The following is a 72,089-nucleotide window of genomic DNA, read 5'->3' on the forward strand; positions in this document are numbered from 1 at the left end:
GCTTCTCATTGCGGTGGCTTCTCTTGTTGTGGAGCACGGGCTCTAGGCACGCAGGCTTCAGTAGTTGCGGCACGTGGGCTCAGTAGTTGTGGCTCGCGGGCCCTAGAGTGCACGGGCTTCAGTAGTTGTGGCACGTGGGCTTAGTTGCTCAGCGGCATGTGGGATCTTCCCGGACCAGGGATTGAACCCGTGTCCCCTGCATTGGCAGGCAGATCCTTAGCCACTGCACCACCAAGTCTGGAGATACATTTTTTAACCAACGCATTTTTAAAAATCAGTACAAGAGGACTCTCCTGGTGGCTCAGTGGTTAAGAATCCGCCTGCCAATGCAGGGGACACAGGTTCGAGCCCTGGTCTGGGAAGATCCCACTTGCTGTGGAGCAACTAAGCCTGTGCACCACAACTACTGAGCCTTCACTCTAGAGTCCGCAAGCCACGACTACTGAGCCCGCGTGCCACAACTACTGAAGCCTGCGAGCCTAGAGCCTGTGCTCCGCAACAAGAGAAGCCACCACAATGAGAAGCCCGCGCACCGCAAGCAAGAGTAGCCCCCGCTCGCTGCAACTGGAGAAAGCCTGCGTGCAGCAACGAAGACCCAACGCAGCCAAAAAAAAAAAAAAAAAAAAAAATCAATACAAGATACATTTAGTTGTCACAGATAATCCATGGTGAGAGCCACACAAAGGAAGGAGGTAATTTCAGCTTGATTTCCTAGATCATGAAGACTTTTCTTTCTAGAAAGGGTTTAGGATCAGGACTCTGGTCACATGGTTGTTATTCTTAGTATCCTCAGCCTTGTCGCCTGCCAAGAATTGTCAGAGCTAAGAGTAGGCTGTTGTTTATATGATATAATTGGTAAAGCGCTAGGAAGAGTCCTAAGTCTTCACACGTCTCCCCGACAGCATTCCAAAGTACTTAAAATTCCTACCTTCAGAGTTAATGCTCTCTTGCTCAAATGTAAACAGCCTGAAGGGATATCATAACAAACCATTATCAGTCATCAGCAACTCAGCCCGAATCTATTAGATTCTTTTCCTGCTAACTCTAGATGGCCAAGAAGAAAGTGAAAATTCAACCAAGAAGATTTCACTGAAGCCAGCCTTATGCTCTTGCTGCCATCGTGAGAGAGAAAAGTCAGGCCAGATACACATCCCCCATCACTCTTTCCACTGACCAGGAGACCAGAGCTCTTTTGCAAAGAGGAACTACTGGGATTGGAGAGGTCTAGAGAATTGCTCTACAAGGATCTTCTTCCCTTGCTTGCAGTCAACTGTCACGAAGAGGTAGCTGTTAAGTTTTCCTAAACTTTCAGCATGACAAGTTGATGACTCTGGCAGTCAAAATGGTTCATCACATTCTTTAATACATAATGCTGAAGTGCCTATTTTTTGAACCAAGCTATGTAATGCGATGAAAGTATTCTGTACTGTCCTCTGTTTTCCCTTTTCACCATTTCTTTGATCACTGTGGGTCCACTGATCTCCATCTATTGCCAGAGGCTATTTGACTTCTTTGATGAATATTTATGGCTAAAAAAGTAGTCACTACTTTCCAATGGGTCTTACTTACTGATGCTAGTTCCCACGCCTGAGAGCTGCTTGGGGATTGGCAGCCTGGTTTGTTGAGATAGGTGTCTTTCTCTCTCTCTCTCTCATCTTTTCAAGTCTCACCAGACTAGAAAAACTGTTGGAAGGAGGTGATCTAGGTAGACCTGCCCAGATTCTTAGCCACGTCTTTCCAGAATTCACATTCATTTCAGGAGCAGTAAAGAATTGCAAATTGAAAAAACTGAAAGTGCTCCATGGAAGAAATAACTTACTTTGCTTGAGAACAGCCAACAAATTACAGGTGGTTTCATAAATTAGGTTCACGCACAGATGTTTCAACTCAAATACTGCTTTCTGTTTTTGACTTATTGAACTTGTCATATTATCTCTTTGTGAAATTGACCCGTTATGAGAAAATTTTATCTAAATAAAGAACTCTCCACTTCTTATAATAGTATTTTTATTCAGTTACTGGCTCGTTCTCCTCTGCCTAAAGACATGAGCAAGCCTCTCTCCATCCTAAAATTTTTAAACATCCCTTCGTGGGCACTATTTCCTACTCAAGTGAATGTTTCACGTCTCTCCTTCTCTTTCTGGTAGACTTCTTGAGAAGCCTCCATGTCCTAACTTCCCATTTTCTCCTTAACTGATTGTAATAATATCATTAATAATAATAGTTAATATTTGTTGAATGAATGATGTGTGTGTGCCAGGTACTGTGCACCTTACACGTATTATCTCATTTAAATCTTCCAAGCATCCAATGAGGTGGTATCATCAGCAGCCCTATTTACACAGATGAGAACACTGAGTCTTAGGGAGTATTTGTATGTTGCTCAGCAAATCAGACAGTGAGTGAGTGGCAACACAAAAACTCTAGTTTCCTCCTGGAGATGCTGTCTAAATCATTGCTACAAGGCACAAGGTGTACTGTCTCTACCAACTCACTGCAGCCAATTATAGCCTAATCATCATATCCATGGGTTTATTTTCAATCTTCACTCTACTTAATCTTCCCACAGCAGTTGCCACTGTTGGACCTTTGGACCTTCCTACATCCTTCATTTCCATGGTAGTACACTCTGTTGTTGCTTCCACATTTCTAAATATCCTTTCTGACTTCCTGATTTGTCCTCCCATTCTCTCTTAAATGTTGGGCTTATCTGACTTTCTGTTTTCCTTTAAATGTCTCCCCTGGGTGATCTCAATGACTCCTATGTCCTCAACAATCACCTCAACTCAAATTCCACTGTCCCTTTCTCCTGAGCTCCAGGTTCATCTCTGCATATAGGCACTAGAAACATACAAATCAATTTTATTATCTTTCATTTAAAGCCTGTTCCTCCCTCTGCATTTCCTCTGTCATTTAAAACATAGATTATCTAAACATACAAACTAAAGTATGGGGTTGGGGGGAAGGTTTTTATTTTTTAAACATTTTTCTCTTTCATGCCCACATTTAATTGGTTATTATATCTAGTGTATTCTAACTTTTTAATTTAAAAATTCATCCACTCATTTCCATTACCATTCCTGCTGCTTTAACTCAGACTCTCACCCCAAGTATTGTGTATTGTACTTTATTGTAGTCCCTACAATAGTTAGCCCAATTTTGTACACAGATATAGACCATCAGGCATTTGTTCAGTGATAGATGAATATCTATTCAACACTTAACACTTCATGAAGATTATTCTACAGTCTAATACTTATACAGAACTTGCTCTCATCAGACATAATTCTAAATTAATCTTCACAAATTTTTTTTGAAGTAGGTACAATTATTATTCCCATTTTATGGATGGAGAAACAGAGAAAGGAACTGACCTGACCAAGATTATACAGCTAATAAATGGCAGAGCTGGAATTAGATCACAGTTTGGCTTCAAATTCATGCTCATAACCATTGTATTTCCTTATGTTTCCTTTTGCTCTGCTTCTTTGTATTACACTGAGGTCCTAAATATTTTTCCATTGTAGCTATGACAGACAATACTTACTAAATTCCCAAACTTAGAGATATAGATCTGGAACTAAATTCACACTCCCAGCTTCCTCCAAGCTCTCATGTAATCCTAGAGCAATTCAGGACCAAAATTAGTTCAGAGTTTTGAAGGAAAACTGGATTTTAAAGTAGGGCCACTGGCCCAACAACATGCAAGATGCAAACAATCAGCATGGTTCCTAGAACTCAAAGCAAAATTCGACCTCGGGAGTAGGACCTGGACCTCTTGGTTGAGTGTTAGTGCTGCCACGTTGGACCACGGGTAGCACTGAGTTGAAAAGCCAAGGCTATAAGGCAGGACAAAATATAGTATGGAGCTGCCATTGGGACAAGGTGAGGAGATGGTCTAGAAGACCCAGTGAGTGAAGGTAAAAGAAAAGTCTGTGTGGAGGAATGGATTAATGTCAATAAACATAAAGGGGTCAAGAATACAAAGAAACTGAACCAAGTTGGGTCATGGAACTATGGGGTTGAGCCCAGAGCAGCAACGTGTTCTTTATCACACTGTGTATCTCACTATCCTACTCCCTCCCTGTGCTTCCGACAGTCAACAATGGAACCAAGAGGGACGGAGAGCGGCCAGAAGAGAATGCGTGGAGGACAAGTGTGCCTTTGGAACCAGGGTAAAATCACTTCAGATTTCTTACTCTCTGTGGTAGAGTGGAAAGGTTTTTGAACGGAGTATCAGAAGACCTGCATTATAACTTGATTCTACAATCAATTGGAAATGTGACCCTGGAAAAGCGCCTTAAACTCTCTGGAGCTCACTTTTCTCATTTGTAAAATTAGGCTTCAACATGGTGGCCTCTGATAGTAATACAGTTACAAAGTTTAGTATCCTTTACACAGTGGTCTTGACACTTTTTTGAACATGGACTCTCTTCAGTAAAGAAATCTGAGCAAGTACCTCCATTTAGGAATGTGCTGCCTGGACAGATTTACTGTAAGTTATCTAGAAATATATAAATTTGTACATGTACCACTTTACTAATATATTAAGTATGTTATGAAACACAAAAATAGAAACATAAATGCCCTAGCTGCCTACTGTTTGTTTATTGATTAAACAAACAAAATACTTAAATGTCAAGTGCGATGTATCATATTATAATTTGGAATCTCAGGGCACAGTATACAGGTAGGGTGAGGTTTATCATTATCATGGATGCAAATGCCTATTTAAAATAGTTCTAGACAATTTTGATTTTTTTTTTGTCCACTTCTTGTTAGATCTGATTAGATTGCCATTACTTTCATATTGCAATTTGGCTGACAGAGAGCTCTTTCTTGGGTTCAGAAAAGTGTCAGCAACGTCAGTTTCTTGTTCACTGCCTCTTACAGGTTAGCATTATCTTCATTATGAAGTTTCTTTGCAGAAATCTTTTCAAAACGTGTATCCATTAAATAAGCATTAGTTCACTAGATCACATAGCACATACATTCATGTCACCTGACTTCTCGGGTTCCCTCAGTAGCAGCCCCTGTGGGAAGGACTGAGTGCAACTCGTTTTCTTGGGAGCTGACTCTCGGAAGCACAGGGAGGGAGTAGCATAGTGAGATACACAGTGTGATGAAGAGCACGTTGCTGCTCTGGGATCAACCCCAATCGTGACCTTTTGAGAAGCCACGTGCGACATACCTCAGAGTCCTTGTTCCTGGATGAGGGCACGGCAAGGGCACTTAGCCAGCAACTTCCATTCCCCATTGGTTGATGGATGTCGCTGGCGGCTTTACATACCCTTCACTTCTGGGTGGCAACTGTCTTTGGCAGAGCAAATTCCCATGGTGCTGGAGAATCAGGAGGAAGAAGAGAGATGTTGGTGCTAGAGGGGGGAGGCTTTTAGCTTGCTGCCAACTGCTGACCGCGCCTAAGGTGAACTCAGGTGGGCCCGGGCAAGTATGGGGTGTGGTATCTGCAGTATCTGCTACGCCTGGTGATGGTTACGATTAAGGTTAGGATTGGGACCCTCTGAAAAACTGAAGCAAACAAAGAAAGCACCAGCATCTACTTCTCCCCTTCTTTCCTCAGGATGTACTGAGTACCAGATTTTGGCTATCTGTGTCTTAAACATTGATAATAGAGTATAATTTCTTTAACATTTTTAGACAATATATGTAAAATATAAGTCCCAATATTTTCCTTCCACATTTAGAAGGTCATCTTGTGTACCTCCTGGGAGCCTGCCAGGTGTGGCAGGCCCCAGCAACCTTTATGCATCCAATGCAAAACTGTGGGTTTCTGCATGTTCTCCAAGGTCAAGTGTCAGAATATTCTGGAGACCTCTGGAGGGCGCTGAAACATCAAGGAGCCCTCTTACAGGAAGTACTTCAGTGAGCTTCTGATTATTCAAGAAAATGGACTAGTGGAAGACAATGATATCCACATATAAGTTGATCTATAGGACATGTTTCATTATTACGTTATTGATGTTTATAATCATGGTGAAGCTAAAATTTTCTCTAAACACATTTTTGGCATTGTCACAATTCTATACTTGAAGTTAGAGAAATTAATTGAACAATTTGACATTCGAATGACATTGATTATTTAACTCCTATATGCTAAATCTCTGTAAAAAGTGGTATGGGTTATAAAAAGATGAGTAAAGTCAGTTTCTTACTTACAATATAATAGGGGGAGTGAATATTGCAGATAAGTAACCATAAAGCAAGGTGGAAAGTGATGAGATCCATAAGAAAACTACCAAGGGCTGTGAAAATTCTAAGATAGAAAAATTATTTCTGCACCAAGAAATTTATTTTTGCTTGTGATAATAGCTAAGCCCAGCCCAAATTCCATGCCCTGGAAATTTCATTAAACATGGCCCACTTGCCAGCCCACTAGGTGAAGTTTAATAATAAGCAGAGTTGGGCTTAGAAAAGACAGACAGGTCCCAGATGGGCCTTTAACTCAGTGATAACTGCACTGGGCTCTAAAAATGCTCTCAAGAGACAAAGCAGAATACTTCACTAATTCTCAATTATAAAAAAATCTAGCATCAAGTGGTCTGTCTTTAAACCACAACTTTTAGGAATACGAAAGGAACACTGGAAACAAAAATTGTGCAATATTTGTATTGACAATATATTGTTGCAGTTTTCTTGAGCATGAAAACATTTTTCTCAATAAAGATTTTAACATAAAATGGAACCGTGTCTTTTTTTCTTAACCAAAAGTCAATTTATAATGAGATTATACACATGAAAGAATTTATAAAATACTTTAATAGGAAATCAAGTTCAGCAAAGTTATTGACAATTATAATAAATAATATTTCATGCTCAAGTAACTAGAAACTCTGTACTTTTCATATAAGGTACAACTTGTGATCTAATAAGTACATTTTTTGATTCTGTCCAAAGACTAAAAAAAAAAAGTTATGATGAATTGCCTGTGATAACATCTGTCACACTGGCCATATAGAACATATATTAGAGAACTCTTTGAAAACATATTTCAGTCACAACTTCCAAACTAGTATTTACATGTAATTATACATAATTATATTTTAATTAATTAAAATATAATTTTAATATAATTATGTCTAATTATAATTATATATATTTTATTTATGTGAATCTGATAAGCTTTGTTTCAATTTCAAAATTTCTCCTAACACCAACTTATTGAAGTACCAAGCTAAATTCCATTGTTTGAGGCAATGAATATCCCAATATTGAACCTATATCATGAAAAGTCTACTATTATTTTTTAACTTCTTTTTCCACACAGAGTAACTAATTTTTTTATTTAGGAAAGAGTAAGAGAAACATCAGTTTGCATTAAAAGTGCTGTGATATAATTTCTAAACCTTTTTTTCTGAAAACTTAAAAACTTATTCTAAAATTCCTGTTAGCTAGGAAGGCATTAGATTGATTATTTAGGTATTTCAAACTACACCAAGATTGAAGTAGATGATTGAGAGCTTTTAGTTAGTTTGCAATTTATCCATCCAACCATCCATGTAGTCCTTCAATAGGTGCTTTCCTTGACACTGAAGATACAAAGAAGAAAGGACTACAGTCTGGTGTGGAAGTCAACCATGTAAACAATGATCATACATGAGGTGTCATAACTCACACGGGTAGTGAAGAGGATGGAGCAGTCCATGCTATCTGAGGCCAACACGTTTCAAGAAGAAGGTGATGTTAAGCCAAGTATAAGAGAATGAATCTGAGTTTACCAGGCAGGCAAAGAAGATATGTGTGGAAAGTCCTCTGAGCAGAGTGTTGAATATTCAGAAAGTAGAAATAAAGAAAAAATATGACAGGTTTAGGGAACCATAAACTGATTGCTATTGCAGGAGAATGGGATACAAAGAGTGCTTTGAGGCAAGTGGTAGGACGGGCTGTCAATATTACACTAAAGGGTAATTACCTTATTCTGGAGGTAATGAGGTACCTTTAGGGCACTGAGTAGAGAATGAACTGCTCAGAGGTTTGCCTCTAGAAAGACCTCTCCAGTGATAGTGTGAGGGATGAGTTAGAAAAAGGAGGGAGTGGAAGTACCGCGTTTTGAACATGCATTTCTATTCTCCATATGGAATGTCTTCTGTCCTTCCAGATCCACCTATGTTCATATCAAGCTCTTTAATCTGTGAGATTGAAAGTTGAACACTTCCACAAAGCTCTCCCAGGACTCTCTTATTTATGGTCATTATTATGTTTGAAACTTATTTGTCCAATGGTGTTCCTTTTTTTTTTTTTTTTAATTGGAGTATAGTTGCTTTACAATGTTGTGTTAGTTTCTGCTGTACAGCAAAGTGAATCAACTATACATATACATACATGCCCTCTTCCTTGGATTTCCTTCCCATTTAGGTCACCACAGAGCACTGACCAGAGTTCCCTGTGCTATACAGCAGGTTCTCATTAGTTATCAATTTTATACATAGTATCAATAGTGTATATATGTCAATCCCAATCTCCCAATCCATCCCACCTCCACAATGGTGTTTCCTTTTAATTAAAAAATTTTTGTTATGCGTTTTAACAGTTTTGACATATAATTTACATACCAAATAGCTGATCCATTTAAAGTACACAATTAAATGGTTTTTTAGTATGTTCATAGAGTTACGCAACCATTACCAAATTAAAGCAATTTAAGTACATTTCCTTCACCTCCCCAAAGAATTTCATACCCATTAGCAGACCCTCCCTATTTCCCCCACTACCAGTTCCAGCCCTGGGCAACCACTAATCTACTTCCTGTCTCTATAGATTTGCCTATTCTTGATGTCTCATACAAATGGAATCATACAGTATATGGTCTCTTTTAACCGGCTTTTTTTCATGTAGCATAATATTTATAAGATTCATTCATGTTATACCATGTATTAGTACTTCATTCATTTTTATTGTCAAATAATGTACCATTTATTGACATTTTTATTGTCAAATAATGTACCATTATAATGTTGACATTATTATAAACAAATGTACCATACTTATCCTTTACCAGTTGTTAGATATTTGCGAACAATGCTCAAACTGTCCAAATAATGTTTAAGGTGTGAAAACACTTTTTGGCTAGTATGCATTATGCTATTAACATTCATTTGCAAGTTTTGGTGTGGACATATGTATTCTTTTCTCTTGGATATTTACCAAGCCATGTGACTGCTGAGTCACATGGTAACCTTTTACTTAACATTTTGAGCAGTTGTCAAACTGTTTTCCACAGCAGCTGCACCATTTAACATTCCCAGCAACAATGTACAAGGACTCCAATTTCTCCAAATCCTCACCAATGCTTGTCATTACTTGCCTTTTTTGATTATAGTCATCCTAGTGGGGGTGAAGTATTATCTCACTGTGGTTTTGTTTTTTATTTTCCTAACAGCTAATGATATTGAGCATCTTTTCAAAGGCTTATTGACTATCTGTATTGATATATCTTCTTTGGAGAAACGTCAATTAGGATACTTTGCCCATTTAAAAAGTAGGTTTGTCTTCTTGTTAATGAGCTGTAAGAGTTCCTTGCATATTCTAGATATAAATCTGTTATCAGATATATGATTTATACATGTTTTCTCCCATTCTGGGAGTTATCTTTTCATTTTCTTGATAGCGTTCTTTGAAGCATAAAAGTTTTTAATTTTCATGAAATTCAATTAATATACATTTTTGTTATTGTTTGTCCTTTGGTGTCATATCTAAAAGACTTTCCCTGAGAGGGCAGACAGCAGAAGCAAGAAGAACTACAATCCTGCAGCCTGTGGACCAAAAACCACATGAAAAGGCAGAGGGCTATGTACCAGATGAAAGAACAAGATAAAACCACAGAAAAACACTAAATGAAGTGGAGATAGGCAACCTTCCAGAAAAAGAATTCAGAATAATGATAGTGAAGATGACCCAGGACCTCGGAAAAAGAATGGAGGCAAAGATCGAGAAGATGCAAGAAATGTTTAACAAAGACCTAGAAGAATTAAAGAACAAACAAACAGAGATGAACAATACAATAACTGAAATGAAAACTACACTAGAAGGAATCAATAGCAGGATAACTGAGGCAGAAGAACGGATAAGTGACCTGGAAGACAGAATGGTGGAATTCACTGCTGTGGAACAGAATAAAGAAAAAAGAATGAAAGGAAATGAAGACAGCCTAAGAGACCTCTGGGACAACATTAAATGCAACAACATTCACATTATAGGGGTCCTAGAAGGAGAAGAGAGAGAGAAAGGACCTGAAAAAATATTTGAAGAGATTATAGTCAAAAACTTCCCTAACATGGGAAAGGAAAGAGCCACCCAAGTCCAGGAAGTACAGAGAGTCCCATACAGGATAAACCCAAGGAGAAACATGTGAACACACATAGTAATCAAACTGGCAAAAATTAAAGACAAAGAAAACTTATTGAAAGCAGCAAGGGAAAAATGACAAATAACATACAAGGGAATTCCCATAAGGTTAACAGCTGATTTCTCAGCAGAAACTCTACAAGCGAGAAGGGAGTGGCATGATATACTTAAAGTGATGAAAAGGAAGAACCTACAACCAAGATTACTCTACCCAGCAAGGATCTCATTCAGATTCGATGGAGAAATCAAAAGCTTTACAGACAAGCAAAAGCTAAGAGAATTCAGCACCACCAAACCAGCTATACAACATACGCTAAAGGAACTTCTCTAAGTGGGAAACACAAGGGAAGAAAAGGACCTACAAAAACAAACCCATAAAAATTAAGAAAATGGTCATAGGAACATACATATTGATAATTACCTTAAACATGAATGGATTAAATGCTCCAACCAAAAGACACAGGTTGGCTGAATGGATACAAAAACAAGACCCATATATATGCTGTCTACAAGAGACCCACTTCAGACCTAGGGACACATACAGACTGAAAGTGAGGGGATGGAAAAAGATATTCCATGCAAAGGGAAATCAAAAGAAAGCTGGAGTAGCAATACTCATATCAGATAAAATAGACTTTAAAATAAAGAATGCTACAAGAGACAAGGAAGGACTCTACGTGACGATCAAGGGATCAATCCAAGAAGAAGATCTAACAATTATAAATATATAAGCAACCCATCACAGGAGCACCTCAATACATAAGGCAACTGCTAACAGCTATAAAAGAGGAAATTGACAGTAACACAATCATAGTGGGGGACTTTAACACCTCACTTACACCAATGGACAGATCATCCAAAATGAAAGTAAATAAGGAAACAGAAGCTTTAAATGACACAATAGATCAGATAGATTTAATTGATATTTATAGGGCATTCCATCCAAAGACAGCAGATTACACTTTCTTCTCAAGTGCCCACGGAACATTCCCCAGGTTAGATCACATCTTGGGTCACAAATCAAGCCTCAGTAAATTTAAGAAAATTGAAATCATATCAAGCATCTTTTCTGAACACAATGCTATGAGATTAGAAATGAATTACAGGGAAAAAAAACGTAAAAAACACTAACACATGGAGGATAAACACTACGTTACTAAATGACCAAGAGATCACTGAAGAAATCAAAGAGGAAATCAAAAAATACCTAGAGACAAATGACAATGAAAACACGATGATCCAAAACCTGTGGGATGCAGCAAAAGCAGTTCTAAGAAGGAAGTTTATAGCTATACAAGCCTACCTCAAGAAACAAGAAAAATCTCAAATAAACAATCTAACCTTACACCTAAAGGAACTAGAGAAAGAAGAACAAACAAAACCCAAAGTTAGCAGAAGGAAAGAAATCATAAAGATCAGAGCAGAAATAAATGAAATAGAAACAAAGAAAACAGTAGCAAAGATCAATAAAACTAAAAGCAGTTCTTTGAGAAGATAAACAAAATTGATAAACCATTAGTCAGACTCATTAAGAAAAAGAGGGAGAGGACTCAAATCGATAAAATTAGAAATGAAAAAGGAGTAGTTACAAAAGACACTGTAGAAATACAAAGCATCCTAAGAGACTACTACAAGCAACTCTATGCCAATAAAATGGATAACCTGGAAGAAATGGACACATTCTTAGAAAGGTATAATCTTCCAAGACTGAACCAGGAAGAAACAGAAAATATGAACAGACCAATCACAAGTAATGAAATTGAAACTGTGATTAAAAATCTTCCAACAAACAAAAGTCCAGGACCAGATGGCTTCACAGGTGAATTCTATCAAACATTTAGAGCAGAGCTAACACCCATCCTTCTCAAACTCTTCCAAACAATTGCAGAGGAAGGAACACTCCCAAACTCATTCTATGAGGCCACCATCACCCTGATACCAAAACCAGACAAAGACACTACAAAAAAAGAAAATTATAGACCAATATCACTGATGAATATAGACGCAAAAATCGTCAACAAAATACTAGCAAACAGAATCCAACAACACATTAAAAGGATCATACACCATGACCAAGTGGGATTTATCCCAGGGATGCCACGATTCTTCAATATATGCAAATCAATCAATGTGATACACCATATTAACAAATTGAAGAAGAAAAACCATATGATCATCTCAATAGATGCAGAAAAAGCTTTTGACAAAATTCAACACCCATTTATGATAAAAACTCTCCAGAAAGTGGGCATAGAGGGAACCTACCTCAACATAATAAAGGCCATATAAGACAAACCCACAGCAAACATCATCCTCAATGGTGAAAACCTGAAAACATTTCCTCTAAGATCAGGAACAAGACAAGGATGTCCACTCTCACCACTATTATTCAACATAGTTTTGGAATTCCTAGCCACGAGAATCAGAGAAGAAAAAGAAATAAAAGAAATATAAATTGGAGAAGAAGAAGTAAAACTGTCACTGTTTGCAGATGACATGACACTATACATAGAGAATCCTAAAGATGCCACCAGAAAACTACTAGAGCTAATCAATGAATTTGGTAAAGTTGCAGGATACAAAACTAATGCACAGAAATCTCTTGCATTCCTATACACTAATGATGAAAAATCTGAAAGAGAAATTAAGGAAACACTCCCATTTGCCATTGCAGCAAAAAGAATAAAATACCTAGGAATAAACCTACCTAAGGACGTAAAAGACCTGTACTCAGAAAACTATAAGACACTGATGAAAGAAATTAAAGATGATACCAACAGATGGAGAGATATACCATGTTCTTGGATTGGAAGAATCAATATTGTGAAAGTGACTCTACTACCCAAAACAATATACAGATTCAATGCAATCCCTATCAAATTACCAATGGCATTTTTTACAGAAATAGAACAAAAAATCTTAAAATTTGTATGGAGACACAAAAGATCCCGAATAGCCAAAGCAGTCTTGAGGGAAAAAAAAAATGAAGTGGGAGGAATCAGACTCCCTGACTTTAGACTATACTGACTTTAGACTCCCTGACTTTGTACTATACTACAAAGCTACAGTAATCAAGACAATATGGTAGTGGCACAAAAACAGAGATATAGATCAATGGAACAGGATAGAAAGCCCAGAGATAAACCCACGCACCTGTGGTCAACTAATCTATGACAAAGGAGGCAAGGATATACAATGGAGATAAGACAGTCTCTTCAATAAGTGGTGCTGGGAAAACTGGACAGCTACATGTAAAAGAATGAAATTAGAACACTCCCTAACACCATACACAAAAATAAGCTCAAAATGGATTTGAGACCTAAATGTAAGACCAGACACTATAAAACTCTTAGAGGAAAACATAGGAAGAACACTCTTTGACATAAATCACAGCAAGATCTTTTTTGATCCACCTCCTAGAGTAATGGAAATAAAAACAAAAATAAACAAATGGGACCTAATGAAACTTCAAAGCTTTTTCACAGCAAAGGAAACCATAAACAAGATGAAAAGACAACCCTCAGGATGGGAGAAAGTATTTGCAAACGAATCAACGGACAAAGGATTAATCTCCAAAATATATAAATAGCTCATGCAGCTCAATATTTAAAAAACAAACAATCTAATACAAAAATGGGCAGAAGACCTAAATAGACATTTCTCCAAAGAAGACATACAGATGGCCAAGAAGCACATGAAAAGCTCCTCAACATCACTAATTATTAGAGAAATGCAAATCAAAACTACAATGAGGTATCACCTCACACCAGTTAGAATGGGCATCATCAGAAAATCTACAAGCAACAAATGCTGGAGAGGGTGTGGAGAAAAGGGAACCCTCTTGCACTGTTGGTGGGAATGTAAATTGATACAGCCACTATGGAGAACAATATGGAGGTTCCTTAAAAAACTAAAAATAGAATTACCATATGACCCAGCAATCCCACTACTGGGCATATACCCAGAGAAAACCGTAATTCAAAAAGACACATGCACCCCAATGTTCATTGCAGCACTATTTACAATAGCCAGGTCATGGAAGCAAGCTAAATGCCCATCAACAGACGAATGGATAAAGAAGTTGTGGTACATATATACAATGGAATATTACTCAGCCATAAAAAGGAACAAAACTGGGTCATTTGTAGAGACGTGGATGCATGTAGAGACTGTCATACAGAGTGAAGTAAATCAGAAAGAGAAAAACAAATATCGTATATTAATCCATATATGTGGAACCTAGAAAAATGGTACAGATGAATCGGTTTGCAGGGCAGAAATTGAGACACAGACGTAGAGAATAAACGTATGGACACCGAGGGGAGAAAGCAGTGGGGGGGTGGGGGGTGGTGGTGTGATGAACTGGGCGATTGGGATTGACATGTATACACTGATGTATATAAAATTTATGACTGATAAGAACCTACAGTACAAACAAACAAACAAACAAACAAAACAACTAATACTAAACTTTCTTTGGGTTATTTGTATGGAAATATGTTAATAAAAAAAAAAAAAAGATGTTCAAGGTGCAATAACATGTCTTAACCTTTAAGAGAATGTACTGGAATGTACCAGACCCCTGGACTCCTAAAAATTTAATAAAGTGGCAGTCTCCTGAGGGGGAAAAAAAAAAATGTTGTCTACTCTTTTTCCTGAAATGAAAGGGACTCAGAGTGATGTATTTTTGAATTCTTATTTTTTACTTTCCTTGCCTTTTTGTCTTTTCTCTCACTTTCAACCTCTTGGCCATGGCTTTGCCCTGCTGTCAGTGCCCATGCTTCTAGGAGAACATTCTCCTACTTGACTAATTTTTGGCTTCTGATATACCACGCATGGACAGCTCGATAATCATGGTTGCGGAGTTGTATTTAAATAAATAACAATAATGATAAAACAAAAAAAAAACAAAACAAAAAATAAAAATAAAATTATATATATTTAAATTATATAATGTGATGATGTGATATATGTATATATTGTGAAATCATTACCACAATCAACACATCCATCACCTCCCATAATTACTTTTTTTTGTGGTCTGTAAGATCTACTCACATAGTCACCATGCTATACATTTGATACTCATAACTTATTCATCTTATAACAGTAAGTCTGTACCCTTTGACCAACCCTATTTCCCCTACCCTCAGCCCCTGGCAAACACCATTCTACTCTGTGTCTATAAATTTAATTTTTTTGATTCCATATATAAGTGATACCATATAGTATTTGTCTTTTTCTGTCTGGCTTATTTCACTTAGCATAATGCCCTCCAGGTTTAACTATGTTGCCACAAATAGCAGGATTTCCTTTTATTTTATGGCTAAATAATATTCCCTTGTGTATATATACCATATTTTATTTATTTATACACTGATAAACAGTTAGGTTGTTTACATCTTGGTTACTGTGAATAAAGCTGCAATGATCATGGGAGTGTAGATATCTCTTCGAGATACTGATTTCATTTTCTTCGACTATATACCAAGAAGTGGGATACTGGGATCATATATTTCCATTTTTAATTATTTGAGGAACCTGCATATTGTTTTCCATAATGGCTGCACCAATTTACATTCCCACCAACAGTGTACAAGGGCTCCCTTTTCTCCACCTCCTTACTAGGGCTTGTTATCTCTTATCTTTTTGATAAAAGCTAACTAATGTGAAGTGATACCTCATTGTGGTTTTGATTCGCATTTTCCTGATGATTAGTGATGTTGAGCACTGTTCATGTACCTGTTGGTCATTTGTATGTCCTCTTTGCAAAAATGTCTATTTAGGTCCTTTGCCAAGTATTTAATCAAAATTGCTATTGTTACTGTTTGACGTGTTTCCATTTTCATTTTAAGAATATATTTTTGCTTTCCCCTTTTGATCTTTTCTTTGACCCACTGATTGTTCAGGAGTGCATAATTTGCACATATTTGTAAAATTTCTAGCTTTCTTCCTGTTATTGATTTCTGGTTTCATACCATTGTGTTTGGAAAAAAATACTTGGCATGATTTCAGTCTTCTTAAGTTTGTTATGTCTTATTTGGTCTAACATATGATCTCTCTCAGAGATGTTCCATGTGGGCTTGAGAAGAAACTGTGTTCTGTTGCTTTTGGATGGAATATTCTGTATTTATCTTTTATGTCCATTAGGTCAAAAGTGTAGTACAAGTCCAATGTTTCCCTATTACTTTTCTGTCTGGATGATTTCTCCATTGTCGAAAGTGGGGTATTGAAGTCCCTGACTATTATTGCATTGCCATCTATTTCTCCCTTCAGATCTGTTAAAATTTGCTTAATATGATTAGGTGCCCCAATGAGGGTGCATATATATATATATTTTTTAAAATAAATTTATTTATTTATTTTTGGCTGTGTTGGGTCTTCGTTTCTGTGCGAGGGCTTTCTCTAGTTGCGGCGAGTGGGGGCCACTCTTCATCACAGTGTGCGGGCCTCTCACTGTTGCGGCCTCTCTTGTTGCGGAGCACAGGCTCCAGACACGCAGGCTCAGTAGTTGTGGCTCATGAGCCCAGTTGCTCCGCGGCATGTGGGATCTTCCCAGACCAGGGCTCAAACCCGTGTCCCCTGCATTGGCAGGCAGATTCTCAACCATTGCACCACCAGGGAAGCCCCGGTGCATATATATTTACAAATGTTATATTCTATGGATGAATTGACCCCTTTATCATAATATAATGACCTCCTTTGTCTCTTGTTAGAGTTTTTGACTTAGTCTATTTTTTCTGATATAAGTGTAGCTGTCTCTGCTCTCTTTTGATTTCCATTTACATGGAATGTCTTTTTTCATCCCTTCACTGTCAGCCTGAAATGAGTCCTTAAACCTGAAATGAGTCTTCTGTAGGCATCATATAGTTGCATCTTGTTCTTATTTTATCCATTCAGTGACTCTATGTCTTTTGATTGGAAAATTTAATTTATTTACATTTAAAGTAATTGTTGATAGCTAAGGACGTACTATTGCCATCTTGTTAATGTGTTTTTGGAATGTTTTGTAGTTCCTTTGTTCCTTTCTTTCTTTCTGTCTTTCTTAGTGATTTGGTGATTTTATGTACTGGTATACTTTGATTCCTTTCTCTTTCTCTTTTCTCTATCTGCTATGGGTTTTTGCTTTGTGGTTACCATGAGGCTTACATAAAACCTCTTACAGTGATTAACAGTCTATTTTAAGATGATAAGTTAACTTCAGTTGCTTAACTTCATTTACAAAACTCTACCCTTTTACTTCCTCCTCCCATTTTATGTTTTTGATGTCAAAATTTACTATTTTAATGTTGTGTATCCATTAAAATTACTGCAACTATAGTTATTTTTAATATTTTTGTCTTTTAACTTTTATACTAGCGTTAAGGGATTTACATATCATCAGCAAAATGTTAGAGTATTCTGAACTTGACTATATACTTACTTTTACCACTGTGCTTTGCATTTTCATATGTTGTCATGTTACTAATTAGTGTCCTTTCATTTCAGTGTGAAGAAATCCCTTTAGCATTTCTTGTGAGGTGGGGGTAGTGGTAATGAATTCTCTCAGCTTTAGTTTGTCTGAGAAAGTCTTTAATTTTCCTTCATTTCTGAAGGACAGCTTTACTGTGCAAAGTGTTCCTATTGGCACTTTTTTTTCTTTCAGCACTTTGAATATATCATCTCACTCTCCCCTGGCCTTCAAGGTTTTTGCTGCAAGGTTTCTGCAATGTTTCTGCTGCGAAATCCACTCATAGTTTGATGGGGGTTCCCTTGTATGAGAGCAGTTTCTTCCCTCTTGATGCTTTCAAATTCTCTGTCTTTGACTTTTGACAGTTTTATGACACTGTGATTCTTCTTTTGGTTGAATCTCTATGGGGATTTATATGCCTTAGGTAGCTGGATGCCCATATCTCTGCCCAGATTTGGGAAATTTTCACATTATTTATTTAAAAAGCTTTCTGATCCCTTCTCTCTCTCTTCTCCTTCTGGGACTCCCAGACTGCAAATATTGTTTCTTTGATGGTGCCCCATAACTCATGTAGGCTTTCTCCACTCTTTTTTTCTCATCTGACTGGATAATTTTAAATGAATTTTCTTTGAATTCATAGGTTCTTTCTTCTGCTTGATCAAGTCTGCTTTGATTCTCTGTATTCCATTTTTCATTTTGTTCATTGTATCCTTCAGCTCCAGAATTTATGTTTGGCTCTTTTTAATAATTTCTATCTTTCTGCTTACTCTCTCACTTTGTTCATGTAATTGCTTTCCTGATTTCATGGAGTTGTCTCTCTGCTCTCTGAGCTTCCTTAAAACATTTTTTTCTCAATTTTTTTTTGTCAGGGAATATGTAGATCTCCATTTCCAGGTGGTCAGTTACTGAAAGATTATTGAGTTCCTTTGGTGCTGTAATGTTTCCTTGATTTTTCATGTTCCTTGAAGTCTTTTTTTTTTTAAATAAATTTATTTATTTTTGGCCACGTTGGGTCTTTGTTGCTGTGCCTGGGCTTTCTCTAGTTGTGGCGAGTGGGGGTTGCTCTTTGTTGCGGTGCGTGGGCTTCTCATTGCGGTGGCTTCTCTTGTTGTGGAGCATGGGCTCTAGGTGCACAGGCTTCAGTAGCTGTGGCACGCAGGCCCAGTAGCTGTGGCTCATGGGCTTAGGTGCTCTGTGGCATGTGGCATATTCCTGGATCAGGGCTCAAACCCGTGTCCCCTGCATTGGCAGGCAGACTCTTAACCACTGCACCACCAGGGAAGTCTCTCCCTGAAGTCTTGCATTGCTATCTTCTTGATTTTCAGATGTTAAACCAACCTGCATTCTTGTGTGTAAATCCCACTTGGCCATGGTGTATGATCCTTTTTCTATGTTGCTGAATTTGATTTGGTAGTATTTTTAAAAGAATTTCGAATTTATGTTTATATGAGCTATTGGTCTGTATTTTCTTCTTGTGATGTCTTTGTCTGATCTTCATATCAAGGCAATATTGGCATCATTGAATGAATTAAGAAGTGTTCCCAAGACCTAAATAGACATTTCTCCAAAGAAGACATATAGATGGTTAACAGGCACATGAAAAGATGCTCAACATCACTAATTCTTAGAGATATGCAAATCAAAACTACCATGAGGTATCACCTCACACCAGTCAGAATGGCCAACATCAAAAAGTCTACAAATAATAAATGATGGAGAGGGTGTGGAGAAAAGGGGACCCTCCTACACTGTTGGTGGGAATGTGAATTGGTGTAGTCACTGTGGAGAATAGTATGGAGGTTCCTTAAAAATCTAAAAATAGAGTTATCATATGATCCTGCAATCCCACTCCTGGCCATATATCTGGAGAAAACTCTAATTCGAAAAGATACATGCACCCCAGTGTTCATTGCAGCACTATTTACAATAGCCAAGACATGGAAGCAACCTAAATGTCCATCAACAGATGAACGGATAACGAAGATGTGGTATATATACACAATGGAATATTAATCTCCCATAAAAAAGAATGAAATAATGCCATTTGCAGCAACATGGATGGACCTAGAGATTATTATACCAAGTGAAATAAATCACACAGAGAAAGACAAATAGCATATAATATCACTTATATGTGGAATCTAAAAAAAAAAAAAAAGATAAAAATGAACTTATTTACAAAACAGAAACAGACTCACAGACATAGAAAACAAACTTACTCTTACCAAAGGGGAAAGGGGAGGGAATAAATTAGGAGTTTGGGGTTAACAGATACACACTACTATATGTAAAATAGATAAACAACAAGGACCTACTGTACAGCACAGGGAACTATATTCAATATCTTGTAATAACATATAAATATATATATATAAAAATTACTTTACTGAATACCTGAAACTAACAAAACATTGTAAATCAACTATACTTCAATAAAAAAAGAAATGTTACCTTATTTTCTATTTTTGGAAAAATTTGTAAAATATTAGAACTCTTATTTAAGTGTTTGGTAGAAATTACCTGTGATGTTGTCTAGTCATTGGCTTTCCTTTGTAGGAAGTTTTTCTGATTACTAAGTCTCTTTACTTGTTAGAAGTCTATTCAGATTTTCTATTTCTTTCTGAGTCAGTTTTAGTAGCTTGTATCTTTTTAGAAAATGTTCTGTTCATCTAAATTATCTAATTTGCTGGTACACGCTTGTTCATAGCATTATTTCATAATTCTTTTTATTTTTGTAAGGTTGATAATGTGTCCTCTTCCATTTCTGATTTTAGTAATTTGAGTCTTTTTTTTTGTTAATAGATCTTTATTGGAGTATAATTGCTTCACAATACTGTGTTAGTTTCTGTTGCACAACAAAGCGAATCAGCCATATGCATATATATGTCCCCATATCCCCTCCCTCTTGAGCCTCCTCCCATCCTCCCTCTCCCACACTTCTAGATCATCGCAAAGCACTGAGCAGATCTCCCTGTGCTATGCGGCTGCTTCCCACCAGCCAACTATTTTACATTCGGTAGTGTATACATGTCGATGCTACTCTCACTTCACCCCAGCTTTGCCCTCCCACCCCATATCCTCAAGTCCATTTTCTATGTCTACCTCTTTATTCCTGCCCTGCAACTAGGTTCATCAGTACCAATTTTTTTTTCTTTAGATTCCATATATATGCATTGCATACGGTATTTGTTTTTCTCCTTCTGACTTACTTCACTCTGTATGACAGTGACTCTTTCTTTTTAGTTTAACTAAAGTTTTGTCAATTTTGTTGATCTTCTTGAAGAACCAAATTTAGATTTTGTTGATTTTCTTTATTATTTTTCTTTTATCTATTTCATTTATTTCAGTTCTAATCATTATTATTTCTCCCTTATCCTTGCTTTGGGTTTAATTTGCTCTTCTTTTTCCAGTATCTTAAATGGAATGTTAAATCATTGTTTGAGATTGTTTCTTTTCTTTTTTTTTTTCCATGTAGGCATTTATAGCTATAAATTTCCCCCTAAGAACTGCTTTAGTTGCATCTCATAAGTTTTAATAAGTTGTATCTTCATTTTCATTCATCCTAAAATATTTTCTAATTTTTCTTTTGATTTCTTCTTTGACCCATTGGTGATTTAGTAGTGTACTGTTTAATTTTTTCATTATTTGTGAATATCCCAAATTTCTTTTTGTTATTAATTTTTAACCTCTCTCCATTGTGATCAGAGAAATACTTCTACAATTACAATCCCTTTAAATTTCTTGAGGATTGTTTTATAGCCTAGCATATAGTCTATCCTGAGCATATACTCAGACAAATGTGTATTCGGCTGTTGTTGGGTGGAATATTCTAAATATGTCTGTTAGATCTATTTTGCATATAATGCTTAAGTTTTCCATTTCCTTTTTTGATACTCTACTTAGATGTTCTATCCATTATGGGGGGGTATTGAACTCTTCAACTATTTTTGTCAAACTGTCTATTTTTCCTTTCAATTCTGTTTGTTTTGCTTCATGTATTTCAGAGCTTTGATGCTATGGGCATATATGTTTATAATTATTATAACATTCTGATGGTTTGACACTTTTATTATAAAATGCCCTCTTTATCTCTAGTACCATTTTCTTTTCATTTTAAAGTGTATTGTATTTGATATTATTATAGTTATTCCAGCTTTCCTTGGTTGCTGATTGTATGATATACCTTTTTCCATTCTTTTACCTTCAGTCCATTTGTATCTTTGAATCTAAAGTGTTTCTCCTGTAGACAGTATATAGTTGGATCATGTTTGTTATCCAGTTTGACAATTTCTGCCTTGTGACTGGATTATTTAACCCATTTGCACTTAATATTATTATTGATATAACTGTATATATGTCTGCCATTTAAATTTTTGTTTTCTATTGTCTAATGTCTTTTCTGTTTCTGTTCTCCCTACTGCTCTATTTTGAATTAAGGGAATATTTTCTAGAGTAATATTTTAATTACTTTTTCACTATTTTTAAACTTATTTTGTTAGTGATTGCTCTAGGGCTTACTATATACATATCATCAAAATCTATTGATACTTCAGATTTATACAAACTTAATTAATGTGATATAGAAACATTAACTTCTATGCAATGCTATTCTCTTTCCCCTTTCCCACTATCATTGTTATACATGATACATGTATATATGTTACTAAACCACCAATAGTACTAGATTGTATAATTTTATGTGTATTAAACCTTACTGTTTACTGTTTTTGGTTCTCTAGGTATGTTCCAAGGATTCAAGTTACCATCAGGGGTCATTTCCTTAGCTCAACACAGCTTTGCTCCCATCTACCTTCTTGCTGCTGTTATTGCCAGATATATTACATTTCTATATCTTCTGGCCCAACAGTACAATTATATATATATATATAGTATTTTATACAATTGTGTTTTATATCAGTTAAGAAATAAGAAGAAACATTCATTTATACTATCTTTTATCGCTAAAATGAATTATTTTATTAATTGAATAAATTAAGTTTAAAATAAATTAAATGTTACAGACTGAATGACTGTGTGGCTCCCCCCCACCCACCCCCAATTCCTAATTCATATGCTGAAGCCCTAAAGCCCAATGTGATAGTATTAGAAGGTGAGGCCTTTGGGAGGTGATTAGGTTTAGATGGAGTCATTAGGGTGAGGCTCCCGTGAGGTTAGAGCTCTTATAAGAAGAGGAAGGAACACCAGAGATTCCTCTCTCTGCCGCACACAAGGAAGCGGTCCTGTGAGCATACAGCAGGGATGGTGGCTGCTGACAGGCCAAGACGAGAGGCCTCAGAATGTAACCTAGCCTGCCAACACCTAGATCTTGGACTTCCCAGACTCCAGAACTGTGAGAAAAAACATTTACATTGTTTAAGTCGCCCCGTTTATGGCATTTTGCTATGGCAGCCTGAGGTAAGCCATTAAGTGAACAATTAAATTCAAGTAGGAGTAGTTTTTTTTTTTTTTTTAATTTATTTATTTATGGCCGTGTTGGGTCTTCGTTTCTGTGTGAGGGCTTTCTCTGGTTGCGGCGAGCGGGGCCCACTCTTCATCGTGGTGTGCGGGCCTCTCGCTATCGCGGCCTCTCTTGTTGCGGAGCACGGGCTCCAGACGCGCAGGCTCAGTAGTTGTGGCTCACGGGCCTAGTTGCTCCACGGCATGTGGGATCTTCCCAGACCAGGGCTCGAACCCGTGTCCCCTGCATTGGAAGGCGGATTCTCAACCACTGTGCCACCAGGGAAGCCCAAGTAGGAATAGTTTTTGAAGCCATCTCTAAGATTTGTTCTGACCTCAGGAGGGCTCTTCTTAGCTCTGTCTTTCAATGACTCCCCGGTCAACTGGCTGGACTATGGTTCTGCTTGTTGTTTTTAATTATAGGAGCTTTTTTTTTTTTTTTTTGGCATGCGCCCTTAATTTAATAAGTTAAGTGTTAGTTTCTTTAAGATATATAAATCAATTGAGAAAATTTTTTAAAAAACCCATTAGAACTAAATGGGCAAAAGATATGAACAGATGGATTTAAAAAGGAAATATGAATGGTTTTTAAACATATGAAAAGATTGTCAACCTCATTTATAAATAAAAAATACAAATTAGAGCTATGCAAAAATTATATTTTCATGTGAAAGATTGGCAAAGATAAAAAAAATGATAACATAGTCCCAACGTTGCTGATGGGAATATACATTGTTACAATAATCTCCAAACAGTGTTTCACAATACCTATCAAAATTATAAAAGCCCATATTTTTTAACCATGAACTTCACTTCTAAGGATTTATCCTAGAGCTATACTGGCATATGTGAAAGATGACATGTGTACTCAGTCATTGCTGCATTGCTTGTAATAGCAAAAAGCTGAAAATCTCTTAATAGGGGTTGTTGAAATAAATCGTGGTATATCAGTTTGTGGTAGATTGCACCAGGAGCTCCACTTCTTCAGCCCATCCTCTGTACAAGCCCCTTGCCATTTTACTTTGCAGCACTCACTCACTGTGCACCTGAGGGGTCTAATTCCTTATTCCTTGGCTTTAGCATGTGATTTGCTTTGGCTGACAGAGTAGTGACAGATGTGATGCCAGCTGTATCTTAAAAGGGATTTACATGGATTAAGCTTGCTTGCTCTCATGCTTCTACTGCCTTGGCTGTTCCACTGGTCTTGGGAGGAAGGTAATAGCCATTTGGAGCAGAACTGTCTTCAGACAAGGTGTTTCAGTCAAGCCCAACCCAGAATAGAGCCCACCAATCAAATCAATTTGCAGAAGCGTGAGCCAGCCCAGATTAGCAGAGTTTGCCAACCAAGCCCAACCCAAATGATCCAATCCTCAGCCAACCTACAGATGCATAAGCTATGCTTATGAAGAATTGTTTTAAGCCACTGAGTTTGGAGGTGGTTAATTACACAGCAATAGGTAGCTAATAAACAGTCTAGTGAATACCATCTGCCCATTATTACCCTAAGAATGAAGAATCTCTGAGTCTCATTGTTCAATTAAACATAGTGCAGAACAATGTGCAGTGTTCAATTATTTGTGAAAAGGAATTTGCATACACATGCGTAAGATCTAACTGTAAAGATACACACAGAAACCTGATAAAAGTCGGTTGTCTGTGGAGAGGTTAACTGGATAGCCGAGGGATAGGATTGGAAAGAGATTTCCCCTTGTATTACCTTCCTGCCACTTTTGAAGTTTCAACTGTTTAAATGCATTATACATTTCAAAAAAGAAATTAAATTATTTTTAAAAACTGAGGCTATTCATAGAGCTCCAAATTCTTCTAGCATCTAATAGAGCAGAAAAAATTCTGAAATCAGTTAAATTTTTCTTCCCTCGCCCAGTGCCAATTTTGCTTCGATAATTGTAGGATTCTTTACTATTTCCTTAAATCAGGAGTTTCAGTGATGTTTGTCTAGGTGTAGAACTCTAATTTATTATTTCTTCATAGCTAGAATATATATGTAAAGAACTCTTAACACTCAATTGTAAGAAGATAAATGGCTCAATAAAAATGGACAAATGAATTGATCAGACACTTCATGAAAGAAGATACACAGGTAGCAAATATACACATTAAAAGGTGCTCAACATCATTGCGACAATTAAAAGCAAAATTAGATACCACTACACATGTTTTAGAACATCTAAAATTAAAAAAATCTAACAATATCAAGTGTTGGAAGGATGTGGAACAACTGGAGCTCTTCTTCACTGAGGGGAGGATTGTAAAATGGTATAACCACTTTGGAAACTAGTTTGGCATTCCTGAAAAAGTTAAAAATGAATCTACCATATGACCTATCCATTCCACCTCTTGATATTTACCCAAGAGAAATGAAAGCATATGCCCAAAGACTTGAATGTGAATGTTTATCGCAGCTTCATACGTGATAGCCCCAAACTGGAAAAAGTCCAAATGTCCATCAATAGGTAAAGGGATAAACAAATTGTCCTATATCTATATCATAGAATACTACTTAGTAAAGAAATGAAAATCAACTATTGATAGTCATAACAACATGTATAAATCCCAAATTAATTATGCTGAGTGAAAAGAAGCCAGATAAAAAAGAGCACATACTGTATTATTCCATTTATATAAAATTCTAGAAAATTCAAACTAATCTATAGTGACAGAAATCAAATTAATGGTTGCCTGGGCATGGGTTGGGGTGAGGGTGACATGTGGATAGAGAGATTATAAAAGGTCATGAGAAAACTTTTGAGGGTGATGAATATGTTAACTTTCTTGAATGATGGTTTCAAGAATGTATGTATATGTCAAAACCTATCAATTTGTTCACTTTAATTATATACAAAAGAAAACTGAAAAAGAAACCAAATATTAGGATTTGTAAAGCTGAGTAGTAGACACAAGCTTTTGTTATACAATCCTCTGCTGTTATGTGTTTTTTATATTTAATAACAAAATATTTTAATTCAATTAAAAAAGAAAACTAGATTTCCCACACTTGAGTTAATTGATTTAATAAACAGATGGAAACAATAAGTTTCCATGAAAACAAGGCTTTTGTCTGTTTAATTCATCATTGCATCCTCAGTTCTCAGGACAGTGCCTAGAAGCACATATGCCCTCCAAAGTTATTTAATCTAACAAATAATGAATAAACTCAATTTATTCATAACTACTGATTATTTTCTTATTTTAAGGAAGATTTCCAATTCCTTAGAGTAAAGCTTCGAAGTTTTGGAACAATTTTAATGATTGCCTGTACTGTGGAGGGTGCCAAGAGAATAGGAAACCTTCAGCATATATATAATTGCTTGTATTCAGGCAGCTTGCAACACCAAAGCCCTACTGCTTGTTGACGGGTGGAACCCTGATTATTGAACACTTACTGGTCAGTGGCTGTGCCATACTAGTTGTAAACTATTTTGAATATCACGTCTTTGCAAATGTCATCACACCAATATTTTGTGGGTTCAAGTACCTCCTGATGTCACACATTCCTCCAGCAGGCTTTTGTTCAAGTTCAGTAATAGGTATCCTCTGACATGCCCTTTGCACCCAACTCCTTTATTCTACCATTTTAAATGAATTAAAATATTTTGTTATTAAATATAGAAAACACATACTCAACACCCACCCACTGTTCAGGCCATATGATTTGATGCTGGCTTGATTTTGTCTCTCTAGTTAAACTCTTTAACTTCATTCTTTTTTTCACTGCCAAGGTAATGTGATAAAATTCTATTCCAAAATACACAATATTTTTAGCCTTCTCTTCCTGGACTTTTATATGGGGAGCTAAACCAAATCTGATAAATATTCACTTATTGGCTTTGAATATTTCAAGCAGTGCTAGCAGGCAACTTATTGACCTATGTGCTTTAGCTCACTGGATAAGACTTGTAAAATAGATTAGAGACACCTGGGTCATATATCTGAGTTTTGGCCCAAGTCTATCTGCTGAACCTCTGCCATGGACATGCAATAGACTGCCTGTCAATGTGCCAGGATTAGAAAATTTTTAAGGAAAATTTCTGGCTTTGGAGGTGGCTCTGTTTGGAAGACAAAGTGAATTCCATACAAAAAAGCTACATTAGTAAACATTTATTGAACTGTATTAAATTTAATTGAAATTAATTAAATTTGGATGGTAGCTACAACTGCAACTGCTCCCATTGCTTGGCTGAATTCCAGTTTTGGTTTAGAACCCAGTTTGGGCAAGGACTAGAGAAATGGAAAATCTTCAATGTCAACTTCAAAGTTGAATTAATTTACATTAGAAAAAGAGTATTAGGTAACACTGCTGATTTAAATATTTATCACAATTTCTTTTAAAAAGACAATAATTTCAACCAAATAAGCCAGGTCTTCTTCAAGCAAATAAATTCACTGTTCTATCCTTTACTCCAGGTATTTTTCAGCTTCCTTACAGTCAAATTTGACTCTTCAATCTAGGGTTATTAGGATTTCTCTTGGGCATCATTTAAAATAGAGAAACTATCTATTATATTACATGTTTTAGAATTATAAATGCCTGTATTCTCGCCTCCATATTGAATAAATTACCAAGATTTATAGATTCTACCTCTTAAGTATCTATACAGGTTACTTTCAAACTTTTTAAAACAAGTATTTTATAAAGCCCCTTTATATAAAGCATATCTTCACACCAATTTTAAAATATATATTATACTAACTATAAGAGGGAAATAAGAGGAGCATAATTAAATGTTAACTAACATGTAGTATAACATATAAATAACTATACTAGACGATCTAATGAAGTGGTAATTTACTTCCACCTACTTATAAACAGGCTAGGATTTAAGAGAAATTAGACTAAGATTCAAATGAATAGTGAAAAGATAATAGTTTGCCTTTACATTAGACATTTTGAAATAAGAATTACTGTAAATACAATAAATACAAATGCACACTAATACAGTTGGGTTGTATTAGTGTCTCAAATAGCATGAGTGGCATAGCTGTCAGAGATAAAATTTTGGTAGAGTCCCAAACAAAACAATAATTTTTCTTCAATGAACATGGTAGCTGCATTCCTGGAAAATTCAGTGTATATTAAAACCGTTTTTTAAAAAAATTAATTTATTTATTTTTGGCTGTGTTGGGTCTTCGTTTCTGTGCAAGGGCTTTCTCTAGTTGCGGCAAGCGGGGGCCACTCTTCATCGCGGTGCGCGGGTCTCTCACCGTCGTGGCCTCTCTCTCTTGCTGCGGAGCACAGGCTCCAGATGCGCAGGCTCAGCAGTTGCGGCTCACGGGCCCAGTCGCTCCGTGGAATGTGGGATCTTCCCAGACCAGGGCTCGAACCCGTGCCCCCTGCATTAGCAGGCAGACTCTCAACCACTGCGCCACCAGGGAAGCCCATTAAAACCATTTTATAACTATTTGCAATTTAAATGTAGAATGGAGTTGTTTCTAGGCTGAGATGATTATAATCAGGTTTTTCACCTACAAGATTGCCTAGATGGATACTTGAAAGTCATGTGGGAAGCAGCATAATTTTTCATTGTATGATATTGTCTCTCTAATTGCAGGATAGCTAACATCCCTGTCCTGTACACACTAAAGGCCAGTAGCTCTCCCCAATGATTGTGGCAACCAGAAAATGCCTCCACAAATATCCAAAATGCCCACTAGGGGCCGTGTCACCCTGTTGAGAACCACTGGTCTATATAATCTGTTCCTGCCTTGTCAATCTTTTAACACTGCTTTAGTTTAGTTCTCCAACATGCATCACTTGGATCTCCCAATTTCTCTCCCTGCCCTCAGTCTCTCTGCCTATAACCTACCCTTCAAACAGATTGCAGAGGTGATCTTTGTAAAATGCACATCTGATCACGTCGTTCCTCTGCTAAATATCTTCGCAGGCTCCCCAGCTCTATAGGATGAAATCAAACTTTTTCCAATAGAGGGCAGTAATCTGATCCCACCGTGTTTCAAATCTGGCCTTGTACCACTCTCTCCAATGCAGTGCTGTGCTCTTCCCCACGTAGTCTCTAGAACTGAACAAGTTCTCTAAGTCTTTTCACCAATTTGCCAATCTTTTGTCTAGCAAGTTCCTACTAATACTTCAAAATGCAGTTCAGGCATTACTTCCCCCATGAAGTCTTCTCCAGTCTCCCCACTCCACCACGACCCTTGCAGTCACCATATGTTTTGTAACTGTTAGGTAGTGTGCCTTCACCACTAGACTGTGAGTTATCTGAAGACAGGGATTTTTATCCTATTTACCTCTGTACCCCAAGAACATCAAATAGCTGGAGGGCATACAGTAACGACTTAAAAAGTTAAATACACTTAAAGCTGAATAATCCTGTAATGTTCACTATTTGGAAAGTTCTGCAGATTGTTATATAATTGTTTTATTTATGTTTCAAGGTTTTCTCATCCTTGAAGAATCACATATTTACATCCAGTTTAATCTTTCCAATTTTACAGCCTTTTAGCTTGTTCTTTCTTTAGTATTTATTTAATTTCTGATAAATCCTGAAATGTCTTTGCTATATTTTTCTTTTACTAGCTCCAACCCCCATTGTACTGACTCATGAAACAAATATGTCCTTTTCAACCCATTCCCTAGTTAATATTTTACTTAATTTAGTTTATATATCTCAGACAAGAAGCTTATTTCTTTCTCAAATGATTTGAAATCAGCACATGAGAAGAGTTTTCTTTTTAATCGTTAACAATTAAAATATATTTTTCCCCCCAAATTGACTGTCAAGTTGATTGTTCTGGTTTTAAGGGCTGGTTCACGGTTTTACGACATGTGTGTTTGACATTCACCAATGTTTGATTTTGTTTTAGAAATTTTTTGGATTTGAGAGTGTTCACCTTTATCAACTCCTTTGCTAATTTAAGGCAGAGACCAAAATTAACTAGTCTTAAATAACCTTGATGTTTGTCCATGCTGCACCACATGGTTTCTCTCTTCTAGTTACTATGAGGGTAGCCATAATCACCCATCATTTAAAAAAAATACATTATTCCTTGCCTTCCCAGGATTTAGCAGCAATATTTCAAAAATTTACTAATGACTTTCCTTTGGGTCATTAGAAGAAAAACGGTTCCTGCAGAAACAATGTGCTAAATAAATAATAGTGCAGAGACATTTTCCTGGAGGCTACAAAATGACCTATGAAATACACTAGATTGGTTCTTCTCCATTAGGACATTCAGATCCTTCTTATTTTATTTTGGAATGGAAGAATAAATGGGGGAAAATGTGCTCTGAAATTCTCTGTTCTGCTTTAGAGCATGTAAATAGCATCATGCACAAAAAAATTTTCAAGCTGTCAGGACTAAAGCAAGTATGATAATTCCGGATAATTAGATGCTGAAGACAATCAAAATAGAACTGATCCTAGTAAGCTTTTCTCACTTGAAGGAAACTTCTTTAAAAAGTAGTTACTGATCTTAATGTCTTTCAATAGGGCAGTTTAAAAATGTGGCAAAACAATCCACAGTACGGAATATTTTGCAGTCTATAAAATAAAGAAGAAAGCATACCTATATGTATGGACACAGAATGATATATGGTTGTTTTAAAACTAAAAAAAAAATCATGAATAATACATATACTATGATCCCATTCATATAAAAAATAGCAAAAACAGAAGTAAAATATATGCAAAGAGAGAGATTGGAAAGATACACATACTAAACTGCATTCAATGTTCTGCATTGAAAGCTCTTGTTTCTGTGTTTCTTCCACCAGGTTATGAATTCCTTTGTCACCAGACCAAATACAGGATGCCCAGTTAAATTAGAATTTCAGGTAAAGAACAAAATTTTTTAGTGTAAGTACATCCCAAATATTGCATGGGACATATTCATACTAAAAAATCATTCATCGTGTATCTGAAATTCAAGTTTAGCTGAGTATCCTGTATTTTTGTTTGCTAAATCTGGCAACTCTACTTGAAGGAGACCTTGGACTATTCATCCTTGGATTCCTATCACTAACACAGTTACAGGGATATGGTGGGTGCACAATAAATGGCAAGAGGGCGAGTAATTAAGAAGAATACAAAAATAACAGGCAATTTTGCCTGTTATCTCAATTCTCATGGAAATGCCATAACGTTTTATTAGTGGTCCTATTTTACAGATTAAGAAACAGAGGTATACAGAAGCCACACAATGCGTAAGTGGTGGAGCTAAAAATGACCCCAAATTTCTGAGTCCTGATTCAGCAGCCATAACCAACTGCCAGCTGCAGGCAAGTAGAAGAAAATCAGGAGAAAGAGAACCAGGGGAGAGGCTTTGGTTGTGCCTAAGTGATACAGAGTAGGACTTTGCACAAACTCCTCAATTTTGCCTAGAGGCGGAATGTGAGATATTTAAGAAAAGCAGACAAATCTGGGCCTGGTCCCTACCTCCACCACACATTATAACAAGTTACATAATTTATTCCTGCCTCAGTTTTTCTCCTCTTTAAAACTGCAGTGAGAGAACCTACCTGAGTACTGATGCGAAGAACAAAACAGATAATTTCTGTAAAGTGATCAGCACAGGGCTTGGCAAGTAAAAGACACGGTCAATGCTAGCTATTCTCAGTTCAGAGCCCCAGTTTTTTCATTTGTAAAACAGAATAACAACACGAATTAGAAGACAATAGTACTAATGGTATCTATACTGCCGAGTTGACTCTAAGATCGGATGAGAATATATCTTTCTAAATTCTAAAGTGCTTCTCACTCTCCTTAACAGAGCAGAACCAGAATTAATATCATGCCAGAGCATTACTACAGTTTTTTTCCCATGAGTAATTACTTTTGTTTAAAAATTATCAAAGAACTGATTCTTTTCGGTGTACAAAGTTCTATGAATTTTGACACATGTATAGATTTATGTAACCACCACCACCATCAGGATACAGAACATCACTACAGCTTTTCAGATTCTTTTGTCAAAGTGTTTCACATGCGTGTTAAAAAACACTTTTAAAAACAAGAAAAAGAGATTTAGATAAACGTGCTGAAGACACAAGTGAACGAAACTGGCTTTTTGCACAAACCGTTGCAGTCTCCAACCCCTCCAGGTCTTGTCTGGGTCATTTTGGCTATTGGCTCTGCAGACTATCTCTTCCCACAAAAGTAATAAGGAATCAACTTGAGAGTTGGGGCCTTTTGTCACACTAAAGGCACACGTCACAGGCACAAACTTCGGCATTCTTTATTCGATCCTTTTCAGATTACCAGATCTTAATTTCCCCAACTGTTTTCTCTAATTGCCATTTTCTTTCTAAAATGAACAAGCCTTGAATAACCAGCACCTTCTCATCCTTTCAGGGAAGTTATCTGATCGGGAGAAAGGAGATACAGAGTCACTGAGAGAGCAAGGATTGAGCTTGCAGGACCCCAAACCTCTCCGATGTAACAAATCCCCCCCTATACTCAGTCGTTCAGAGTCTCCTTTCCCGACTTCAGCCTCTGGGTTCCCTGCCTACCTGGCGCCTCCTGGGGCGTTACACATTGGTACCAAACTTCTGCTCTCCCCAGGCGGCCTCCCTCCCACTCCCACCCCATGAGCTCTCCCATCTTAAGTGACTTGCACTGACACATCGCTGCTACATCTGGTGAGCGGGGCGGGTCCGCTTTCCGGGTGACTCACGTCCTCTCTGTATGCCTTTTGTTTCTAGGACGCTTTGGCGGCCGTTTTCTTCCTTCTGCTTTTAATTTGGGGATAGGGAAAAGCTCATGAATCAAGAGTGAATCTCTTCTCCACCAATCTTTCCCCCCTTCTTCTTAAAGTTAGCTCTCTCCCTTCACAAGTTCCGTAACTATCCGGAGAAGTGCGGGGGCCGGACAGGTAGGGACGCGTTAATCACACCTAAATCTGAAGTTGGCAGTCTAACGTTATCACTTTGGTGGGAAGACTGCGAAACTCCCTTGCGGGCTGCTGGGCGTTTTACCGCTGCCGCTGTGCATTTTCAGCTCCCTTCTTGACGCTGCTGCTTCGCGTTGCTCTGTCACGCCTAAATCTACCCGGTTACTGCCTTAAGTGCCCGAATCAGGACGAATTCCACGAGACTCACCAGCGGTTTTGTTCCTGTCCAAGGTAAGTCCAGTATGCAAAACGAGGAACCACCAAAGGATGTCGGGGAAGGGGGAGAAGAAGGGATTCCCTCACCTTTTCCGGCGCATTCCTCGTCAGTTTCCACCAGGAGGAGGTGCGCAGCGCAGACACCCCCCCCCCTCCCGCCTCCTTTATTCAATCCCCCCACCGAGGTCTGCCGAGGCTGGCCCCGCGGCCGGAGCAGCCCCTCCGGCAGGCCTGCCCTCCCCCGCCCCCCGGATTGGTTTTTCCCAGCTGCGGAGGTTGGGCCTGGGGCTGGGGTGCCAGGAGAGTCGGCGCGCAGCTCGGACCCGAGAAGTCCCCGCGACTCTGGTGGGACCGGGAGTTGTCTCGGGAGGTGGCGGGCGGGCGCGCGGAGGTGAGCGGTGGGGAGCGGGCGGAGGCGGCGGCTCCGGGGCCCCTCCCCACCCTCGGGCAGGAGAGGAGCGCAGGTCCGGGTTCCGCCGTCGCTTTGTTCGCGGCCTCTCCCCTCCCTTTTGGAGAGGACTGGAACGCCCTCGGATCCGAGGGGCTGGCGGGGGCGCCGGCTGGGGGGCGCCAGCTATCCGCTCCTCCACTTAATCCGAGAGGGTTCTGAGAGATCAAAATACTCCTGTAACGGGAAACTTCCCTCTCATCCTCACCTGGACCGGGAGGAGAAGTCCGGGCGGGGGGCGGAGACCCCGGAAGGCAGGTCGTCTGCGGAGACGGTGGGGGGAAGGAGCTGGGAGAGTGAGAAGTTTGGCCGGGAGGCGCTGGGGATTAAGCGAGAAGTTCGATGCGGGGGAGGGGGGGGGGGACGAGTCGGATCGGGAAAGGCGGAGGGCGGGAGCTGGAAGGGTATATATAGCAGGGGCCGCAGTAGAAGGCAGACTTCGCGCTCCGGCATCTCGGGTCGCGCGCCCCTCTCCCGGGTACGGATCTGCGTGTACGGATCTGCGTGGCGCGCTGGGGGCGGCGAGGCTCGGACGGGCTTAAAGGAGGGAGGTCTCGGGTACCGAGTGGGGACGACTTGGCTGGCAGAGGCCGGTTCCTGCACTCGGGGAGCTGCGGGCGCCGCTGCCCCTCACGCTTCTCTCCCGCTTGTCCCAGGTCGCGCCGCGGATCCTGCGCGAGGCGCCAACAAAAGAGGCGAGGAGGTGCCCCCCGGGGGCGGCCGCTGGAAGCGGAGCGCGGAGCTGAGCGTCCCGACCCGCCGTGCGTACTTTCTGGAGGGAAGGGGCGGGGGGCTCGGCCCCGGGAGGGGGACGCCCGGTGGCGAGGGGCTTAGCCAAGTTCCGGCGGCAGCGGCGGCCCTCCTCAGCTTCCACAAGAGGAAAGTTTTCTCCGGACGCTTCCGGCCGGCCCGCGCCCTCCGGGCCCAACCCCCCGAACCTTCGGAGCGGGCAGCGTCCCAGCCCAGCTCCGGGGAGACCCGAGCCGCGATGCCTGGGGGGTGCTCCCGGGGCCCCGCCGCCGGGGACGGGAGGCTGCGGCTGGCACGGCTGGCGCTGGTCCTCCTGGGCTGGGTCTCGTCGTCCTCCCTCCCCTCCTCCGCGTCCTCCTCCACCTCCTCGGCGCTCCCGGTCTCCGCGGCGTCCGCCCAGCCCCAGCTGCCGGGCCGATGCCCGCCGGCGTGCGAGTGCTCCGAGGCGGCGCGCACCGTCAAGTGCGTGAACCGCAACCTGACCGAGGTGCCCGCGGACCTGCCCCCCTACGTGCGCAACCTCTTCCTCACCGGCAATCAGCTGGCCGTGCTCCCCGCCGGGGCCTTCGCCCGCCGGCCGCCGCTGGCCGAGCTGGCCGCGCTCAACCTCAGCGGCAGCCACCTGGAGGAGGTGCGCGCCGGCGCCTTCGAGCATCTGCCCAGCCTGCGCCAGCTCGACCTCAGCCACAACCCGCTGGCCGACCTCAGCCCCTTCGCCTTCTCGGGCGGCAACGCCAGCGTCGCGGCCCCCAGCCCCTTGGTGGAACTGCTCCTGAACCGCATCGTGCCCCCTGCGGCCGAGCGGCAGAACCGGAGCTTTGAGGGTACGGTGGCAGCGGCCCTGCGAGCGGGCCACGCGCTGCGCGGGCTCCGCCGCCTGGAGCTGGTCAGCAACCACCTCCTCTACCTGCCCCGCGACGTCCTGGCCCAGCTGCCCGGCCTCAGGCACCTGGACCTGCGCAACAACTCGCTGGTGAGCCTGACCTACGTCTCCTTCCGCAACCTGACACACCTCGAAAGCCTCCACCTGGAGAACAACGCCCTCAAGGTCCTGCACAACGGCACCCTGGCAGAGCTGCAGAGCCTGCCCCACGTCAGGGTCTTCCTGGACGACAATCCCTGGGTCTGTGACTGCCACATGGCGGACATGGTGGCCTGGCTCAAGGAGACAGAGGTAGTGCAGGGCAAAGCCAGGCTCACCTGTGCATTCCCGGAAAAAATGAGGAATCGGGTCCTCTTGGAACTCGACAGCTCCGACCTGGAATGTGACCCTATCCTTCCTCCATCCCTGCAGACGTCTTACGTCTTCCTGGGTATTGTTTTAGCCCTGATAGGCGCCATCTTCCTACTGGTTTTGTATCTGAACCGCAAAGGGATAAAAAAGTGGATGCATAACATCAGAGATGCCTGCAGGGATCACATGGAAGGGTATCATTACAGATACGAAATCAATGCGGACCCCAGGTTGACAAACCTCAGTTCTAATTCGGATGTCTGAGAACCACGCGAGGACAGAACGACGACAACTATGCATGAGACGTAGACTTCAGCTTTTATCCTGTCCTAGGCTGGCTCCACCTCCACCCTCCACTGTAGCCGCCACTGACCTTGACTGAAAGCAGTGAAGGGAATTTGCTCCCTTCTTACGTAAAGTTTCTTGGTGTGTTCTGCTACTGTAAGACAATGCACAACTGTGCTTAGTGTTTTATCCTCTTCCTTTTCTGGGAAATCAACACGTCTAGAGGGGTGTTTTCAAGTTTCAGCATGAACATGGCCTCTTGGCTGTCTGTTTCTCTTAGTACAGTTCAAGGTTATCAAGTGTACTCCCACAGATAGCATTCAACAAAAGCTGCCTCAACTTTTTTGAGAAAAAGACGTATTTCATAAATATCAGTTTTATTCTCATGTACCAAAATCGTGGAGAGAATGATTGCATTCCATAAACTGCCCGCAGACCTTAGCAAGCTCTTCAAAGTAAACTCCATAGCACACAGGAGCGCCTGCATCCGAGAGCATGCTTACATTTTCCTGTTCTGCATATTACAAAAAATAACTTGCAACTTCACATAACTTCTTTGACAAGTTACTTTTTTGATTGCAGTTTATATGAAACTGTGCTGAAGTTTTTTTATAAACTGCATCCGAGATCCAGCAAACTAAATTGTTCAAAAAAAAATTCAATAAAGATTCTTAAAAGAATTACAGTTGTGTTCAAGTTTCCTATTTGAAAAAAAGATTAGGGGCAGTGATATTAAAGGGTCTTGGTTCTGATGATAATTAAGGTATTAGTTATTATAGCTGAGAATGAAATGGGAGCAGTGTCATACAGACAGACTCCGGAGATAGTTTTGAGATGGTGGATCCTTTCAGGGTTTACATAGAGAATTTGAATATTCATGTGAAAGTTAATGCTATTCATTAAACAATTTTGTAAAAGCATTATAAAGTTGGTAAGAGGGAAGAGTTCTGTATGATAAGCAGTTCACAGTGTGGGGCTTTTTCTAGACTAATTAAGTTGTTAGGACAGAACAAAATTATTTACGTAATAAAACTCTCCATGTGAAATTGATCTGTGGATTTTTAGAGCTGAGTACGAAACAAATATAATGCAAATAAATGTGTGAAAATGAAGTGTCTTAAGACAGAATATTGTAAAATAAAAGATTTAAAAGAGTAACTTTAAAAATTTATAAGGTCATAATGTAAATTGGAACTTAGATTTTCCTGAGAATATATTTTTTTAAATGCTTAAAATGGAACCTATAGGGTTGATAGTTTGATTATCAGAGACTCTGCTAATGTATTTTAAAAATTGTTATGTTTAGGATATGAATTTGAGGAAATAACCAGAGATAACTGTCTATGTTTACAAACGAGTGTCTCAACTAATCATAGGTTCTTATGTTCAGTTCAGCACTTAAGAATTTGGGGACATTTTGATTTTAGCTAAACTCTATGTTAGTATATACACCTTTGTGAAGAATAAATCACACTTAGGTGTAAATAAAAGCAATTGGTTAATCAAGTGATATTGTCAATAATAGACAAGATTTTCTTTTTTTCAGAGTTTATTATTTGCCAAGTAAGTTTAAAAGTAAATTCCATTAATCTCTAAACTCTTATATAAAGTGACTTTTAATTTAGCCATTATTGCTTAATTTAAAGTGTAGGTAAACTTGTGTCAGTAAGTCTTAGGGCCCTTCTTTCCCTTTAAAATGATCATGTTCTGGAGTGTTTTATATTTGAAATAAAATTTAGGTTTCCATACTTTTATAAATGAAATAGGATTAGATAGTACTTTAGTTCTAGAAATCTTTTTTTACAATAGAAGCATAGAAACCTTTTCCCTCTTTGAGTTAAATTCAGAAGTTTTCAAAATAGAGCTAAAAATATCTGAATCTGTTCCTTGTTTAGATTAGATTAGACAGACAGAATATGATGTTTTAATTTTAACTATATTAAGTTTCTTAACGCTCATTTTATGAAATAGTATGCATTACTTTGGGGTTATACGTCAGATCCTATAATTACCTAAGAAGAAGTTAAATATATGGTACTTAATATTCCATTAAACATTTTAAATGTTCAACAGGAATTCGTAAACTGGCTGGCTGCCATTATTTCCTAAGGTTGATGCCAAAACATAGCCAAAAACTAGCGAAAACATCTAATAAATAAAAGCACACCATCTTCGGAATACACTGGCGATGGGCTTTCATTGGTAAGTCTGCTGTTATTGTAGAAAACAACAAATTGTAATATTTATAGAGTCTCCGTTCAGAAGAATGATTTCTCCTTCATCATGTGATAATCTAACAGTTAAAAACTGAGCTCTATCTAACATCCGGGAAAGCGGTAGATTTGTCAGTCTAGCTTTTCTCGTCATCAACTCACTGAAGCAGAATCTGTGATACAGTGAAGCCAAGTTTCTGCCCATTAGGTGATGGCTTTTTTGAAGTTTATGATTTCCTGCTTCTTTTTCACCCCCTTGCTTCTTCCTTTGTATAAACTTCCCAATTTTATATCATATCACTGCTTGCTCTTCCCCAGTACATGGCAGTAGACATTCTTAAGGTAAAAAATATTACTGTTTGAAAACAATTGCTATTGTGTAGTCATAATACTCTAAGTCTATAAGCTTATAAGGCATTCTGAGTTCCTTGGCAGATAGGTGCTATATAAATCCAATAAGGATTATAGGCAAAAAAGGAAATGAAAGTATCGCTTTAAGTGCACTTGTTTTAAACACTGTTCCTTAGTACCATTATGCATTATTGATCCTAGAAACCTACAAATAGTCCATTTTTAAAAATTATTTTGGTTGGTGATACATTTTATTACTCAGCTTAGCAAAGGTTTCAGCAGAAAACACCCTTCATTTATCCTTTACAAGTTTCATTTGAAGAAAGTTAGAAAAATACTTAAAAATTTAAGTACTTCATAAATCCCTCAATTTAAAAAGCTATTAAAATGTGCAATACATTTCAATTTAAAGTGGCAAGAATTTAGGCTAATACAGCTATTTGACCCTGAATTGTAACTCGTCCCTTTCAATGTAACAATTCAGTTTGCAACATTAATATATATATCATCAATTTTGCTGCCCCATGGGACTCAATGGTGACCCATGAGGCACATTTACACCTTATAACTGATAGATCTTTCTTATAAAATAAGGAGTCTTTGAAGCACATTTGATAACATTTTTTAAAGAAAAAAGAGCTACTTAAATTGATACTACTGATAATAGACAAGATTTTCTTTTTCTTTTTTTTTCAGAGGTGGAGAAAGGATTGGTTGAAATAAATGGTAAATTCTTTTAAAATACCTTGATTGGCAGCAAATGTGGATTATGCTCATCTCAATATTTAATCGGAAATAAGTTACAGCTTTGTTTTCTGACTTTTTAATTAAAGTGGGTGGGAAAAAAGCAGGTCCCAAATGAACTACGATTGTTTCCTTAGGGATTCCGTTTGACTCTGTCCCTTTTGGACTAAGGTTCCAAATACGAGGCTTACCTTCTTTAGGACATCAGAGGCTTTGCAGCTCTAGCTTGGGAATCTTTCCTATCATTTCTGCTGGTTTGCAAGTTAAAACCAGTTTGGCCCGTGCTTCCTTTCTGCTCCAAAATCCAGCCTTCAGAGAGCAGCACCCTGCAGTGAAGAGAGACATTTTTCAGATGAGATTCAAGTTTCACTTTTACACTTGTGCAAGGATCTTTCACAGTAAAGGGGAGGGAAGGAGGAAATTATATTTCTAGATCATATATGAAAAATACCTTGATGATGTATTTTTAAAATCTTTCAGTAATACTGCAGCACTGCACTAGAAAATAATTAGTTTAAGAAAATATATTCTGTATTGTCCAGGTGATCCTGTCTTTTAGGAGGAGAAAAACAGCTCCTTGAGGATGTTTTGTACAGGTATTTTTCCATCCCTAGTAATGTTTGATTAAAAATGCAGGCTGGTTTTATGTTTTGTTTTATCTTAAAACATTTTAGCAGCTCTAATTTTGTCATGGGTTAAAAAAAATCTAGATTTTAAAACATATTTAATATATGATTTATGTATTTTTGACAAGAAAAAGAATTCTTAGTATTTCAAAATTGGATGGGCTCTTAAATGTGTCAAGCCCAGTTTCCCATTCTACAAATGAAAACCTGATAATTGTGACATATTATTGTTATATAGCAACAACCAGGACTAGATCTCAGGGTTCCAGACTCCCTTTCTAGTTCTTTTTTTGCCACATGGTGGTATTGCTAATTACCTACCTTGAGACCTTTGAAATTCTCTTGTCTAATTTAAAAAAAGGCAATTGACGTGAATTTGTTTTATTGTTTTTGCTTTGTGCTCAAACATTCACTATATTTGTTTAAATTTCACTTTCAGTGCATTCAAAAAATTAGTTTCAGACCCCTGAATATGCTTACATAAAGCTCCTATGAGTCCATAGTATGATAGGAAATATTTCGGAAATTTAATGGTGATATTTCTTTGGAAGAGAAAAAAACTCTGGAAAGCTGTGCTAGCCTGTGTAATTCTATCTTAAAAGATGAGTTAGCTCAGCTGGTGAGAACACCAAACAAATGAGACCAAGTTCACGGGCCGTGAAGTCGGTCAGTCACCAGGTGAGCTGTCAGCTTTGCACGCTCTGCTCGGCTCTCCCGGCTGGCACCCACTCCAGGTGCAGGCTACCACCCATCCTCTGAGGACCGAGACCAAACAGGGAAACCAAATCGACGGAAATCCATCATCACCCTGCAAAACCAGCGGACTGACGGGCCAAACCCCAGCAGCTCTGCTGCTGCTGTGCCAGTTCACTGTCTCTACATACACAGGACCAAACTCATGACAGTCCCTATGTCCTGTAGCATGCATGCCACAGATCACAAAAGGTTTCTCATCTTACGTGAATTCTGAGAAAAAATCTATCATCGGTGCCTTTTAATGTGTCACGTGGGAAATTCATTAGGTTTGCTTGGCTACTGAAAATGAAAATGTGGTATAAGATTCAGGACCATGGTTACCATGTCACAAACCTGTATGTAAGTGTTTATAAAAACAGAAATGCAGTTTAGCTGACGTTTTCTGATGATAGGATTTATTGGTGGTTCCTGTTTGGACTTGGTGAATGTAAGGATACATTTGCTTTTAAGGAAGCCAGAGCTTAAAATATAACCAACTATAATATTTTTTGTGAAAAGTAAATACTTGAGAATATGTTTTCCAGAACCTGAAGATGTTATCAAGATAGGCTTTTTTTTTTATAAAGAGGACACAAGTGGAAGCAGTTAATTTTTTTTTTTTAATTTATATATTTATGGCTGTGTTGGGTCTTCGTTTCTGTGCGAGGGCTTCCTCTAGTTGCGGCAAGCGGGGGCCACTCTTCATCGTGGTGCGCGGGCCTCTCATTATCGCGGCCTCTCTTGTTGCGGAGCACAGGCTCCAGACGCGCAGGCTCAGTAGTTGTGGCTCACGGGCCCAGTTGCTCCGCGGCACGTGGGATCTTCCCAGACCAGGGCTCGAACCCGTGTCCCCTGCACTGGCAGGCAGATTCTCAACCACTGCGCCACCAGGGAAGCCCAAGATAGGCTTTTTTAAAGTGGAAGTTTACAGTTCTCCTGACCTCCCTTTCGCCCCCCGCAGTCCTATTTGCACAACTTTGTGTTTTCTTCCCCTAAACAGAACCACGATACATAACATTTCAAGGTGACGACTTGCACACAGGAGAACTGGAAAGACTGAAACATCAGGTCAGCCAATTTACAAACGTTCCTTTCTGTGTGCAATGCAGATTCTCTGAGTTTGACAATACAGCTAGTTAAATGCCATCAAGGAAGACTTTAATCTTTCAGTTAGACGCATTCTGTAGTTATTCTTATAGATCATGGCAAACACATGGCTATCAAACATTTAAAGGACATATTTTTAAATTAACTCATGTTTCTCGTAGATTATTTAAAAATACAGTGGGGACAAACACCATGAATAATCTTGTCACTAATGAAAAGTGCCTTAATGTCGAGACAAAGTACTTCCTGTTGGCATCACGTTGTACCTGCCTTTCCACTCACAATGTTGTGATCATCCCCTACTACCATTAAAAACTATTTTAATAGTTTAAAGTACGGCAGACAGTCACATATTTTACACACATAGGATGTTTCTTGCTAATGTTCTCATAAGCATTGTTATACCTACCTGTGTTTCTACGTCTCCCATATTTTTCCCTTAAAGTAGATGCTTGAATGACAATTACTGCAGCAGAGGGTAATCTTTTTCTTCTAAACTCTAAAAATATTTTTGATGTCTATTTAAGAATATTAAATGTAGAACAACATCGTTCACTATATGATTTTCTTAAACAAAGTACTGAATGGTCTGTGGACAGGATTTTGAACAGAAAGAAACTTTAAGTTGCTAATTAACTTGTCACTGTTTTTAATCCACAAATGTCTACTCTTTGTTAAAATACCAAAATTAGAAGATAGCTAAGTCCATAACCCAGTTGTAAGAGTGTGTATGTGTGTGTTGCAGGGTTGGGAGAGGTGGTATGGGGTGTGGAGGAACCTCTGGGAAACTAGTTACAAGTTAGCAAGCAGTTTTTAAGACAAACCTATGTTTTCCTGAATTCTACTCTCTTTTTAGATGATTTGTGTGTGTGTTCTTAGAATTAATTTACATTCATGCACGTGATTTAACTGTGCTAATCTTACTGTTAATCTGCTTTAAAATTTCAGTGAAGTCCTATGAATCATTTATTCAGTTCACTCAATAGATATTTATTCAATGCTTTCTATATACCAGACACTGTTGTTGCATTGGATTAAAAAATGAGTTTCTGACATAAAATTACTTCTGATCCAGTTGAGAGGATAAACAATGATAATAGCTAACATTTTATTGAGTTCTTAGTATGAATCAGATACTAGGCAAAACCCTTCACGTGTAAGATCTTATTCTCATTGGAAGAGAAAATTGAGGTTCAGAGATGCTAGGTGACTTGCCCAAGGACAACCAGGTAGCAAGAATCAGATGTGGGATTTTTTTTTTTTTGGTCTGTTTCCAGGACCTGTGCTGTCAACCCCTGAGCTTCAGGAGCAATAAGATGTGAATGACTTTGTTATAGGGTAGAATGTGATAAAGCACTGCCAGAGATTCAAACTGTGTGATATGGGGTTCAAAGCAGGGAAAGAGCTTGTCTAATTGGAAGATTCAGAAAATCTTTCATGGAGAATTGGCTTTTAAGATGATTTTGAAGAAGGGCCGATAGAGACAGTGGGTAGAAGAGAAAACTCAGGACAGAGCATAAGCAAAGAGAATGGAGGCAATTAAAGACCAGGTGCGTTCTGGGAACAATAGCATTTGAAGCATGATGTTTATCAAGGAGAACAGTGGAGAGTGAGACTAGAAAGATAAATCTGTAGTTATGATCAATAGTTTCTATTTAATTCAGTGGACAGTGGGGGAGTTATTGGAGGTCTATGAGCAGGGGAGTGATACGCATAGATGTGGTCATCTCCTACAGGGTGAGATCCACACCCCCTCCTCAATAAGTTTGGATATCAAGCCTGATGATACCACACGTGCATAAAGAGGGTAGCAAAAGGTTTATTACTCCCATATGGGATTTTCTGGGAGGGTAGAGCTTGGCTTTGTTTTTCATTGTGATTAGGGGGTGGGACCAGAGTGAGAGTTGGGGTATTTGTGGTTTTAACTACCCAGCAGGTGCCAAGGGATGAAGCTCATGGGCCTTCTTATGAGCTTGCCCCAATGTGGGACAGAAAGTGGAGGGGGGGTGGGTATGGGCTTGAAAGCTGTCAGTACTCAGACATCACAGGTGAAATCAGACTCAATTATAATTCACCACTGATGTTTGATTGAGGATGTGCTATGTCTCATTTAATTGATGTTGAACTTATTTAAGTAAGCTATTATGGCTCTCTGAGGCTTACAGCATGTGGCCATTAGTAAGGTGAAAGTTCCATTGAATGTCTCGTTCTAGAGTCTATGGTATGTGTTTTGAGAAGTGAAATGCATGCCTTGGTCACCATCAGTAATGTCTGGAACTCTGAAAGGGATAAGAAATGTCTTGAGGAGGCCTTTTATTTTGGCTCTAGTATGGGCAAACTTTACGTGGACCTTGATTTTTATCTTAGGTATCTACAGGGCAATCAACTCCTTGGATAAGGAGTTGTTGCCATTGGTCAGACTAAATGGACAGATAATTGGTAATGCCTCCAGATTCCGTAAAAACATGCACTTTGGACCAATTTTTGATCAAGCATTTTCCATCACTGAGATGACTGCACGAAGTTTGGCCAGTTGTGCTGACCCTTGAATCTCGTCCTTGATCTAGGCTGACTTGGTTAGGTGGTGGATAGAAGCAGCTTGCTAGAAGGCTCCATCACATGTTATGGTGACCTTATCACAGATAAAGTTCATCCTGAGTAATCACACACACACGCACATACACACACACACACACTCTCCAGGTGGCCAGCAGATCTCCCCCCTCTTTCCCCTTTGGTAACCATAGGTTTGTTTTCTATGTCTGTGAGTCTGTTTCTGTTTTGTAAATAAGTTAATTTGCATCATTTTTTTAAGATTCCACATATAAGTGATATCATATGGTGTTTGTCTTTCTCTGACATATGGTGTTTGTCTTTCTCTTCACTTAGTATGATAATCTCCAGGTCCATCCATGTTGCTGCAAACAGCATTATTTCATTCTTTTTAATGGCTCAGTGATATGCCATTGTATATATGTACCACATCTTCATTATCCATTCATTTGTCGATGGACATTTAGGTTGCTTGCATATCTTGGCTATTGTAAATAGTGCTGCTATGAACATTTGGGTGCATGTATCCTTTCGAATTAGAGTTTTCTCTGGATATATGCCCAGGAGCAGGATTGCAGGATCATATGGTAACTCTATTTTTAGTTTTTTAAGGAACCTCCATACTGTTCTCCCTAGTGGCTGCACCAATTTACATTCCCACCAACAGTGCAGGAGGGTTCCCTGTTCTCCACACCCTCTCCAGCATTTATTATTTGTAGACTTTTTGATGACGGTCATTCTAACCGGTGTGAGGGGATACCTCATTTTGGTTTTGACTTGCATTTCTCTAATAATTAGCAATATTGAGCATCTTTTCATGTGCCTCTTGGCCATCTGTATGTTTTCTTCGGAGAGATATCTATTTGGTCTTCTGCCCATTTTTCAGTTGGGTTGTTTGTTGTTTTGATATTGAGCTGTATGAGCTGTTTGCATATTTTGGAAATTAATCCCTTGTCAGTCGCATTGTTTGCAAATATTTTCTCCCTTTCTGTGGGCTGTTTTGTTTATGGTTTCCTTTGCTGTGCAAAAACTTTTAAGCTTAATTAGGTCCCATTTGTTTATTTTTGTTTTTGTTTCCATTACTTTACAAGATGGATCCAAAAATATGTTGCTGCAATTTATGTCTAAGAATGTCCTGCCTATTTTTTCCTCTAGAAGTTTTATAGAATCCGGTCTTACATTTAGGTCTATAATCCATTTTGAGTTTATTGTGAATAGGGTGTTAGAGAATGTTCTAATTTCATTCTGTTACATGCAGCTGTCCAGTCTTCCCAGCACCACTTATTGAAGAGACTATCTTTTATCCATTGTGTATTTTTGCTTCCTTTGTCATAGATTGACCATAAGTGCATGGGTTTATTTCTGGGCTTTCTATCCTGTTCCATTGATCTAGGTGTTTATTTTTGTACCAGTACCATACTGTTTTAATGACTGTAGTTTTGTAGTATTGTCTGCAGTCAGGGAGCATGATTCCTCCATCTCCGTTCTTCTTTCTCAAGATGGTTTGGCTATTTAGGGTCTTTTGTGTTTCCATACAAACTAAAAATTTTTTGTTCCAGTTCTGTGAAAAATGCCATTGATAATTTGATAGGGATTGCATTGAATCTGTAGATTGCCTTAGGTAGTATGGTCATTTTAACAATACTGATTCTTCCAATCCAAGATCACAGTACATCTTTCCATCTGCTTGTGTCATCGTCAGTGTCTTTCATCAGTGTCCTATAATTTTCAGACTACAGGTTTTTTGCCTCCTTAGGTAGGTTTATTCCTACCTAAGGAGGCAAATGTTTTGGGATCCCCAGCTATAATTGTTTAAATGTATTGGGATCCCCAGCTATAATTGTAACTTGGGCACCAGTATTGATTAAGGCCTTTAAGGCCAATGGGTGCATCTTAGCTGATGTTAAAATTAATTTAGAACCAGTGTTGTAGAGGCACAAAAGCCAATCAGTGCTCTGTTGGATAAATTATTTTAGTATATTCTGGATTCACAATTGAATCAAATTGGGTCAAATTGCTGAACTCTGTGTCATTTCTGATTCCTCCCCCTATAGCTAAGTCCCCCATACCTCTACTTGGTGGTTACTGGATATACTTTGGAGGGTTCTACTTTACTCTGCTCATATTTATAAGTTTCTTTCTACAGAGAGTCCCAACTCAGTACTGTCAGGGTTAGGGGCCTCTCCATCGTGACTACTGCTTTACTGGGTTGAGAGACACTGGTCTTAAGTCAGTTTTGAAATAACTCTTTGCAATGTTGATAAATCTCTGCACTCGATAGAACCCATAGTCTTTGTTGGTCCATTTTGCAGTTATCCAACAGAGTAATGGCATCCTTGGCACTTAAAAAAATTTTTTTTAAGTATAGTTGACATGCAATATTGTATTAGTTTCAGGTATACAACATAGTGGTTTGACATTTATATACATGACACACTTCCTATTGGTTTGCCCAGATGTGAGGCAACAAATGAAGAGGGAGGAGTGGGGCTTGAAAGTATCAGAGAACAAACATCAAAAATGGAGTCAGACTCTTATTGTTTTGCTCCAGGAAGACTTGTCTGGCAGTGATGTAGGGAGAGACAGGAGATACATGGCTGTTTCAATAGTTAAGGTAAGATAGTACTTTATATTGGTTTTTATCTCACAAATCAAAAAGAAAAAGTTTCCCTGATCAAGTCTAAAGATGGTGCCACTATTTAGTGTGTCAGTTCTTAGGGCCAGCTGGTTTTGACCTTTGAATGAATGAATGAATGAATGGAGGAGACGGGCTCTCTCTAACAGCCAGGGTACTTCATACTCTGTCCTTTCTTCATCTTTTCTATCCTTCGATTTGTGTTCTAATGAGAAATGAATTCACCAGAGAGACTGCTTGAGCAAATCTGCAATCTTAATAATTTAATACTGGCTAATCAAGTTAAGTGTTGGGTGGTATTATGTTCTAATAGTCCTGAGAGTAAGTTGGTCACATACAGGTAGGGAGTTTTAAATTAGCTTTTTACTGTTAACTGCAGAGACATTTTATATTACTTAAGAAAGTGCTTTGGCACCAAGTGCTATATTAACATTAAATTATTTTGTCCTCTTAATGGGAGAGTGTAGTAGGGACTATTTCATAGATGAGGAAACCGAGGCACTTTGGAAGTTAAATAACCTGCCCGTTGTTCACATAGCTAGTAAGTGGTAGAGCTGAGATTTGGAAGCCAGGATCCTAGAATTTGAATCTGGCTCCAGAGTCCACTTCTTAACCACTGTGCTATATTGCTTCTCTTCTCACACGTACCATGATAACCACAATACTCTACATTCTTAGGGAAGTTCAGACTATATATAACAGGTCTCTCTTTAACAAGTATGGTATTTGGGGTTATGGATAAGTCACCAAATAATTTAATTTCAGTTTCAAAGTCCTTAGGTTTTCATTTTTTGACATTAAAGTATAAACACACAATCACTACATTTCAATGGTAGTTAATGTATGTGAAGAAATGGTAAATATAAGGCCACGAATAAGATATTGTATATGGAAGAGAGCAATGTGAGAATTCCATTTGCAAATCTGAAATGGAAAAAAAAATCACAATAGCTTAAAAAAACAGCACTTTCTTTAAGACAAAGAGTATCACTATTTCACTTTCAATATCTAGATGGGTTCATAGACTTCCTTTGTGGCTTTAAATCAGTTGTATGCGACCGGCTGCATCCATTCTGGGGAAATGTTTTCCACAAAGTGAAACTTAGTTTTGAAAATCAGTATAATAAGACCAATGTAGAGAAATCAGACAGTTCAAGCCTTCTCTTCAATGTTTGGACCTTAATTATCTGATCTGAGGTCTGTGTTTATCATTTGAATCAGAGTGGTTGTGAAATTCTCCCTGTTAGAGTGTAGAATAATTTATCGTGTCTTTTCAGCTTAATCTTGGCTGGACAGTTGCCCTCTGGGTGGAGAAACTGAGAACAAGTGCTCCTGCCCTTCTTGTGTATCTTCCAGGGTGTTAATCCCACTGTTCTCAGCAAGGCCCAGCTTCAGGGATTCCTCTGCGGTCTATATAAACCCTCCCTGACGTGTGCTGCGATAAGGAGATTTTTCAAGCCGTCTGCATCTTCGTGTACAAACCAGCTTATTTTAACTGACTCTGTTGGTGGCATCAGCAAAATAACCTCTCCATGCAAAGAAACAACTTTTTCAATTAAATTGACATTTAGGATAAATAGAAAATGCATTTTTAGGTTGCCTCTTCTTCCCCTACACTTGACTGTTTTGCTTGTGCAGGTTGCCACAGTGCTAGCCAGATGATCTTTAATAAAAGATACAGCAACATAAATAAAAAGCAAAGAACCATTAAATCAGATTTTTCCATATGTCTCATCTACCCCTTGGAGGGAGGTAAGTTGCTTTTTCCTTGGGAAGGCCTCACTCAATCCTATGACTTTGTGTTAGGAAAACCTGGCATTTAATTAAACACAGTCAGCAATGTTGACGCTTGGGATGTTTGACGATTTGTTACTATCCTTTGTTTTGCTTGAGAAACTCAATATGCAGCCAACATTTTGCCAAGAGAACTGAGTGCAGAGAGTTGATGGTACTTGACTGGATGGAATTAGTTTGGGCCCATCTTCAAATTGAATCGAGTTCCAAGCTGGGTTGAGGCTTAACTCAAGAGGACTTTCCTACTGGCAATGCCTTCTTGGAGGCCCTGACCGGCTCCAAAGGCTCTGGCGGTACCATCGTCTGCAGTGTAGATCGAGTGCATTAATTTGGATTAGGCTTAGTTGTGAACGGCAGAAAACTCAGTAGAAGTAAATTTACTTCTTTCTCTTACAAGTTCATAGATTGGAAGTCCACAGGTGATATGGCAGCCCTGCTCCACGAAACCCTCAGGAACTCAGGATGCTCCGAGCCCGCTGGTCTGTCCCTGGTAGGCAGCCCTGATCCTTTCGGTCTAAGCTGGCTTGAGTCTGGGATCCCTTTAGGATGAGCCCTTGGGAGTCTTCCTTCATCCAGCAGCTAGTGGACCAGTCTTGAGAAAACAGCACATTTGCCAGGATGTTTTTTCGCTTGTTTTTGTTTTGTCAGCAGAGAGGATAAGGTCAGCCTCTCTCCGTTTTTAATTTTGTTTCTGACTGTTACCCCTGTACTCTGCTTATTGAAAAGCAGCATTTGTATTAACTGCAAATGTGGTGAAAGCGCTAAGGTTTTTTTTTTTTTTTTTTTGGAGGCGTATATGACGTTTCTTTTTCCCCCCTGTAGCTAAAGTGAATCATCTAACTGTGGTTCAAATTAGTGAGGTTTCCAGTTCAGGAAATATTTATTCAACACTTTCTAAGGGTCAAGGACTATGCTAGAGGATATGGGAATAAAAGATGAACAAGACAGGACTGATGCATTCTCGTAGTGGAAATGAGGTAAGCATACAGATAACTCGAATACAAAGCAAAATGTGAATATAAAAGCTACACAGTGTTGTGCAAAACCAAAGGAGAGGTGACTTTTACTGGATGACTCAGAGAGGGCTTCATGGAGTCAACATCATTAGATCTGGGCTTTGGAGGACTAGAGGCAACCGTTGGTCGCCATTCCCATCCTCCTCCTGGATAGTACAGCCCATCTCCCGTTTTAGAGGCTGAAAGTACTAGATGTTTATATTTCTTGCCTTCTTTGAAGCTAGAGAATGAGCATGGATGATTCCTTTTAATTAGCACCTTAGCAGAGTTTTGCTAAGTGCATGCTGGAAAAGCTTTTCCTTCCCTTAAAAAAAGGTATATGAGAGGAACTCCTTTCTTCCTCTCTGTTGACATAGGAAGGAATGCCTGGAGCAGTGGCAACTATCTTGTGACTATAAGGAAACAAGCCTCAAGACAATGGCCAACATGCTAAAGACAGCAAAGTAGAATGAAAGAAAGCACATGGCTCTTTCTATCTCAGAACTTCTTGCTATGTAAGATAATCAATGTCTGTATTGTTTAAAGCAGTTAGTTGAGTATTCTGCTACAGGAAGCTATAAGCATCTTAACTGAGAGAGTGGGATTTTCCCAGTCAGTTTGGGATTATGGTAGGTGGTGGGGTAGGGTGAAGTGGTGTTGGAGAGAGAATATTCCAGTCAACAGAAACAGTGTGAACAAAAGTGTGGAAAGGAAAAACCCAGGTTATATTAGGGAAATAGCAAGTGGTTTGTTTGGAGCCAAGAGAAGAGAGGATGGCGAGTAATGGGAGGTAACTGGTAAGATAGTTTAGGACAAGAGCATGGAAGGCTTTGTAGGCATATTTAAGAGTTTAGAACTTATTCAAAAGAAACAGTGAGCAGTTGAAGGTTTTTGCGTAGGGAGAACTGTAATCAAAACTATGCTTTTTTTGAAGAATATTACACACACACACACGCACACATACTTTCTCATGGTTACACTTTTTTCCTTTTGAATTTTCTGTGTCCTGTCATCAAGAACATATCACTTACAAAGACAAAAAGAGGGACAGATTTTTATGCATTTTATACCACTACTGGTTAACTTTGTGTAACTCCTTAACAATTTTAATTGCATAAGGTAGTTTCCCTTTAATTAACTGACTCATTTAAGCATCTTTAAAATGAAAAGATGTGATTTTTATGGACATTTGCAGATGAGAAGAACTCTTATCAGAGATGCTCATTCTATTTTAATGTGCAATTATTTTGTAGTTTTACCAGGAGTTGAAGCAATTTAATCAACATCAGTTCCTTTACCCTCATATCACTACTTACCCTTTAGGTTTTTTCCTGAAATGAATTTTTTTTTTTAAAGGACTGAAGATGATGCATTATAATATTTAAACAAGTACAAAATATGTAATTGGCTTATGTAAGTGAACCAAATAAATCTGACTTCATGATTTGGCAGTAAAATGTTATATCATAGCTCTAAATTATTATTTAGATAATATGTTCTTCAGGAAACAAGCATATTATTCATTAGGAGTTTCAGTTTATTTCAGAAAGTGAAGGCAGATTATGTCAGAGTAAACAGAGCGATTACTCTTCCTTAGTAAAAACTGAGCAAACCTCAACTTGGCTTTGGACCTCTAGAAAGACAATAGCAATCCAGTAGACATTACTCTTGTTCTGAACAAAGCTTTTTAGAATTTTGCCAGACGATTTAAAGCATAATTCTGTTTTCATAAATTCTGAAAATACTGCATATAAGGCACAAAGTATTTGATAAATGAGGGCAAAATAATAAACTTGGCCCACTAAAAATTATTATATCAGACAAAACTAGCTGTTGCTGTTTGATTTGTCATCAAGAATTATTCTCTTATTTTGGAACATAATTTGTTTGTTACACATTGTTTGGGACCATTGTAATGAACCTCCAACTGTATGGGAGAATTTCTAGAAAAAAAATTAAAGTTGTGCTAGAAGTCTGTTATACTAGCATGAGTTGATTTAAAAAATATTTTAAATGTTTAAAATTTAGAATTAAAAAAAACATTGTTGACTTAACTTTAATAATTAGTTCTGAAAATTAAAAAACCCATCTCTCCTTTATAAGAAAGATGCGTAGCTGTGTTTCAGATCAATGCTTCTCAAACTGTAGTGTGCACGTGAATCATCTAGAGGGCAGTTGTCTGGGGTGGAGCCTGAGATTCTGCATCACTAACAACCTCAATGCCCATGCTTCTGGTCCACTGATTACATTTTGAATAACTTGGTTTTAGAGGAACAGAAAAAAGAATTGCTCCCGTTACCAAGCTCCTGTTACCAAACCAGAAAAATGTATTCTGCAAACTATCTGATAGATCAATTTAATCACATGTAAACTGATAATGAAATGCTGTGATCAGGAAAGGCCATCATTCAATACTCAGCTACTTGCAACTGCAAAAATGCATGAAATTTTAACTTAGTTACATTTTCTAAAACGTTTTTCTTTTGTGCCCTTAATCACCCTATAGCCCTGATGTTCTTCCACAATGGGTTTAAACTAGTCTAGGCTGCAGACTCCAAACATCAAATACAAGCTCATATTTTGGATCTGTGTGTGGAAGGAAACTTGGAATTTGTCTTTTCCAAGTCTTTGAACATATTTAAGTGCAGTCGTTTTCATTAAATACTCTTAGCAAGTAATTAATGCTCTGTTTGGAGCTACACGTGAGCTCCTGTCTTTCAAATGCTGGATTTGTGCTTGATACCGTTTTGCAGACATTCAGGCTAGTTACTGGTCTTTCATAAACACTCATGAAGTGAGAAAGGAAGGAATTTAGGCAGAACTAATCCCGTAGCTAATAACAGACGAGATATAATTATATAGAGGTTGTTTTTTTTTTTTTTTTTTAAATATTGAACTCTGGGCATTTAACAGAAAGCTATTTCTGCAAAGCTGATTTTTTCCCCACCCCTTGACTAAAGTCATCTTGCACAAGTAAAGGTGAAGGGAAGTAAATATTTATCTCACTGGTTAGGCGCAGCCAGGCATAGGTATGGGGTATGCTGTGTAGGACTCCTTCCCCTGCACAGAACTAACCCCTCCAGGCAGCTCCTGAGGACAGGGAGCCAGATGCAAATTAGTTTTTTTTTGTTTTTTTTTGAAAACTGGCAGTTTTCTCTGCCTTACCTGTGGATGTCAGCAAACTAGTCATTAAATATATTTCTGTCAAAGTTCATTTGTCATGTTTCGTGTTTTTTAAAGATCAAGTCTGAGGTCGGCGATGAGCACCACGAATCTTAACTGGAAGTGATACCTAAATTATAAGCTACAAGAATGCCAGACTCTGGTTAAGTCAGTTACTGGCCTAAAGATATTTTCCTTTCACTTGAAATTCTCAAATTGTTATTGTTTCCTCACTAGCATGTAGATCTCAGTTTCTATAGTAGGAAAAAATCCCTCATTAAAAATGAGAAGTGATAAGAAAGAAATATCCAAGAAAGAAAGAACGGAAATGCCATTATACAATAAGCCAAGAGATATTATGACCGAAGATGTATGGTATCTGATACACAATTGCCTGCTCATTAAATGCCAGAACATTTAGTAATACTTTAGTGTACAGCATTTAAAAACAAATTTTACATTAATCTAAAGTGGGGGGAAAAAACGGGATACAGACCCGTAAAAATTCTGTGTAATTGATATGATCACTATAAACAAAAATGCATAGAAAAATATCTAAAATGCCGTCACTGATTATCTTTGATTGATGGGCTCATGGGTATCACTTGCTTTTCTTTTTTTATTGACGTACAGTAAGACCCCTAATACAAACCTTCGAGTTTCGAGCTTTCAAAGATGCGAATGTGCACTCGCACGTCCAATCACGTAAGTTCGCTCCCGTGTCTGGAGTGCATTGTCACGTGCGTGCATCCTCTACCAGTGGCTGTGCTTTTGTGTACTTTACTGTACAGTACTGTATAGAGTACGGCAGTACAGTATCTTTATTTCAAGCCCAGGATGTCCAAAAGCAAGCGTCAAAGCAGCAGTGATGTAGCTGGTACTGCAAAGTTAGTACCAGCTTACAAACAAATTGGACTTACGAACATACTCTTGGAACGGAACTTGTTCCTGTTATAGTTGATTTACAATGTTGTGTTAGTTTCTGGAATACAGCAAAGTGATTCAGTCATCTATTTGTCTATCTATTCTTTTTCAGATCCTTTTCCATTATAGGTTATTACAAGGTATTGAGTATAGTTCCCTGTGCTCTGCAGTAGGACCTTGTTGTTTATTTTGTTTATAGTAGTGTCCTTTGGTAACCATAAGTTTGTTTTCTAGTGCACAGCATTTTTAACCCCAGCTACCACCCTTCTTCCTCCCCACATCAAAGTGATTTAACCTAAGCTGAGCATTCAGTGAGTATCTACTCTGTAGCAGGCATTACCCAAAACAGCATCTCACCCACGCTAACCTTCCATCGTGGCCTCTGCTCTGGAACAGAGCCCCGACCCCTTACTAGTCTATGGCTTTGTATCAGGGGAAGTCCCAAGCAAGCTTTTGGTAACCTGTGCTATACAGACATGAACAGACGGTGTCAGCCAGAGAACCTCATCTCCAACATCCATTAAGATGCTCTCTTAGGGGCTTCCCTGGTGGCGCAGTGGTTGAGAATCTGCCTGCCAATGCAGGGGACACGGGTTCGAGCCCTGGTCTGGGAAGATCCCACATGCCGCGGAGCAACTGGGCCCGTGAGCCACAACTACTGAGCCTGCGCGTCTGGAGCCTGTGCTCCGCAACAAGAGAGGCCGCGATAATGAGAGGCCCGCGCACCGCGATGAAGAGTGGCCCCCGCTTGCCGCAGCTAGAGAGAGCCCTCGCACAGAAACGAAGACCCAACACAGCCAAAAATAAATAAATAAATAAATAAATAAATTTAAAAAAGAATCATGCTGTCTTGGCAGGAGCGGGCAAGAGAACCTTCACTGATTTGATACCAGAACTGCAACAGGCTTCAGACACTGGAGCTCCTCCAGGAAAGACGTTTCTTTCTGCTTTTCTGAGCAGATCTGATTTAGCCACATTTTGGTGTAGAATGCTATCTGTTAAAGAAGTTCCAAATAACACTAGGAGAATCTGCTTGACGGTGCATTCTGTGCACGTGAGTGTGTTTCCACCCCTAACTCTCCTGCTCTGAACCACCAGGCAGCGCTGGTGCAGTGACATTTCCTGCCTGTATAGTTCCCTCTTGTGCTTCCAGGCTTTATCAACACTTCTCTTTATCTTGGATTACTTCTCCGGAGTCACTTAAAAAGAACTGGAAAGTTATAGGACTATTTTAACATTAACAAAGTGGTATTTTCTCAGGAAAGCAAACAAGAGCGAATCTTTTCATTTTCTTTGGCTGTCAGTTACAAGATGAGGTGGAATGGAGTAACAAAAATTAGCTTAATGGAAAAACAATGTCTGTATCTTTTAGAGCAGCTTTGCAGTTAGAAGATACCAAGTACAAGTTTTAGTGTGTTTATATATATATACACATACATCTATTTATTGCAAACAAATAAGATGCCGACACACAAGGGACAGGAGACTTAATACATTTGCGAACTCCTCTATATCCTTGATATATCACTACTGTTAATTTATAATAAAGGAGGAAAACATCTGGCAGGCCGGATAATATTTCTGAAGACTAGTTTTAAGTAGAGTGAAATTTTATATGGTGTATTTTTCTTTATGTTCCAGCGTTTTTGCAAAATTGTAAAATAATACAAATTAAATGCAGTTTTTTTTTCTAGGAAAAATAATTGTGCATTTTTCTGTTACTACTTAGCATTGGGAAAATTGTACCTCCTGGGGATAAAGTGTTAATAACAATGGTAAATGTCTACATTTAGTAAAAGGGGTTCATTTACATTGCACAAAAATCCTTATTTGGATGAAGCTTTTACATAGGGTAGTTGTTTCTGAATAATTGGTTTCTTCCCTGCTGTTTAAGTAGCTCTTCATTGGACCCTCCTAACACTTTCAAAAGTGAGTTGAACTCACCGTGACACTTACTGTTTAAAATATGCATATTTCAAAAAAACAAAACTGAGCTAGCCTGTTCTAGGAGGCTCAAACATTTAATAACATATTTTTGGAAAAAATTGTTTTTTCCTAGTTGAAAGCCATAGCAATTTATACTACATACACGTTTTAAAAATTATTTTCTAACTCTGTTCAATAAACAAATGTACATCTTCAAGAAATCAGTATTAAAAAATAACCATTGTATATCATTTCCCCCAATATTTAGAATATATTTGTTTCCCTTTTTCTAAAAGTTAATCTAATTTATATTTCCTTTTAAAATAATTGTTTTGGAAAATGCCAAAATTGAAATATTTGTTCAGATAAAATGTGTACTAGGTGAGTACATGAAGTCAGTGGGTAGCTTATTTATATTACTTAATTCCACACCGATTATTCATAATACTTATGCATCTAATGTCATTTTCCTGGACCATCATAACATTTTCCTGTGTGGAAGAGGTGAAAAAATATTTATTACAATTCCAAAGATGAAAGAAACTTCCGAATAATGCATGGTTACTTTTTTTTTTCCTGGCAGTGGCAAATGAATATTGGCTTAACTGTTTTACTTGAAGCTTTCATGAATAGCATGAGAAATATTTGATCGTCTCTAAAGAAAATGCATCTTCTTATCAAACCCACATAATTAAAGCAGGAGACCCAGTGTTTCCGTATTTCCCACCTACTAGCTCCAGGGACAGACCAGGGACAGATTCTCCTACGTTTACTGTCATTTAGATGACAAAGGGCATGCATTTCAGTGTGAATTTTGGAAAGGGAGAAGAGCTCAGAAATTGTATGCTGACTTCAACTACTGCAGCGTTCCATTTGTATTGTGAGTATTGCAGAATCTTGGATCATGTGAACAGGGAACCATATTTGGAGAAGCAGTCACAAAGTGCGCTGAAGAACTTGGACTATGGCATCAGAGAGGGCTAGATTCAAATCCTGGTCTCTCTCGCTTCCTGTTGAACATAAGCAAGTGGCTTTTGTGAGCCCTGATTTTCTCGTTTATAAAGTAGGTCTTACAGTGGTATTTACCTCAAAGTGTCAACACAGTCAAATGAAATAGTTCATGTAAAATGCTTGGCACACAAAAGTAGACAATAAATGGTATATGTTGTTGTATCAGTTTCCTCCCCCGCCAACCTGATATGCTCAATGATGACTTAGATCATACACTTACATTTCATCTAATTAGAAAATTATGCAGTTTTCTTCAGTTGTGATAATTGAAAAATTTAAGAGTACTAATACCTTTATGTAATACATTTATTACATCATATAATCATAGTTTACTTGTGCTCAGTTTAACTGATTCCTATGTAGTACGATAAAGAGGGTAGAACTATCTCATGATCCTCATTTTTCAGTGGGGAAACCGAAGCAAAGAAAAATTAAGTGAATTGACTAGAGTTACACAATCCATAGCAAACTAGGAAGTTGAGTATTTATATTAAAATTCCAAAGATTTAGAACTTTTATTTGAACAGAAGAAAGCAAATTTATATCATAAATTATGTAATTGTACATTATATATGTAATTGATTCTATAAAGATATTTAGCACATTGATTTCGAAAGCACAGAGTTTTCCTTTGCAGTGGAGTTTTCATGCTAATAGTAGAAAAGGTTTTCGTACACTTTAACTGTATTTGAATTTATTTCTAGAATACTGGCAGGAAAAAAAAAAAAACTTACTTTTGAATGATGGAAAAGTCTTCCAAAGTATGGCAAAGGAAAAAATCTTTTTTCATGGCACTTAATGCCAAGTTAATGCTTAGCTTAGCTTAGCTTCTGATATACATTTGGTGTTTCTTGAGGGCTTTTTTTTTTTTTTAGAAATTCACGTTCTTTTATTTATTTATTTATCCATGACTGTGTTGAGTCCTCGCCTCCGTGCGAGGGCCTTCTCCAGTTGCGGCGAGTGGGGACCACCCTTCATCGCGGTGCGCGGGCCTCTCACTGTCGCGGCCTCTCTCGTTGCGGAGCACAGGCTCCAGACGCGCAGGCTCAGCAATTGTGGCTCACGGGCCCAGCCGCTCCGCGGCATGTGGGATCTTCCCAGACCAGGGCTCGAACCCGTGTCCCCTGCATTGGCAGGCAGACTCTCAACCACTGCGCCACCAGGGAAGCCCCTCTTGAGGGCTTTGACACTGCTGTAGTCATCATGCATATTCTTATACAGTCATCACATCCTTTATATTTTGTATAAAATTCTATTCTCTGGCCATATATAAATTGCCATTTTGCTATTCACAATTTTTTTTTACATACAATTTCTCACTTTTGATTTCACCAAGATGCACATTTATCTACCATTTTATTAAAATATGTCCTGCAAGACAAAGTATTCTTGCTGATAATAAGTACCTGACAGATTAAAACAATAATATGGTGGCCCAATTCCCTAGTCTATTATTCAAAGATCTTTTCACCTAATTAACCAACCACCATCTGCAGACCTGTGAGAAGAATTTCTCTAATTTTATTCCATCTTCCTTTGAGATAGAGAGATGAATGCCTGCTGATCTTATCATTTTAAAGAGTTCAGTGATTTTATCGTAAGAGAATTCATAAATCCAGCCAACTTGATTAGTCTGTTTATCCCATAGCTCTAGGTCTCCTATATTCACATATGCCATTTCAGACTTCCAAGAAGTAGAAAGATCTCACAAAAGAAAAAACTTTTACATTATTTAAACAGTGTAGTATCCACGAAATAAACAGTATACTCTTCTCGGTTCACCAAGCAGGTACTTCTTTGCCCTCTCTGGGTCCCCAGTGAACTGAAACTCATTAAACTCAGATGCATTTGGACATCAGACCCCTTCTCTAATAAGGAAAGGGGTCACCTCAAGGAGAAATGCAGAACTGCCGGGCCGATCCACCTCCCACCAGAAACCTGCTTTAATGAGCATGTCCTGGCTTCGCAGGGCAACCCTCAGGCTCTCACTTTGCTCTCAGGCAGAACACCTGGGATTCTTCAGCCTTGCCATGTGTGGAGAACAGCCCGAAATAGGCCTGCTAAGACTTCCAAGATGGATTGCTAGACTCTGTGAGTCACCTCCGAAACCTGAAGCTCTGTGCTCTGTGATTTCTGTTTGCATCATTAGGATGAGGAATTTCAGCAAAGCTCACCACAATTACTTGTAGCTAATCTTAGCAGATATAAAAGCAAGCGTTTTCTCTTTCCAATCCATACACATACAAAGGGCAAATAAAACCCAGGGTTGCATAACCCTTTCACAGCTACCTTCCTCAACAAAATGCTCATCAACAAAAGCTTTTCCGTATAAATAAATACGGTGTTCCACTAAAAATGAGAAATATATTTCCCAACTTGATGCGGTTTTGAACATTTACCTTTACATGCGATGCCAGAAAAGAATGATTAGACCTGGGATATTAAGCATACAGATTTCACACTGGGTCTTCATAACAGGGAGATAGGTCAGGCTCTGGAAGGACCCATGGGTCAGCTGGCATTCTCGTGAGACTAGAGCATGAACCCAACTGGGATCAACAGAATACAGAGAACTAGAGTTATCATGCAAAGGCTGTGCTTTACCAAAGTGAACTCCAGTACCCACATCCTGTGTTTTCCCCATATTTTATGATTAAAGGGACATATTAATGCTAGAGGGCTTTGTTTTGGTATATGTACCAATAGCAAAGTGAGAGGTAGAACCTGGAAGTAACTTGGAAACAGAAAAAGGATGATGTAAGTTAACGGCCTAATAAATATGGATTCAATGATCATTCACATCTAGGTTGCCTCTTATTTAAAGGAGAAGCATATACATTGTTACGTAACTTAATACCTCAAACAGATTTAAAGGTCATAGCAGGTTGGACTGTTTGGGTATACATGTACTCTGGCAAGCAAGAAAAAAGGAAAAGTGAAAGAAAGAAGAATGAGGGAAAAAAAAGGATGGTAAGTATAAAGTAGGAAAGGAAGAGCAGAGAAAGGAGAGACACGGAAATGGTGATTTTTGATGCCACAGACTGTCTATTCCAGGTCCAAAAGATACACAAAGGAAAATGTCTGAATAAATTAAGCCATCACCTCTCAATTACTTAGGACATAGGGAGAAAGGGAGAACATGGTGAAGGAAATGAAGATAAAAATTTAAAAAGCTAATTTCAGCTGGTGGTTTCAATTTGCCCTAATGATCTAAGCACATTTTTCAGAGCTTAAAGTGTTTATGTCAGGTTCATGGAATTACAATCTTTAATGCCTCACATTCATGTCCAGATGATAAATGATGACCTACATTTCCAACACCCCCTTAGCCAATGTTCTCAAATCACTTTAGCAATATTTGCCCTCACAAACTTTAAGAGTACCAAGCACTGGTTTGTAGAAAGGAGAAAACAGACTTAAATAAATAAGTGAAATCAGCTGTTGTTCAAGATTCCATTGTGAAGGCTGGGGCTGAGTGAAAATACAGATCAACTCATTCTGTTCACACATGCTATCTTATATCCTTCTTACTTTCGACCAGAGTTATTGGTTCCCAGACTGGGCAAAGCTGTAATTTTAGAAACTTCTAAAGAGTACAGGAATTCTTTTAGACCAAATGTGACTCACAATACAAACACATGAGCAATTGTTTGGTTCTGTAAGTTCCAAGACAGGGCAGGTTTGGTCAGAAATGTAATTACCTTAAGGGCAGACAGTCTAAATAATAACTGGAAGAAGAGGTGTTTTTATAGAAATTAGTTTATGGGGGTGTAGGATCCACGCCCCCAGAAACCAGGTTTCTGACCTCCTTCAGGAGAGAACATTTTCTTAAAGTTTGAAAAGGTACAAGGAGCAAGACATTGATTGGTTCTTCTCTGAGGGGACTCGCAGGAGACTGGTGTCTGGAATCAGCTGGCCAACACTGGTTTGTGAGAGCCAGTTGTTCAATTTTCAGGAATTTTGTGAGCCAGTTTTTAATTAGAGCTATTAATAAAAATTATATTAAATAAGCTTTCAATTAAATAAGTGATAGTAAAAACATAGGTAGTAAATACTCAGAATTCATCACTTCCTAATTATTATATTTTACTAGTATCTGTACTGTTGAGGTTATTTATGTCTATCATATCTGTATGGTAGGAATGTTATAAATGGCATGCTTCTATGCACCTCTTTCTGATTTCACTTTCAATAACTTCATGTTGGTAACCTGAAGTAGCCAACGGTGAGAGTATCGACACAAGGGAAACCGGCAAGCAGCAGGGCTAATGATTTGTTGTTTTGTTGATTGTCTAGACCAGGGTTCAGAAAACTAGGGCCTGCCCATCACGTATCTTTATAAATAAAGTTTTATTGGAATACAGCATTGCCCATTCACTTATGTATTGTCTATGGCTACTTTCACACTACAGTGGAAGAGCTGAACTGTTTTGAAAGTGACAGTGTGGCTTACAAAGTGTAAAATATTTATTATCGGGTCCATGATATAAGTTGGCCTACCCCTCATCTAGACTTAAAAAAGTGATGAGGAAAACGTTAATAATGCAAATTAAACTAAAAGCATGTTGTTGTTTGCAGTTGTTACATTGCGAATAGCACAAAAAACTGAGGGAAGAATCTTCCAGTATTGGAAAACTATTATCTGATTCAGCAAAATAATCACTCACGTTCTTGATAAGTGAGTGAAATTTCAACATAAATATGCTAAACTAGGGCTTCCCTGGTGGCGCAGTGGTTGAGAGCCTGCCTGCCAATGCAGGGGACAAGTGTTCGCGCCCTGGTCTGGGAAGATCCCACATGCCGCGGAGCAACTGGGCCCGTGAGCCACAACTACTGAGCCTGCGCATCTGGAGCCCATGCTCCGCAACAAGAGAGGTCGCCACAGTGAGAGGCCCACGCACGGCACTAAAGAGTGGCCCCTGCTTGCCACAACTAGAGAAAGCCCGTGCACAGAAACGAAGACCCAACACAGCCAAAAATAAATAAATTAATTAAAAAAAAAAAAGTTAAAATATGCTAAACTAAGACAAATTTTAGTATAATGAATATAATCTGTATGGGACTGAGAAACAGTTAACCTAAAACAATACATAAAACAGCAAGTTATTTTACCTGCAAAATAGGTTTATTCGGGAGCAGCAAACGATTGCAATTTGGGATGTACAAATATGGCAATCCACATGCAAGTCCAGCAAAGCAAAGGAGAGGAAACTCTCCTATAGAAGAGAAGGGGAAGTTGGGAGGGGCTGTTATAAACAAAAAGTCCATTGAAAGAAACTGGGAGTTTGAAGTACAGTGGTTTTTCATTGGCTGAGCTGTTGACAGGCAAGGAGAAAAAAAATCTTTCTTCCTCCTTCTGGTGGTAGTAAAGTAGTGTCACTTCCTGCCAGAGATGCAAAGTACGTCTCTTTCTGTTGGGATCTGTAGTGGTGTTGAGTGGTATATGCATGACAGCTCCCCCTTCCGGCCGCCCATCTCCATTTTAGTGAGATTTTCCTTTATTAATTTTCACATTTCTCCCTTTTGATCAAGAACTTTCTCTGAAAGCACTGCTGATCAAGAGTCTGTTTGTTTGTTTTAACTAGCATTCAGTGGCTTTTTATCTCTCAGTGCCAGGAAGGACCTTTCCTGGGTGTCATGTCCCTCATCAGAGGGAAAGTGCACAGACTGGAAACCTATTGTGGTCACATTTGAGTAATAAGGAAGGGTAGGAGGGATTTGTCTCAGACATCTTTCATCTAAAGTCTGTATCTCATTCATCTACGTGTCACAAGGATGGTTCAACATAAGGTAAATCAATCAATGTAATACACCACATCAACAAAAGAAAAGACAAAAACCACATGATCATCTTAACGGATGCAGAAAAAGCATTTTATAAAATTCCACATCCATTCATGATAAAACCTCTTACCAAAATGGGTAGAGAGGGAACATATATCAACATAATAAAAGCTATTTATGACAAATCCACAACCAACATAATACTCGATGGTGAAATGCTGAAAGCCTTCCCACTAAAATCTGGAACAAGACAAGAATGCCCATTCTCACCACTTTTATTCAACATAGTATTGGAAGTCCTGGCTACAGCAATCAGACAAGAAATAAAAGGTATCCAAATTGGAAGGGAAGATGTAAAATTGTCATTATATGCAGATGATACAATACTATATATAGAAAACCTTAAAAACTCCACACAAAAATTAGTCAAACTGACAAACGAATTCAGCAAGGTAGCAGGAAACAAGATTAACATACAGAAATTGATTGCATTTCTTTACACTAACAATGAAATATCAGAAAGGGAATGTAAAAAAAAAATCCCTCTTAAAATCACATCAAAAAAAAATACTTAGGAATAAACATGACCAAGGAGGTGAAAGACTTATATGCTGAGAACTATAAAACATTAATAAAGGAAACTGAAGATGATTCAAAGAAATGGAAAGATATCCCATGCTCTTGAAGAGTACTGTTAAAATGGCCATACTACCCAAAGCAATCTACAGATTTAATGTGATCCCTATCAAATTACCCATGCCATTTTTCACAGAACTAGAACAAATAATCCTAAAATTTATATGGAAGCATAAAAGACCCAGAATTGCCAAAGCAATCCTGAGAAAAAAGAATAAAGCAGGAGATATAAGCCTCCCAGACTTCAGACTATACTACAAAGCTACAGTAATCAAAACAGCATAGCACAAAAACAGACATATGGACCAATGGAACAGAATAGAGAGCCTGGGGAAAAACCCACACACCCACTGTCAGTTAATCTTCAACAAAGGAGGCAAGAATATACAATGGAGAAAAGAGTCTCTTCAGCAAGTGGGCAAGAAAGCTAGACAGCCACATGTAAATCAATGAAGTTAATTCCTCACATCCTACACAAATATAAACTCAAAATGGCTTAAAGACTTAAACATAAGACATGACACCATAAAACTCTTAGAAGAGAAAATAGGCAAAACATTATCTGACATAAATTGTACTAATGTTTTCTTTGGTCAGTCTCCCAAGGCAAAAGACATAAAAGCAAAAATAAACAAATGGGACCTAATCAAACTTACAAGCTTTTGTACAGCAAAGGAAACCATAAACAAAACAAAAAGACAACATATGGATTGGGAGAAAATATTTGCAAACGATGTGACCGACAAGGGCTTAATTTCCAAAATATACAAACAGCTCATACAACTCAATAACAAAAAAACAAACAACCCAATTGAAAAATTGGCAGAAGACCTAAATAGTCATTTCTCCAAAGAAGACATACAGATGGACAGCAGGCACATGAAAAGATGCTCAACATCGCTAATTATTAGAGAAATCCAAATCAAAACCACAATGAGGTATCACCTCACACCAGTCGGAATGGTCATCATCAAAAAGTCTACAAACAACAAACGCTGGAGAGGGTGTGGAGAACAGGGAACCCTCCTACACTGTTGGTGGGAATGCAAATTGGTGGAGCCACTATGGAAAACAGTATGGTGGTTCCGCAAAAAACTAAAAACAGAGTTACTGTATGATCCTGCAATTTCACTCCTGGGCATATATCCAGAGAAAACTTTAATTTGAAATGATACCTGCACCCCAATATTCACTGCAGCACTATTTACAATAGCCAAGACAAGGAAGCAACCTAAGTGTCCACTGACAGATGAATGGATAAAGAAGATGTGGTATATTTATACAATGGAATATTACTCAGCCATAAAAAGAATAAAATAATGCCATTTGCACCAACATGGATGGACCTAGAAATTATCATATTCAGTGAAAGAGAAAGACAAATACCATATGATATCACTTGTATGTGGAACCTAAAATATGACACAAATGAACATAACTATGAAACAGAAACAGAATCACGGATATAGAGAACAGACTTGTGGTTACCAAGGGGGAGGGAGAATGGGGGAGGGACTGATTGGGAGCTTGGGGTTAGCAAATGCAAACTATTATATATAGAATGGGTTAATAAAATCCTACTGTATAGCACAGGGAACTATATTCAATATCCTGTGATAAACCATAATGAAAAGAACATAAAAAAAGAATGTATGTATGTAACTGAGCCACTTTGCTGTACAGCAGAAATTAACACAACATTGTAAATCAACTATACTTCAATAAGATACATTTTAAAAATAAAGTCTGTATCTTAGAATAGTAAATATAGCGAGGACACACTAAAAACTGAAGGAATTAAAGAAATGCTTTGGGAAGATGCATTGTAGGAATAAACATGAAGTAATTAAACAGTATTGTTATCTCAAAAGAAACTGTTCGGAACTAAATGTTTTCTCAGTATTATAGCCTATAGGTTGCAAAGTCAGAGACTATGAGTTCAGATAAGAATCCAGAAGGTTGGTTAGCAGTACCTGATAGGGGCCTTTCCAGCGAGGTTGAAGAGAGCCCTTCTGGAGGTGTCTTTTCCAATAGATGGAATATCCAGGTTGCAAGATGTGATGCTTAAGGTCTTCATTTCCTGAGAGCACAATGTGAAAAGATTACTCTAACAAAACACTGTTATTTTTAACAGAAGCAATTAGGCCTGTGCAATATAGAAGTATATCTTCTTTTTTCAACGGTGGGTCAAAAGAAGCAGAAGCCAATTGCATTGGGTGTCTTATGATTATCTCAAAGGGTGAGAGTTTATAAGTTCCAAAAGGAGTGGATTTGAGAGTTAAAAGGACCAATGACAATGCTTTTCGCCAGGGTATTTGGAAGGTCTCTATGAATTTTGCCAAGTGGGTCTTTTTTTTTTTTAATTTATTTAAGTATAGTTGATTCACAAAGTTGTGTTAGTTTTAGGTGTACACCAAAGTTATTCAGTTCATACATATATATTCTTTTTCAGATTATTTTCCCTTATAGGTTATTACAAAATATTGAGTATGGGACTCCCCTGGTGGCACAATGGTTAAGAATCTGCCTGCAAATGCAGGGGACACGGGTTCGAGCCCTGGTCTGGGAAGATCCCACATGCTGCAGAGCAACTAAGCCCATGCGCCACAGCTACTGAGCCTGCGCACCTAGAGCCCGCGAGCCACAACTACTGAAGCTCGTGCGCCTAGAGCCCGTGCTCCACGACAAGAGAAGCCACCGCAATGAGAAGCCCGCGCACCACAACAAAGAGTAGCCCCCGCTCGCCGCAACTACAGAAAGCCGCCCACCCACAGCAATGAAGAACCAACGCAGCCAAAAAAAAAAAAAAAAAAAAAATGAGTATAGTTCTGTGAGCTAATTATTAGAGAAATGTAAATCAATTGGGCCTTAGTACATTCGACTAACCCTAAGGATTAAGGATGTTAAGCACCGTGAAAGTGTTGTAAAACTGGCCCAAAGCACAGATTTGTCATAGTACCTGGCCAGTAAAATGGGTTCCTTAATCATTTTGAAGTTCAAGAGGAGTTCCCCAGGTAGGAATAATATTTTCTAACAAAATTTTAGCCACAGAAGAAGCAGTAGCCTGTCTATAAGGGAAAGCTTCGATCCAGTGAGAAAACATACATACCATGAGTAAAACATATTTATATTTATATCCATGAGATGGGGGCAGCTGTAGGAAATCCATTTGCCAAACTTTGAATGGCCCATTCAGCATTTCAAAATACCCAGGAGCAGTGCAACCAGGTTTCCCTGGATTGTATTCTGGACAGGGGGACAAGCAAGGGAGGCACTCTTTGTGGCTTTATTAGTATTTCCCCAACCATATTGGTTCATGAATACTATCATTTTGTCAGCGGACTAATGGTTCAATGCATGTACAATCGCGAGAAGTGGGAATCTGAGAATTCCTGGTGGGACCAGTTTGTTATTTAACCTGAACCTGAGTTCTCTCTTTTTATCAAACCAACGGTTATTAGATCTCCAATATTGTTTTTCCTTTTCTGGGATCAAATGTTGGGCATTTCTCATCAATTTTTCTAGACTGTTATTTTGGGGAGCATCCCTTTGGACCATAACAGAAATTTGGCCATTAATTCCTTTGAGAGCAGCGTTTTGGGCACAAATATCAGCAAGGTGGTTTCTTTTAGCCTCTAGGGAGTCAAGCCTGGCACGCCCCGGGATCTCAATAATAGCCAAAGCTTCTGGGTAGAGTATGGCATCTAATGGATTTTGGATATAAGAGCCGTTTAAAATTTCTTCCCCATTAGAGGTAGGAAACCTCGTTGTTTCCATAGCACCCCAAAGTCGTGGGCTGCTCCAAAGGCATACTGACTATTGCTATAAATGTTTGTCGTTTTGCCCTTGGCTAAATTATAAGCCCAAGTAAGAGTGTATAATGCAGCGTGAAGTAAGTCAGAGACAGAAAAACAAATACTGTATGCTAACACATATATATGGAATCTAAAAAAAAAAAAAAATTCCTTCTGAGGAACCTAGGGGCAGGACAGGTATAGAGACGCAGACATAGAGGATGGACTTGCGGACACGGGGAGGGGGAGGGGTGGGCTGGGACGAAGTGAGAGAGTGGCATGGACATGTATACACTACCGAATGTAAAATAGATAGCTAGTGGGAAGCAGCTGCATAGCACGGGGAGATCAGCTTGGTGCCTTGTGACCGCCTGGAGGGGTGGGATGGGGAGGGTGGGAGGGAGATGTAAGAGGGAGGAGATATGGGGATGTGTGTCTATGTATAGCTGATTCACTTTGTTGTAGAGCAGAGGCTAACACGCCATTGTGGAGCGGTTATGCTCCAATAAAGATGTTAAAAAAAAAAAAAAAGTGTATAATGAAGCAAGTTGGGCCAAAGTAGCCATTGGTAAAGGTGCTGCCTCAGTGATATCAAAAGGAGTTGCAACAGCTTATCCAGCACTCTATTTACCATTTTCTCCCTTTAAATAAGAATCATCTGTAAACCACGAAAAATCTGCATTGGTTAGAGGAATCTCCTGTAGATTATTACCAGGTGTAAGACTATAATACCCTTATGGGTCAATGATGGTCCCCATGTTTGGAGGTGAGTACTCCAAGGGCATTCCCTTCCTTCTCACATATAAAAGGGAAAAGGGAAGCCGATAGTTAGAACGTCCAAGGGCAGGTGGTCTCAATAAGCTTTTCTTTAAGCCTTCAGAAGCTGTGTCATCTTGACCTCCCCAATGAATGGGGTCAGGTTTGCTGGGTTTCAATAAAGCATATAGGGGCTGAGCCATAAGAGAGAAATTTGGAATCCAATTTCAACAGTAACCAGCTAGCCTGAGAAAACCTTGTAATTGGTTCTTAGTTTTAGGTTTGTAGAAGTTCAGGGTGCCATGAAGGCTATCAGGATCCAAACGTAGCCACCGTTCTGAGATCAGGTGCTCTAAATATCGAACCTGAGTTTGAGCAGACTGCAGTTTTTCTTTGGAGATTTTATGTCCCTTTAAGGTCAAACGTTTTAGTGAGTGGATGCTGTCTTCCTGTGAGGAGATTCGAGAAGGAGAGCATCTATATGTTGTAAATCATCTATATACTGTAACTAAGTAGAACCCGCAGAAAACTTTATACCAGCTTTCAAGGTTTGTGAAAAGTAAAACGGACTTTCTGTGAAATCCTGGGGCATTCTTCTCCAGGTGTAATGTCATCTCTCCCAAGTGAAGGCAAAAAGATATTGACTTGCCTTACCAGCTAGAATACTAAAGAATGCACTACATCAATCAATTACAGTGAAAATGTGCTCCCAGTGGGAATGGATGTCAGTAGGAACAACAGCGTGTCGAGGGATAATGGCGTTGTGTATCGCTCAGGGGTCCTGGACAAACCTCCATCCTTGGCCCTTGGGTTTTCTCACAGGTAAAACAGGAGTATTACAGGGACTACTGCAAAGGATGATGAGGCCCTGAGCCTTGAAATCTTCCGTTATGGGCTTTATTCTTTGAAGGGCTTCTTTACTTATAGGGTATTGACTAATTCTGGGGAGAGATTTTGAGATCTACTTGAATCTTTTGTGGGTGGTGCACTGTGAACGTTTCCATTATCAGAGATTTTGCCCATAAGGGTGGGTGATGGTAGCTGATTCAATAGGGAAAAATGATCAGTGTTTCCAGAACCAGCTCCTGTACTGTCAAAGGCAGAGAAAAAGATGTTAATTAATTAACATCTCTTGGTTAATTCTCTTGGTTGGCTAATTTGATGGTTTCTGTCAAATTCTAGAATTATTTTCCCCTTTTGGAAGAAAGAAATCCTGGCATGATACTTTTCCAAGAAGTCTAAGCCTAATAAATGGATAGGGGCAAAGGAGCTAAGGAGAAAGGGTGTGCATCTGTCAAGGGGCCTAAACAAAAGGGAATCGGTTCAGAGAGAGGAACCTCTTGAGGTTCACTGGAGACACCCCCTATTTGAACTGTTTTAGTACTACGAGGCAGGAGCAGTGGGGTTGAGCACCAAGTGGTGTGGCTCCGGTGTCAGTTAGGACAGAGAGAGATTCATTCCACATCTGGAGAGATGTTTCCTCGGAGCTGATTAAGGAGGAAGATTGGGAAAAGCGACTGGAGTTGCTCGGAAGTCTGTCACTGAGAAATGGGAGGACATTGGAAAGGCCGGTTAGAAAGCTAAAGATACCTGAAACATTTGTAACAACCTTTTTTCCAGTGTCCTGGCTCTTTGCAATAATAGCAGAAACTACAAGGTTTTGGTTCTGTTTAGGGAACTTCATTTGCCAGAGTTGAAGATTAAGAATTTTAGCAGTCTTTTTGGCGACTCTTCTAGGGTTTGAGTATGCTGATTTGCCAAATTAACTAAATCTGGAGTGAACATAGTTTCCCATTCCATCCTGGTCCTTTCAACTAAAAGAGAAAGGTCCTGATTAAGCCCATTAATAAACATGGAGTTAAAGCCTAACCCAGTGGACTTAAACATCTGAAGAAAGACAGGATTTTCTTTAAAAATAATCTGAAGTCAACTACAATAGTCACGGACAGTGTCATCGGATTTTTGTGTGCAAGCCTGAATTTTGTTCCCATCAGCAGGCTTAGGAAAGGCTGCTGTAATTGCTCAGTGGGGGTTTTCAGTGAGTGCTGCAGTCTCTTGACAAGTTAGGGGTTTGCCTTTCTAATCCCTTCCAGGATGTTCCCATATTGGGCTAGTTTCATCCAGTGTTTGGCTTGACTCTCACCAGCAAGCATGTGGACTAACTCATATAAATCTGAGAAACCATGTTGGTAGGTTTGAATAACTATGTGAAATTCTTCAGCAGACATATGCGGGGGTCCTCGGTTACTTTAGGGAACTCTTGTAGCTCACAGTTTGGCCTTAGTCCAGGAAACCTAAGTACTTAGGGGTTTATTTGGATCCTCAGAAGATTTAACACTAAAGGGGCAGTTTCTGCTAGGTTCAGAGAAGGAGGAAAATGGCACTAGAGGCGAAGCCTAAGACAGAGGAGCCCGGGAGACAAATGTGAGGCTTTGGAAGGCTTTTTGTCTTTCTTTAATAGCTTACCTCAATTAACTGAATTATCGTATTCTACACAGAGGCAATTTTTAGACTTTGATAATGGTTGGAAGCCTCAAAATACCAATCAAAATAAACATCCAATTGAGTCTGGATATTTCAGAGCCATGGCTGTCTAACAGATTTTAAGAAAGGTGAGTTTGGAGAGTTCAAAAGTGCCCCATAATGGCCATCGATGTTCTAAGTTACTTTTGGTTAAGTCATAAATCAAATAAACATGAGGAGGGACCACAACTTTTAAACTAAAATTGGCTGGGGCCTGGGAGGGAGGGGTGACCTCAAAACATTTAGATAACTGGGATCCAATTTTTCAGAGGTTTTTCCCTAGAGCAAAGAATAATTCTTAAATAGCCTGCAGGCCAAATACTAGCACAGTTACAGTAGGAACTGCCTGATTTCAAAAGAGCCAGACAGAAGTGTGAGTACTCACAGCCAAAACAAGGCCTTAACAAATAAAGGACAAAGGCTTTAAACAGATCCTCAATAAAGGCTGAAGAGCTTCAAAATGCAAAAGGAGCAGAGCTTGGATCCAGCAAAAACACTTACCCTCAGATTTCAGGGTCAGCAAGAAAGCAGGAGTTCCGTGGGCTCCAAGGTGGCGACACCTGTTTGTTCACCAGCCTCGGAGCTGTCAGCGTTCTTCTCTGGATCTCTGTGGGACCTCCATGTAACGTTAACTTAAAACAATAAAAAAGCAAGTTATTTACCAACAAAACGCATTTATTTGGGAGCAGCAAAAAATGTAACTTGCGACACACAGCTATGGCAAACCACATGCAAGTCTGGTGAAGCGCAGGAAGGGAAACTCTTATAGAGAAGGGGAAGTTGGGTGGGGCTGTCATAAACAAAATGTCCATTGGAGGAAAGTGAAAGCTCAAAGTATAGTGGCTTTTCATTGGCTGAGTTGTGACAGTCTCTCATTGGCTGGGCTGTTGTCAGGCGGGAGAAAAATCTTTCTTCCTCCTTCTGGTGGTAGTAAAGTAGTATCATTTCCTGCCAGAGAGGCAAAGTACCTCTCTTCCTGTTGGGACCTGTATTGACATGAGAGCTTCTCCCTCTGGCCTCCTGACTCCATTTTAGTGAGGTTTTACTTTATTAATATTCACATAGTTTAACAGTAGATCATGTCAGATTTAATGACAAATTTTATTGGGAAAGGAGTTAGTGGATCACCTTACACCCATGAGAATGGCTACTATCAAAAAACCAGAAAATAAGTGTTGGTGAGAATGTGGAGAAGCGGGAGAACACTTTTGCACTGTTGGTGGGAATGTAAAATGGTGCAGCCACTATGGAAAAAAGCATGACAGTTCCTCAAAAAATTTTAAATAGAACTACCATATGATCCAGCAATTCCACTTCTGGGTATATATACAGAAGAATTAAAAGCAGGATTGTAAAGAGATATTTGCCCACCCGTGTTCATAGCAGCACTGTTCACAAGAGCCAAGAGGTGGAAGCAACCCAAATGTCCATCAATGGATGAATGGACAAACAAATGTGGTATGTGCATACAATGGAACATTAGTTAGCCTTAAAAAAGGAAAGAAATCTTTTCACATGTTATATCATGGATGATCTTGATGACATTATACCAAGTGAAATAAGCCAGTCACAAAATGACGAATACTGTATGATTCCACTTAAGTGAAGTATCTAGAAAAGTCAGATTCATAGAAACAAAAAGTAGAAGAGTGGTTGCCAGGATTTAGGGAGAAGAAAGAATGAGGGGGTGTTGTTTAATGGGTATAGAGATTCAGTTTTGCAAGATGAAAAAGTTGTGGAGATTAGTTGCC

General features: G+C 38.9%; 1 protein-coding gene and 1 long non-coding RNA gene across 6 annotated transcripts; both read left to right on the plus strand.

The window, feature by feature from the left end:
• Positions 1-24,549: 24,549 nt before the first annotated feature.
• On the plus strand, positions 24,550-36,749 carry TPBG (trophoblast glycoprotein). Of its 4 annotated transcripts, none has more exons than XR_014248610.1 (2): positions 24,550-33,367; positions 34,457-34,591. XR_014248610.1 is itself a non-coding variant. In XM_082405860.1 (2 exons), the coding sequence occupies exons 1-2, from the start codon at positions 33,404-33,406 to the stop codon at positions 36,046-36,048; spliced, it is 1,932 nt and encodes a 643-aa protein (XP_082261986.1). In that variant the 5' UTR covers positions 33,387-33,403; the 3' UTR covers positions 36,049-36,749. The 4 variants fall into 4 exon arrangements, 3 of the variants coding, with proteins under 3 accessions (XP_082261986.1, XP_082261987.1, XP_082261988.1); XM_082405860.1 differs by lacking the exon at positions 24,550-33,367 and adding an exon at positions 33,387-33,743 and having other exon boundaries at positions 34,457-36,749; XM_082405861.1 differs by lacking the exon at positions 24,550-33,367 and adding an exon at positions 33,387-33,722 and having other exon boundaries at positions 34,457-36,749.
• Positions 36,750-36,885: 136 nt separating this feature from the next.
• LOC309635080 lies at positions 36,886-57,701 on the plus strand. 2 transcript variants are annotated; one of them, XR_014248613.1, is made up of 5 exons: positions 36,886-39,359; positions 39,920-39,973; positions 41,739-41,806; positions 46,950-47,012; positions 48,311-57,701. It is a non-coding gene; the product is annotated as an uncharacterized lncRNA (long non-coding RNA). The 2 variants fall into 2 exon arrangements; XR_014248614.1 differs by lacking the exon at positions 36,886-39,359 and having other exon boundaries at positions 39,703-39,973.
• The last annotated feature ends 14,388 nt before the right edge of the window (positions 57,702-72,089 follow it).

Source organism: Balaenoptera borealis, assembly GCF_965194805.1.
Source record: "Balaenoptera borealis genome assembly, chromosome: 9".
NCBI classification, from domain to species: Eukaryota; Metazoa; Chordata; class Mammalia; order Artiodactyla; family Balaenopteridae; genus Balaenoptera; species Balaenoptera borealis.

Bases quoted from the DNA above. Each gene is read 5' to 3' on its own strand.
- TPBG (XM_082405860.1), top strand. From the start codon at position 33,404: ATGTCGGGGAAGGGGGAGAAGAAGGGATTCCCTCACCTTTTCCGGCGC. The intron at 33,744-34,456 runs GTGAGCGGTGGG...CGCTTGTCCCAG, and splicing joins TGGCGGGCGGGCGCGCGGAG to GTCGCGCCGCGGATCCTGCG.